This window comes from Bufo gargarizans, unplaced genomic scaffold (genome assembly GCF_014858855.1).
Source record: "Bufo gargarizans isolate SCDJY-AF-19 unplaced genomic scaffold, ASM1485885v1 original_scaffold_1246_pilon, whole genome shotgun sequence".
Taxonomy (NCBI): Eukaryota; Metazoa; Chordata; class Amphibia; order Anura; family Bufonidae; genus Bufo; species Bufo gargarizans.
In genome coordinates, this window is record NW_025334286.1 from 232,115 (window position 1) to 304,203 (window position 72,089).

The window sequence follows — 72,089 nt, forward strand, 5'->3', positions numbered from 1 at the left end:
TTTCTTGCAACTGTATCTCCGTGTAGAGGTTATCCGCATGTGTCTAACACATAAATATTCTGGCCGAGGGGAAAGATAGCGTAAGCAATCTGTATTCTGGGGTGTAGAATTAACGGTATAAGGGAAATATGTCTTCATGTTACAAGAGGCTCCGGATCTCGTACGCTCTGTTCATTCCCTTAGGCTACGTCTACACGACGACATTTGTCGCGCGACAATAATAGGGCACAACTACACTGCAACATTTGTCGCGCGACAATTTTTATAATGGCAGTCTATGGTGTCGCACTGAAACGTGCAACATGCTGCGACTGCGACGCAACAGTCGCAGAAAAATCCATCTCGAATTGATTTTCTGCGACTGTTGCGTCGCAGTCACAGCATGTTGCAGTGCGACACCATAGACTGCCATTATAAAAATTGTTGCGCGACATTAGTGCAACAAAATGTCGCGCGACAAATGTCGTCGTGTAGAGGTAGCCTTAAGCTCCAAGCTATCCAATTTATGGATCCAGAAGGCTTCCCCGGTTTGAAGTTGTTTTGCGATGTCGCCTCCCCGTCTGCTGGCTTTAATCTGCTCAATCACCTGAAATTTCAATTGTGCCAAGTTATGCCCTGCTGCGTAAAAATGTGGCGCTACTGGTAATAGGAGATTTTTTTCGTCTAATAATCGACTTGTGTTGGCACACGCGGTCACGGATTTTTTGCGTTGTCTCTCCTACATAGACTTTGCCACAGGGGCATTTTAAGAGGTAAAACCACACTATGTGCTGTCCGCATTTCCGGATCTGCACTTCCGCATCCACCAAAAAATAAAACATGTCCTAATCTTGTCCGCAATTGCGGACAAGATTATGCATTTTGTATTATAGTGCCGGCGATGCACATTGCCAGTGTCCGTGTTTTGCGGATCTGCCAAACACTTAGACCTCTTACGTTCCGTTTTTGCATTCCATATACGGACCGTATACGGAACCATTCATTTCAATGGATCCGCAAAAAAAAACGGAAGGTACTCAGTATGTCTTCCGTTTCCGTATCTTCAATCCGTTCAAACGGACAAGGATAGTACTGTTCTATCAGGGGCCAGCTGCTCCGTTCCGCAAAAAATGGACCGCAAAATACTGAGAAATCCATTCGGTCATGTGCAAGAGGCCCTACGGACGTGTGAATGGACTCTTAGGGCTTGTTCACACGACCGTATGGTTTTGCGGCTCGTTTTTCACGGATCCGTTGTTCCATTTTTTGGGGATCCGTTGTTTCCACAAAAACAGGGACTTTGTAATCATTGCAAACACCAAACACATTTCTACGGCGTGGATCCGCAAAAAACGGATGACATACAGACATGTGTTCCGTATGCATTCTGTTTTTTATACGGACCCGTTGACTTGAATGGAGCCACTGAACGTGATTTGCTGAAAATAATAGGACCTGACTTAAAATGTTGCGGAACGAAAAAAGGAAATACGAAATGGAATGCATACGGAGTACATTCAGGTTTTTTTTTGTGAACCCATTGAAATGAATGGTTCCGTATACGGACCGTATACAGAAAGCAAAAAACGTTTGTGTGAACGAGCCCTTATGTGGGGATCTGTGGACTACTGCATAGTCCCCATCACTGTGCCTGGTGCCAGCACTGATCACCCTCTCTGTGCATGTGAATGCAGCTGGCACCTTTGCAGGAGGTGAAATACCATCTGTCACTCCTCCCCCTGACGCTGTCACTTGATTGTGTCCGCCTCCCTCTTTATATATAAGGCTCAGCGATGAGCCGCCCGTACCATTCAGTGTGTGGGGGTGTGTGGTACTGCAGGCTGCAACATGAAGACACTCAACACTCCGAGCTCTGGGCTGCTGCAGGGTGAGTGCGGGCACCTGGCACTGCCATGCTGATTGCGTCCTCTATTATCTGGCAGATTTTGATTCTATGGGGCACATTTACTATGATGTTTTCGCCTGTTTTGGGTTGAAATAATGCTGTTTAAAACTTTTTGTTAGGTGCATTTAATACTGAAAATGTGCCTGTTTTGGAGTTTTTGCACCTCATTCGAGAATTTTGAAGATTTAGACTAATTTTGCAATTGCCCAATTTTTGCTCCACTCCAGGGTGGCTTATTTTTGTTGGTTTTGAGTAGTGACGACAGATTATTATTATTATTATTTTTTTTTAGCATTAAAATTTGCAGTTTCTGTTAGATGTGCGACTTTTCGCAGGTCATTTGTTTCTTTTTTCATGCGCATAGTAATTAGAATGTTATCACCTGACTAATGCAAAGACGCCTCATTCATCTGCTGCTGTGCGACTTTTCATAAATAGTCGGCAAAATACTGACAGAGAATCCACTGCTCCCGTCTAATTGAGGTCTAAGAAACAGACGAGCTTGATAAGTGTGCCCCTATACGTTTATTTGCCATTAGAACTGAGCTGCTAATTAGTCATTGGGACAGGTACTGCTTATCTGTAATGCTGAAACCTGCAGTCCTGTGTAAAAGTACTTATTAGGCCCATAACTGATTCAGCTCTGCTACATTTGTGTAGCCTGCAACCTCTGACTGTTCAGTTTGGATGAAACTACAACTCTCAACATGTCCTGACAGCAGCAATAAATGGTTATCAGTGCAGTTCCAATTTACGAGTTTAGGTCGCTAGTCTGTATAATGGTCAGAGATGTAGCAGAGCTGGTTTTGTTCTGTGGGAAATGCATTGCTGGTCCAGCCTGATAATGCAGTAAAGATGGCGTGGACTCCGGCAGTTCTCTGTAAAAATACATGCAAGTCATGGTTGAGGCCAGACGCTATGGGCTCATGCACACGAACGTATTTTTCTTCATTTTTTATTTTTTTTTACAGGTTCTTATACGGAACCATTCATTTCAGTGGAGCTTGAAAAAACGGAAATGGCTCCATGTGCATTCCGTGTCCGCATGTCCTTTCCGTAAAAAAAAAAAAAGAAAGAAAATGTCCTATTCTTGTCCGTTTTAGGGCATTATTACAATGGATCTGCAAAAAAAAACAGGCGCCACACAGATGTCATCCTTTTTTTTTGAGGATCTGTGTTTTGTGGAACACAAAAAAACACATACGGTCGTGTGCATGAGCCCAAACTGAACCCCTGAATCCAGACAGGAAAAAGAAAGCACCTATACAAGCAGACAAACATTGCGAGCTTGTGAGCGTTCACGTGTTTGATTTCAAGTGTGTGATCATCAGAAAACAACCTGCTGTTTAAATCACTTAATGTTTAGCATATTTTTTAATATTTTTAAATGATGTTATTTTGAAGTTTATATTTCAACTAAAACCCAAAAATCCTTCATTTTTCACACTGACCACGAAGGCCCCTTTAACACGAGCGAGTATTCCGTGCGGGAGCAATGCGTGATGCGAACGTGATGCGAATTTTTCACGCAGCCCTGGCCCCATAGAAGTGAATGGGGGCTGTGTGAAAAACGCATCACATCCACAAGCAAGTGCGAATGGGATGCGTTTTTCACTGATGGTTGCTAAGAGATGTTGTTTGTAAACCTTCTTCAGTTTTTTAATCACGTGCGTGAAAAACGCATCAATGCACATTTCACCCACGCGATAAAAACTGAACAACTGAACGCAATCGCATCTAAAACTGACTGAACTTGCTTGCGAAATGGTGAGAGTTTTCCTGAACGCATCCGGACCGGTTAGAAAGTTAACCTCCTATCAGCAGTAAAGAGCATCACTGTTACATCGGTGGGACCCTTACCAGCCTTGAGAATAGGGGTCCTGTTCCCTTGTCCACATGGCATGTGCACAGTCACACTATTCATTCTCTATGGGACGACCTGATCCAATAGAGAATAAATGGAGCAGCAGGGAGCATGCTCGACCATTACTCCATTCAAACAATGGACATAGGAACTCTATTCGCGGGGACCACAACCTATCCCAAGAATAGAGTCCTATCAATTGAGCAAGTATTCCCTTTCCTGGGCGGTTAAATGCCATATAATAATAAGCATTACTTGCAGATCTAGCACCTCTGCTCCTTTTCTCGCCATCAGGGTTCCTTTACTTAGCTCCCTCTAGTGGTGGCTGTATGCAGGCAGAATTTGCAATGAGCAGCTAAGATTCATCTAGGATTGTGTCTAAACTCCATAAACCGTGATGTCACAAGCAGGAAAATATCTACATCCCATGTGCTCTGGTAATAAAGTATTATAATATAAAATAATAATTAACATGGCCACTTGGGATCCAATGTCATATGACATCACAAGGTCTTTACCACTCGGGTTTAGACACTGCCCTTCTTCAAATGTTAACTTTAGGCAAGCAGAATTTATACTAAGCTCCCTCTAGTGGAGGCTGTAGGCAGGCAGAATTTATAGTAAGCTCCCTCTAGTGGAGGCTGTAGGCAGGCAGAATTTATAGTAAGCTCCCTCTAGTGGAGACTGTAGGCAGGCAGAATTTATAGTAAGCTCCCTCTAATGGTGGCTGTAGGTTGGCAGATTTTATACTAAGCTCCCTCTAGTGGAGGCTGTAGGCAGGAAGAACTTGTAGTAAGCTCCCTCTAGTGGAGGCTGTAGGCAGGCAGAATTTTTAGTAAGATCCCTCTAGTGGAGGCTGTAGGCAGGCAGAATTTATAGTAAGCTCCCTCTAGTGGAGACTGTAGGCAGGCAGAATTTATAGTAAGCTCCCTCTAGTGGAGGCTGTAGGCAGAAAGAATTTTTAGTAAGATCCCTCTAGTGGAGGCTGTAGGTAGGCAGAATTTATAGTAAGCTCCCTCTAGTGGAGGCTGTAGGCAGGCAGAATGTATAGTAAGCTCCCTCTAGTGGAGGCTGTAGGCAGGCAGAATGTATAGTAAGCTCCCTCTAGTGGAGACTGTAGGCAGGCAGAATTTATAGTAAGCTCCCTCTAGTGGAGGCTGTAGGCAGGCAGAATGTATAGTAAGCTCCCTCTAGTGGAGGCTATAGGCAGGCAGAATTTATAGTAAGCTCCCTCTAGTGGTGGCTGTAGGCAGGCAGAATTTATAGTAAGCTCCCTCTAGTGGAGGCTGTAGGCAGGCAGAATGTATAGTAAGCTCCCTCTAGTCGTGGCTGTAGGCAGGCAGAATTTGTAGTAAGCTCCCTCTAGTGGTGACTGTAGGCAGGCAGAATTTATAGTAAGCTCCCTCTAGTGGAGGCTGTAGGCAGACAGAATTTATAGTAAGCTCCCTCTAGTGGTGGCTGTAGGCAGGCAGAATTTATAGTAAGCTCCCTCTAGTGGAGACTGTAGGCAGGCAGAATTTATAGTAAGCTCCCTCTAGTGGAGGCTGTAGGTAGGCAGAATTTATAGTAAGCTCCCTCTAGTGGAGGCTGTAGGCAGGCAGAATGTATAGTAAGCTCCCTCTAGTGGAGGCTGTAGGCAGGCAGAATGTATAGTAAGCTCCCTCTAGTGGAGGCTATAGGCAGGCAGAATTTATAGTAAGCTCCCTCTAGTGGTGGCTGTAGGCAGGCAGAATTTATAGTAAGCTCCCTCTAGTGGAGGCTGTAGGCAGGCAGAATGTATAGTAAGCTCCCTCTAGTCGTGGCTGTAGGCAGGCAGAATTTGTAGTAAGCTCCCTCTAGTGGAGACTGTAGGCAGGCAGAATTTATAGTAAGCTCCCTCTAGTGGTGGCTGTAGGCAGGCAGAATTTATAGTAAGCTCCCTCTAGTGGTGGCTGTAGGCAGGCAGAATTTGTAGTAAGCTCCCTCTAGTGGAGGCTGTAGGCAGGCAGAATTTATAGTAAGCTCCCTCTAGTGGAGGCTGTAGGCAGGCAGAATTTATAGTAAGCTCCCTCTAGTGGAGGCTGTAGGCAGGCAGAATTTATAGTAAGCTCCCTCTAGTGGAGGCTGTAGGCAGGCAGAATTTATAGTAAGCTCCCTCTAGTGGAGGCTGTAGGCAGGCAGAATTTATAGTAAGCTCCCTCTAATGGTGGCTGTAGGTTGGCAGATTTTATACTAAGCTCCCTCTAGTGGTGACTTTAGGCTGGCAGATTTTCTAGTAAGCTCCCTCTAGTGGAGGCTGTAGGTTGGCAGATTTTATACTAAGCTCCCTCTAGTGGAGGCTGTAGGCAGGCAGAATTTATAGTAAGCTCCCTCTAGTGGAGGCTGTAGGCAGGCAGAATTTATAGTAAGCTCCCTCTAGTGGAGGCTGTAGGCAGGCAGAATTATAGTAAGCTCCCTCTAGTGGTGGCTGTAGGCAGGCAGAATTTATAGTAAGCTCCCTCTAGTGGAGGCTGTAGGCAGGCAGAATTTATAGTAAGCTCCCTCTAGTGGAGGCTGTAGGCAGGCAGAATTTATAGTAAGCTCCCTCTAGTGGTGGCTGTAGGAAGGCAGAATTTATAGTAAGCTCCCTCTAGTGGAGGCTGTAGGCAGGCAGAATTTATAGTAAGCTCCCTCTAGTGGAGGCTGTAGGCAGGCAGAATTTATAGTAAGCTCCCTCTAGTGGTGACTGTAGGTAGGCAGAATTTATAGTAAGCTCCCTCTAGTGGAGGCTGTAGGCAGGCAGAATTTGTAGTAAGCTCCCTCTAGTGGAGGCTGTAGGCAGGCAGAATATATAGTAAGCTCCCTCTAGTGGAGGCTGTAGGCAGGCAGAATATATAGTAAGCTCCCTCTAGTGGAGGCTGTAGGCAGGCAGAATTTGTAGTAAGCTCCTTCTAGTGGAGGCTGTAGGAATTTTGGACCTAATAATAATACGATGTTTGAAGCAGATGACGGAGGGTTGTGGAGCACAGTCCAGAGCTCTAGTTAACCACCTCCCGACCGCTGTACGCGTATATGCGTCCGGGAGGTGGTTGCTTTATTTCTCCTGGACGCATATACGCGTCTTCTCGCGAGACGCGAGATTTCCTGTGAGCGCGCACAGGCGCGCGCGCTCACAGGAACGGAAGGTAAGCGAGTGGATCTCCAGCCTGCCAGCGGCGATCGTTCGCTGGCAGGCTGGAGATCCGAATTTTTTAACCCCTAACAGGTATATTAGACGCTGTTTTCATAACAGCGTCTAATATACCTCCTACCTGGTCCTCTGGTGGTCCCTTTTGTTAGGATCGACCACCAGAGGACTCAGGTAGGTCAGTACAGTCCCACCAAACACCACACTACACTACACCCCCCCCCCCCCGTCACTTATTAACCCCTTATAAACCCATGATCACCCCATATAAACTCCCTGATCACCCCCCTGTCATTGATCACCGCCCTGTCATTGATCACCCCCGTCAGGCTCCGTTCAGACGTCCGTATGATTTTTACGGATCCACGGATACATGGATCTGATCCGCAAAAAGCATACGGACGTCTGAATGGAGCCTTACAGGGGGGTGATCAATGACAGGCGGGTGATCACCCATATACACTCCCTGATCACCCCCCTGTCATTGATCACCCCCCTGTCATTGATCACCCCCCTGTAAGGCTCCATTCAGACGTCCGCATGATTTTTACGGATCCGATCCATGTATCCATGGATCAGTAAAAATCATGCGGACGTCTGAATGGAGCCTTACAGGGGGGGTGATCAGTGACAGGGGGGTGATTACCCTGATCACCCCCTGTCATTGATAACCCCCCTGTAAGGCTCCATTCAGACGTCCGCATGCGTTCTGTGGATCCGATCCATGGATCCGTAAAAAATCATGCGGATGTCTGAATGGAGCCTTACAGGGGGGGTGATCAGTGACAGGGGGGTGATCACCCTGATTACCCTGATCACCCCCTGTCATTGATAACCCCCCTGTAAGGCTCCATTCAGACGTCCGCATGCGTTCTGTGGATCCGATCCATGGATCCGTAAAAAATCATGCGGACGTCTGAATGGAGCCTTACCAGGGGGGTGATCAATGACAGGGGGGTGATCCGGGAGTCTATATGGGTGATCACCCCCCTGTCATTGATCACCCTCCTGTAAGGCTCCATTCAGACATTTTTTTTGGCACAAGTTAGCGGAAATTTTGTTTGTTTTTGTTTTTTCTTACTAAGTCTCATATTCCACTAACTTGTGTCAAAAAATAAAATCTCCCATGGACGCACCATACCCCTCACGGAATCCAAATGCGTAAACATTTTTAGACATTTATATTCCAGACTTCTTCTCACGCTTTAGGGCCCCTAAAAAGCCAGGGCAGTATAAATACCCCACATGTGACCCCATTTCGGAAAGAAGACACCCCAAGGTATTCCGTGAGGGGCATATTGAGTCCATGAAAGATTGAAATTTTTGTCCTAAGTTAGCGGAAAGTGAGACTTTGTGAGAAAAAAACAAAAAAAAATCAATATCCGCTAACTTATGCAAAAAAAAAAAAATTCTAGGAACTCGCCAGGCCCCTCATTGAATACCTTGGGGTGTCTTCTTTCCAAAATGGGGTCACATGTGGGGTATTTATACTGCCCTGGCTTTTTAGGGGCCCGAAAGTGTGAGAAGAAGTCTGGGATCCAAATGTCTAAAAATGCCCTCCTAAAAGGAATTTGGGCCCCTTTGCGCATCTAGGCTGCAAAAAAGTGTGACACATCTGGTATCGCCGTACTCAGGAGAAGTTGGGGAATGTGTTTTGGGGTGTCATTTTACATATACCCATGCTGGGTGAGAAAAATATCTTGGTCAAATGCCAACTTTGTATAAAAAAATGGGAAAAGTTGTCTTTTGCTAAGATATTTCTCTCACCCAGCATGGGTATATGTAAAATGACCCCCCAAAACACATTGCCCAACTTCTCCTGAGTACGGCGATACCACATGTGTGACACTTTTTTGCAGCCAAGGTGGGCAAAGGGGCACCTTTCGGATTTCGCAGGCCATTTTTTACACATTTTGATTGCAAGGTACTTCTTACACATTTGGGCCCCTAAATTGCCAGGGCAGTATAACTACGCCACAAGTGACCCCATTTTGGAAAGAAGACACCCCAAGGTATTCCGTGAGGGGCACGGCGAGTTCCTAGAATTTTTTATTTTTTGTCACAAGTTAGCGGAAAATGATGATTTTTCTTTTTTTTTCTTTTTTCCTTACAAAGTCTCATATTCCACTAACTTGCGACAAAAAATAAAAAATTCTAGGAACTCGCCATGCCCCTCACGGAATACCTTGGGGTGTCTTCTTTCCAAAATGGGGTCACTTGTGGCGTAGTTATACTGCCCTGGCAATTTAGGGGCCCAAATGTGTGAGAAGAACTTTGCAATCAAAATGTGTAAAAAATGGCCTGCAAAATCCGAAAGGTGCACTTTGGAATATGTGCCCCTTTGCCCACCTTGGCAGCAAAAAAGTGTGACACATGTGGTATCGCCGTACTCAGGAGAAGTTGGGCAATGTGTTTTGGGGTGTCATTGTACATATACCCATGCTGGGTGAGAAAAATATCTTGGTCAAATGCCAACTTTGTATAAAAAATGGGAAAAGTTGTCTTTTGCCAAGATATTTCTCTCACCCAGCATGGGTATATGTAAAATGACACCCCAAATCACATTCCCCAACTTCTCCTGAGTACGGCGATACCAGATGTGTGACACTTTTTTGATGCCAAGGTGGGCAAAGGGGCACATATTCCAAAGTGCACCTTTCGGATTTCACCGATCATTTTTTACAGATTTTGATTGCAAAGTTCTTCTCACACATTTGGGCCCCTAAATTGCCAGGGCAGTATAACTACGCCACAAGTGACCCCATTTTGGAAAGAAGACACCCCAAGGTATTCCGTGAGGGGCATGGCGAGTTCCTAGAATTTTTATTTTTTGTCGCAAGTTAGTGGAATATGAGACTTTGTAAGGAAAAAAGAGAAAAAAAAAAAATCATCATTTTCCGCTAACTTGTGACAAAAAATAAAAAATTCTAGGAACTCGCCGTGCCCCTCACGGAATACCTTAGGGTGTCTTTCCAAAATGGGGTCACTTGTGGCGTAGTTATACTGCCCTGGCAATTTAGGGGCCCAAATGTGTGAGAAGTACCTTCCAATCAAAATGTGTAAAAAATGGCCTGCAAAATCTGAAAGGTGCACTTTGGAATATGTGCCCCTTTGCCCACCTTGGCTGCAAAAAAGTGTCACACATCTGGTATCGCCGTACTCAGAAGAAGTTGGGGAATGTGTTTTGGGCTGTCATTTTACATATAACCATGCTGGATGAGAGAAATATCTTGGCAAAAGACAACTTTTCCCATTTTTTTATACAAAGTTGGCATTTGACCAAGATATTTTTCTCACCCAGCATGGGTATATGTAAAATGACACCCCAAAACACATTCCCCAACTTCTCCTGAGTACGGCGATACCAGATGTGTCACACTTTTTTGCTGCCAAGGTGGGCAAAGGGGCACATATTCCAAAGTGCACCTTTTGGATTTCACCGGTCATTTTTTACACATTTTGATTGCAAAGTACTTCTCACACATTTGGGCCCCTAAATTGCCAGGGCAGTATAACTACGCCACAAGTGACCCCATTTTGGAAAGAAGACACCCCAAGGTATTCCGTGAGGGGCATGGCGAGTTCCTAGAATTATTTTTTTTTTGTCGCAAGTTAGTGGAATATGAGACTTTGTAAGAAAAATAAAAATAAAAAAAATCATCATCATTTTCCGCTAACTTTTGACAAAAAATAAAAAGTTCTATGAACTCACTATGCCCATCAGCGAATACCTTAGGGTGTCTACTTTCCGAAATGGGGTCATTTGTGGGGTGTTTCTACTGTCTGGGCATTGTAGAACCTCAGGAAACATGACAGGTGCTCAGAAAGTCAGAGCTGCTTCAAAATGCAGAAATTCACATTTTTGTACCATAGTTTGTAAACGCTATAACTTTTACCCAAACCATTTTTTTTTTTTGCCCAAACATTTTTTTTTTATCAAAGACATGTAGAACAATAAATTTGGCGAAAAATTTATATATGGATGTCGTTTTTTTTGCAAAATTTTACAGCTGAAAGTGAAAAATGTCATTTTTTTGCAAAAAAATCGTTACATTTTGATTAATAACAAAAAAAGTAAAAATGTCAGCAGCAATAAAATACCACCAAATGAAAGCTCTATTAGTGAGAAGAAAAGGAGGTAAAATTCATTTGGGTGGTAAGTTGCATGACCGAGCAATAAACGGTGAAAGGAGTGTAGTGCCGAAGTGTAAAAAGTGCTCTGGTCATGAAGGGGGTTTCACCTAGCGGGGCTGAAGTGGTTAAAAGGGTTTTCTTTACTGATGACCTATCCTCTGGAGAGGTTGATCAGTATTTTATCTTTGGGGGTCCAACACCTGGGACCCCCACTGATCCGCTTTTTGAGAAGGTACCAGTGCTCCTGTCAGAGCCGCTGCCTTCTCACAGCTCACCAAGAACAGCGCCGTATATTGTATAGTGGCCGTTCTTGGTATTGCCCCTCAGCCACATTCACTTTAATGGGGCTGAGCTGCTCCGAGGCCGCATTATACATGAACGTGCTGTCACTCGGCCTAGGACGAGCAGAGAAGGATGCGATGCGCACAGGAGCACTGCTGCCTTCTCGAACAGCTGATCAGGGGGTCCCAGGTGTCAGAAGTAAAAAAGTCCTTTAAATGTGTCCAGTTAACTCTTTCTGGCACTGCCATCCCCCGCAGAGAGATGGGCAAAACATAGTAGGCATAGATAATATTGGGCCTGTACCCCAAATCCTTTCCATCTTGCATAGAGGACAGCGGTGCATTATAAGAAACTGGAAAATCTGCACACTGCAGACCGCCCCAGAAGAAGTTGTGGATGCAGCTCTGGGTGTGACTGGAGTATAAATTAAAATCATCAGAATTGGAGCTGTAACATGCAGTAGCATTGAAATCATGGAGGGGTGACTGAACAAATTTTAGTGACAGCTTAGGGGGAAAGGGGAGACACTTGTACAGAGTAATGAGGGTCTTGTGTCTCTACAGGGACTGGATCCAGCCTCCTCTCCACCGTGCAGGATCTGCCCTCCGTCCCCCGGCCATCCAGGTCTCGAGTGAAAAGACAACTTCAAATCATCTCTGTGTTACAATGGGTCATCACTGTCTCTGTAGGAGGTAAGATGTTACGTGTTGTAACGTGCGTCACAGGTGACTTGATTTATGGCAGATGCTGCAAAGGGGAAGCGTGGGACAAAAATCTCCAGAATAGTATGAGCACTGCCCCCTTATAACATTATTTCTGTATAACAGGGGTGGCCTGCACCGCGATCCTCCTCTACCTCTTCTGCACGGACTGGTGGCTCATTGCTGCGTTATATCTGGCCTGGCTCGTGTTTGACCGGAAAACCCCCAGTGAAGGTGAGATTTATGTCTTGTTCCCAACAGCAGCAAAATGGTGCATAAAGATATTCACTGTCCGTACTTCTGAGAGATCTGTCTTCATAAGATAGATAATTGGCTGCTGGCAGCCACCACTAGGGGGAGATCAATGCAAATGGATTTATATAGCTACCATTGAACTCAATGGGAGCTTTATTAATCTGCAAGCAGTGAGCTCCCCCTAATGGTGTGGTGGCTAGTGGTAGTGTCACGGAAGGTGTACAGGAAACAAGACAACACAAAATGAATACACGACTCACTGGATCCAAAACTAAGGAACAAAAGGGAGACCCCTGCATCAGACCTGGCTCTCTCCCTCTCTGCTCAGCCTATGCAAAAATCCCAATGGTGGATGATCGCATATCCACGTACCTCGACTATATACCACCTGAACACCCTACAATAGTGAGGGGACACGACCACCAGCTCCCTACACTAGACACGGAGGGAGTCAGGGTCACCTGGGATCCAGCAAACAGAAAATCACAAATAAATGTACAGCACTTATCTTGTAGAAGGCTGGAAGATACGATCAGCATGCACACACACTCCAGGAAGTTGTATAAGCCGCACACTAATGCATTATGGGGAGGAATTTAAAGGGATGCAATCAGTCCAACTACATGACAGCTGAGAGAGGCTAACGAGATGAGGAACTGAAATTCAAAACAAAGAAAACTCAAGGAGGAGGCTCTGAAAGGCTTCTGTCAGAGCTTCTCAGCTGTCTGGTTGTGACAGTACCCCTCCCTCTACGAGTGGACTCCGGACACTCAGAGCCCACCTTCTCAGGATGGGACCTATGGAAAGCCCTGATGAGATGAGTGGCCTTAATGTCCGTCACTGGGACCCACATCCTCTCCTCAGGACCATAACCCTCCCAATGAACGAGGTACTGGAGAGAACCGCGGACAAGACGAGAATCCACAATCCTAGAGACCTGAAATTCAAGATTCCCATCAACCATAATCGGAGGAGGAGGCAAAGGCGAGGGTACAATGGGTTGAACATAAGGTTTCAATAAGGACTTATGAAAAACATTATGGATCTTCCAAATCTGAGGAAGATCAAGACGGTAGGCAACAGGATTGATGACAGACAGGATTTTGTAAGGCCCAATAAACCTAGGACCCAACTTCCAGGAGGGAACCTTCAATTTGATATTCTTGGTAGACAACCACACCAGATCACCAACATTCCGGTCCGGACCAGGCACACATCTCTTATCTGCCACACGCTTATATCTCTCACTCATGCTCTTTAGATTATCCTGAATCTTTTGCCAAATAGAAGACAAAGACGAGGAGAATCTGTCCTCATCAGGTAAACCAGAAGACCCCTCTCCCGAGAAAGTCCGAAACTGCGGATGAAACCCATATGCACCAAAAAATGGTGACTTATCAGAGGACTCCTGACGACGGTTATTTAAAGCAAACTCAGCAAGGGACAAAAAAGAACACCAATCCTCCTGATTCTCCGCCACAAAACAGCGCAGATATGTCTCCAGATTCTGATTGACGCGCTCTGTCTGGCCATTCGACTGCGGGTGGAAAGCAGAAGAGAATGACAACCCAACCCCCAAGCGAGAACAGAAAGCCTTCCAGAATCTGGAAACAAACTGTGTGCCCCTATCAGAGACTATGTCTGAAGGAATACCATGCAATTTGACAATGTGATCAATAAATGCCTGCGCCAGCGTCTTAGCATTGGGCAAACCAGGAAAAGGGATGAAATGCACCATTTTGCTAAAACGGTCCACCACCACCAGAATCACAGTCTTCCCCGAGGAACGAGGCAGGTCCGTTATGAAGTCCATGGACAGATGTGTCCAAGGATGGGAAGGAATGGGTAAGGGAAGGAGAGGACCTGATGGCCGTGAATGAGGGACTTTGGCACGAGCGCAAGTCTCGCAGGCTGCCACAAAACCCTCAACCGACTTACGCAGCGCAGGCCACCAGAATCTCCGAGCGATGAGATCCACTGTGGCTCTTGCCCCCGGGTGCCCAGCAAGGACCGTATTGTGGTGTTCCTTAAAAATCTTGTGTCTTAAAGCGAGAGGCACAAACAACCTCTCAGGAGGACAAAGATCAGGAGCCTCTGACTGGGCTGCCTGCACCTCTGCCTCCAATTCAGGAAAAAGAGCAGAGACCACCACACCTTCAGCCAAAATGGGACCCGGGTCTTCAAAATTCCCACCTCCCGGAAAACAACATGACAGGGCATCTGCCTTCACATTCTTAACCCCAGGGCGGAACGTGACAACAAAATTAAACCTTGAAAAGAACAAAGACCATCTGGCCTGTCTCGGGTTCAGACGCTTGGCTGACTCCAAGTAGGCCAGATTTTTATGGTCAGTAAACACGGTAATAGGGTGTCTGGCTCCCTCTAGCTAATGGCGCCATTCCTCAAAAGCCAACTTGATGGCTAACAATTCCCTATCTCCCACATCGTAATTTCTCTCTGCGGAGCAGAGTTTCTTCGAGAAAAAGGCACACGGTCGCCATTTGGCAGGTGAGGAACCCTGAGACAAGACTGCACCCACACCCACCTCAGAAGCATCAACCTCAACTATGAAGGGTAGAGAAATATCAGGTTGTACCAAGATGGGAGCGGAAGCAAAACTCTCCTTGATATTAGAAAAGGCCTTACGTGCCTCTACCGACCAGGAAGAAAAATCTACCCCCTGTCATAGCCAGACCCTTATTTCTGATATTTGCAGACTCTATACTGACAGGGAATGTCCCACAGGATTGGCACATGGCATATGTGGTGCCAATATTCAAAAAGGGGCCAAAAACAGAGCCTGGAAACTATAGGCCGGTAAGTTTAACATCTGTTGTGGGTAAACTGTTTGAAGGTTTTCTGAGAGATGCTATATTAGAGCATCTCAACAGAAATAAGCAAATAACGCCATATCAGCATGGCTTCGTGAGGGATCGGTCATGTCAGACTAATTTAATCAGTTTCTATGAGGAGGTAAGTTCTAGACTTGACAGCGGCGAATCAATGGATGTTGTGTATCTGGACTTCTCCAAAGCATTTGACACTGTACCACATAAAAGGTTAGTATATAAAATGAGAATGCTCGGACTGGGAGAAAACATCTGTATGTGGGTAAGTAACTGGCTCAGTGATAGAAAACAGAGGGTGGTTATTAACGGTACACACTCAGATTGGGTCACGGTCACTAGTGGGGTACCTCAGGGGTCAGTATTGGGCCCTATTCTCTTCAATATATTTATTAATGATCTTGTAGAAGGCTTGCATAGTAAAGTATCAATTTTCGCAGATGACACTAAACTGTGTAAAGTAATTAACACTGATGAGGACAGTATACTGTATATATACTACAGAGGACAGTATACTGTATATACAGGTCCTTCTAAAAAAATTAGCATATTGTGATAAAGTTCATTATTTTCTGTAATGTACTGATAAACATTAGACTTTCTTATATTTTAGATTCATTACACACCAACTGAAGTAGTTCAAGCCTTTTATTGTTTTAATATTGATGATTTTGGCATACAGCTCATGAAAACCCAAATTTCCTATCTAAAACAATTAGCATATTTCATCCGACCAATAAAAGAAAAGTGTTTTTAATACAAAAAAAGTCAACCTTCAAATAATTATGTTCAGTTATGCACTCAATACTTGGTCGGGAATCCTTTTGCAGAAATCACTGCTTCAATGCGGCGTGGCATGGAGGCAATCAGCCTGTGGCACTGCTGAGGTGTTATGGAGGCCCAGGATGCTTCGATAGCGGCCTTAAGCTCATCCAGAGTGTTGGGTCTTGCATCTCTCAACTTTCTCTTCCCAATATCCCACAGATTCTCTATGGGGTTCAGGTCAGGAGAGTTGGCAGGCCAATTGAGCACAGTAATACCATGGTCAGTAAACCATTTACCAGTGGTTTTGGCACTGTGAGCAGGTGCCAGGTCGTGCTGAAAACTGACATCTTCATCTCCATAAAGCTTTTCAGCAGATGGAAGCATGCAGTGCTCCAAAATCTCCTGATAGCTAGCTGCATTGACCCTGCTCTTGATAAAACACAGTGGACCAACACCAGCAGCTGACATGGCACCCCAGACCATCACTGACTGTGGGTACTTGACACTGGACTTCAGGCATTTTGGCATTTCCCTCTCCCCAGTCTTCCTCCAGACTCTGGCACCTTGATTTCCGAATGAAATGCAACAGTCCAGTGCTGCTTCTCTGTAGCCCAGGTCAGGCGCTTCTGCCGCTGTTTCTGGTTCAAAAGTGGCTTGACCTGGGGAATGCGGCACCTGTAGCCCATTTCCTGCACACGCCTGTACACGGTGGCTCTGGATGTTTCTACTCCAGACTCAGTCCACTGCTTCCGCAGGTCCCCCAAGGTCTGGAATCGGTCCTTCTCCACAATCTTCCTCAGGGTCCGGTCACCTCTTCTCGTTGTGCAGCGTTTTCTGCCACACTTTTTCCTTCCCACAGACTTCCCACTGAGGTGCCTTGATGCAGCACTCTGGGAACAGCCTATTCGTTCAGAAATTTCTTTCTGTGTCTTACCCTCTTGCTTGAGGGTGTCAATGATGGCCTTCTGGACAGCAGTCAGGTCGACAGTCTTACCCATGATTGCGGTTTTGAGTAATGAACCAGGCTGGGAGTTTTTAAAAGCCTCAGGAATCTTTGGCAGGTGTTTAGAGTTAATTAGTTGATTCAGATGATTAGGTTAATAGCTCGTTTAGAGAACCTTTTCATGATATGCTAATTTTTTGAGATAGGAATTTTGGGTTTTCATGAGCTGTATGCCAAAATCATCAATATTAAAACAATAAAAGGCTTGAACTACTTCAGTTGGTGTGTAATGAATCTAAAATATATTAAATTCTAATGTTTATCAGTACATTACAGAAAATAATGAACTTTATCACAATATGCTAATTTTTTGAGAAGGACCTGTATACTACAGAGGACAGTATACTGTATATATATATATATATATACACACTACAGAGGACAGTATACTACTACAGAGGGATCTGGATAGACTGGAGGCTTGGGCAGATAAGTGGCAGATGGGGTTTAACACTGATAAATGTAAAGTTATGCACATAGGAAGGAATAATGCAAGTCACCCGTACATACTAAATGGTAAAACACTGGGTAACACTGACATGGAAAAGGATCTAGGAATTTTAATAAACAGCAAACTAAGCTGCAAAAACCAGTGTCAGGCAGCTGCTGCCAAGGCCAACAAGATAATGGGTTGCATCAGAAGGGGCATAGATTCCCGTGATAAGAACATAGTCCTACCACTTTACACATCACTAGTCAGACCACACATGGAGGACTGTGTACAGTTCTGGGCTCCTGTGAACAAGGCAGACATAGCAGAGCTGGAGAGGGTCCAGAGGAGGGCAACTAAAGTAATAACTGGAATGGGGCAACTACAGTACCCTGAAAGATTATCAAAATTAGGGTTATTCACTTTAGAAAAAAGACGACTGAGGGGAGATCTAATTAATATGTATAAATATATCAGGGGTTAGTACAGAGATCTCTCCCATCAGCTATTTATCCCCAGGACTGTGACTGTGAGGAGGGGACATCCTCTGCGTCTGGAGGAAAGAAGGTTTGTACACAAACATAGAAGAGGATTCTTTACGGTAAGAGCAGTGAGACTATGGAGCTCTCTGCCTGAGGAGGTGGTGATGGTGAGTACAATAAAGGAATTCAAGAGGGGCCTGGATGTATTTCTGGAGTGTAATAATATTACAGGCTATAGCTACTAGAGAGGAGTCTTCCTCTGGATTAACTTGCGGGATAACAGGCCGAACTGGATGGATAAATGTCTTTTTTCGGCCTTATGTACTATGTTACTATGTTACTATGTTTCTGGTCATATCAGTGAGTGGTTTAACAATAGAGGAATAATTCAAAATAAACTTCCTGTAATAATTGGCAAAGCCCAAAAAAGGCATCAGCGCCTTCTGATTCTCAGGAAGCTCCCACTCAAGCACAGCGCGGACCTTCTCGGGGTCCATGCGAAAACCAGAAGCGGAGAGAAGAAACCCAAGAAATTGAATTTCTGGAACCGCAAACACACATTTTTCCAGTTTCGCGTATAATTTATTCTCCCGCAGGATGAGCAAGACCTGACGTAAATGTTCCTTATGAGTTTTGAAATCGGGAGAAAAAATGAAAATGTCATCCAAATACACTAACACAAATTTTCCCATTAAATGATAAAAAATGCTGTTCACGAAATGCTGAAAAACGGCTGGGGCATTCATCAAACCAAAAGGCATAACCAAATTCTCATAATGGCCCTCAGGGGTATTGAAGGCCGTCTTCCATTCGTCTCCTTCTCTGACCCTGACCAGGTTGTATGCCCCTCTTAGATCTAATTTGGAAAAGACTTTAGCCCCAACAACCTGGTTAAACAGGTCCGGGATCAGAGGAAGCGGATAAGGGTCACGAATTGTGATACTGTTCAGCTCCCTGAAATCCAGACAAGGTCTTAAAGAACCATCTTTTTTCTTAACAAAGAAAAAAACAGCGGCAACAGGTGACTTCGAGGGTCGTATGTGTCCCTTTCTCAGACTCTCAGAGATATAAGCACGCATAGCGATCCTCTCAGGTTGGGAAAGATTGTATAAACGAGATTTAGGCAGCTTGGCGCCTGGGATGAGATTAATAGGGCAATCGTACTCCCTGTGCGGGGGCAAGTCCTGAACACCACTCTCAGAGAAGACATCCGAAAATTCAGAGAGAAAAGATGGTACAGTCTTAGTAGAAACCTCAGAAACAGATGTCGTGAGGCAATTCTCTCTGCAAAAGTCACTCCAACCATTTATTTGCCTCGCTTGCCAATCAATGGTGGGGTTATGTTTAGTGAGCCAGTGTAGCCCCAACACAAGAGGAGTAGGTAATCCGCTAAGGACAAAACATGACACATCCTCAACATGAGCATCACTCACAATTAAACGGATATTGTGAACTATGCCCTTTAATCATTTCTGAGAAAGTGGAGCGGAATCAATAGCAAAAAACAGGAATATCCTTTCCCAAAGTGCGCACCTGGAAACCATGAGTTATCGCAAAATGATTATCAATGAGATTGACAGCTGCTCCACTATCTACAAAAATGTCACAAAAAATGTTCTTGCTCTCTAGCGCCACCCTGGCAGGCAGGACAAAACGGGAACTACAAGCAAACGGAAAACCTTCAATTTCTGCCTCAACCCTGCCAATAGTAACAGATGGAACATTTTTAAAAGATTTTTTCCTTTTTGTTTCTTTATTACTCCCAGAAAACTGCCTGAATCTCCTAGAGGGACAAATATTTGCCAAATGATTTATACCTCCACAACAAAAACAAACCCTCCCATGCGAGCTGAATCTTCTATTGTCAGAAGCAATCAACCCCAGCTGCATGGGCTCCTGCTCAGAAGGGGTTGACAGCGACTGAGACCCCTGCGCATAGAATGAGACTGCTGCACTGTCCTGGGACTGAGTATGACAGATGGAAGAGATCTCTCCTCTCTCTAAGACGCCTGTCAATACGAACGGCCTGAGACATAGCACAGTCCAAGGAGATAGGCCTCTCATGAAAGGCAAATGCATCTTTCAATCCCTCTGAAAGACCATGGCAAAATTGACTTCGGAGTGCAGCATCATTCCAACCAGTATCAGCTGCCCATCTCCGAAATTCGGAGCAGTATATCTCTGCGGATTGTTTACCCTGGCATAACAGACGTAGTCTAGACTCAGCCAAAGCAACACGATCCGGATCATCATATATCTGACCCAGGGCTAAAAAGAAATCATCCACTGAACGGAGGGGCCGTGCCCCCACCGGCAGCGAAAAGGCCCACGACTGAGCGTTACCCCTGAGCAGCGATATAATGATCCCCACCCTCCGTTCCTCATCACCAGAAGAATGGGGAAGAAGGCGAAAATGGAGTTTGCAAGCCTCTCTGAAACGCACAAAATTCTCACTAACCCCGGAGAACGTATCCGGGAGCGAGATCTTAGGCTCAGAACAAGCTCCATGAACGCAAGCTGAACCGGTCACTAGAAACTGAGAAAGAGTCTTACGGAGATCAGCTACCTCCAATGAAAGACCCTGGAAACGTTCAGTCAAAAGTGAAACCGGATCCATGCTTGAGACGGTTTTGGCGGCTTATAATGTCACGGAAGGTGTACAGGAAACAAGACCATGCAAAATGAATATATGACTCACTGGATCCAAAACTAAGGAACAAAAGGGAGACCCCTGCATCAGACTTGGCTCTCTCCCTCTCTGCTCAGCCTATGCGAAAATCCCAATGGTGGATGATCGCATATCCACGTACCTTGACTATATACCACCTGAACACCCTACAATAGTGAGGGGACACGACCACCAGCTCCCTACACTAGACACTGAGGGAGTCAGGGTCACCTGGGATCCAGCAAACAGAAAATCACTAATAAATGTACAGCACTTATCTTGTAGAAGGCTGGAAGATAGGATCAGCATGCACACACACTCCAGGAAGTTGTATAAGCCGCACACTAATGCATTATGGGGAGGAATTTAAAGGGATGCAATCAGTCCAACTACATGACAGCTGAGAGAGGCTAACGAGATGAGGAACTGAAATTCAAAACAAAGAAAACTCAAGGAGGAGGCTCTGAAAGGCTTCTGTCAGAGCTTCTTAGCTGTCTGGTTGTGACAGGTAGTCACTGACAGTATCGCACAAAATGGGGAAGACGTTAATAGTGTTGTTCCATCTTGCCATTACTAAAGCAAGAAAGGACTGTGCCGACCACCTTTTAATTTCCAGGCTTCCTTTTGCCAAGGGCCCAATCGTAGTACTGAACGCAGCCTCACTGATAGGTACAACTACAGATCCTGTATTATACTCCAGAGCTGCACTCACTATTCTGCTGGTGGAGTCACTGTGTACATACATTACCGTACTTATCCTGTACTGATCCTGAGATGCATCCTGCATTATACTCCAGAGCAGCACTCACTATTCTGCTGGTTGAGTCACTGTATAGATACATTACTTATCCTGTACTGATCCTGAGATACATCCTGTATTATACTCCAGAGCTGCACTCACTATTCTGCTGGTGCAGTCACTGTGTACATACATTACATTACTTATCCTGTACTGATCCTGAGATACATCCTGTATTATACTCCAGAGCTGCACTCACTATTCTGCTGGAGCAGTCACTGTGTACATACATTACATTACTTATCCTGTACTGATCCTGAGTTACATCCTGTATTATACTCCAGAGCTGCACTCACTATTCTGCTGGTGCAGTCACTGTGTACATACATTACATTACTTTTCCCTTACACCCATGACAGCATCCTTGAGAGACCGCCTCCATCCTGGACAGGAAACAGGAACTTTCGCGGAGAGCTTCTTAAGGAGGGACTCAGCCCATATACCACCAGTTTCTGTTTCCTGTCCTACGGATAGGACTACATTTTGTGGAGAGCTACGAAGGCTGCAGGGCCCTGAAAGTTCTTTTCTTTTTTATTATAGGGGTTACCTGGTAGGAGCTGCCGGAACACTGGATTCGAAAAAACCTTCTTGGTCCTGGGGCAGGCCAGGTCAATGTCCGCGGGCAGTCACAGCCGTACCGAGAGGTGAGGCTGTCACGCCGGATCATCCTGGCAGTGTTCGGGAGGTCTAGGGCCTTTTTTCTCTGCAAGCCCTCTCCCATAGTCCTTACAGAGGCAGGGGGCGGAGCAGGATTCATACTCTCATTTAGAGCGCGAACCGGAACTTAAGGACGTAACTTTCGGTATTTGGAACGCATAGTGTTTCGGAAGTACGGCGCTCAAGAAGGCCGCTGGGGGGCATTGGCAGGGACCAGACCTGGGGTTAAGTGCGCAGGTAGAAGGATTCAAGCCAGCCTGCAAGCATCGGTGGAGTCCTTTATGGAAGACCCTCCATCCCTGGATCCTACCATGGAAGAAGAGGGTGGTCAGCACACTGGTGACCAGGACAGTCATAATGCAAGACTGTTATTCCTGGTGGAGTAAGGGGGTCAATCCCTAACTTCATTTTTTCATCTTTTGTGCTCTAATTGGGTTTATTTGTTGCTATTATATTCTAGAATATCAAAAAGAGTCCTAGGAAAGCTGTCTCTAAAACCCTTGGGAAAGAGTGTGCAGTGTGTAGAAAGAAACTCGCTCCCCCCTGGCCAAAGTTGTTATGCCAACACTGTGTACAAGATGGTAGAAGAGGAATCCCCATCGCTAATGCAGAGTATCAAAAATATTGTCGTCCGAGATTGCGGATTCTATGAAGGAATTTAAAAATTGCTTCCTTCATCACCTTCTAGCAGGCAGGAACGCTCTAGTAGAATATTGGATTCAGACTCTTCAAAGAGAGAGGCAGAACAGGGAGAGGTTCTGGACAGTTCTAGCCCATCCTCAGATGAAGAGTTCATGGGTAAACCATTATTCTCCCATGAAGACACTGATTCCCTACTTAAGGCCATTAGAGCCACTATGAAGGTGGACAAGTCTAAAGAACGAAAGACAGTCCAACAGATAATGTTCGGTGACCTAGGTCATAAAGAAAAATCAAGGGTCTTTCCGATAAATGAAAATATAAAATACCGAATACAAAAAGAATGGAGGAAACCTGACAAAAATGTCTTTATTCCTAAGAATGTTAAAAGGAAAGACCCCTTTTGAGGGTGAATCCTCCTGTTGGGACAGACCTCCTAAATTAGACGCCCCAATTGCAGAGGTATATCTTAAGAATGCTTGGGAGGCCTCCACTCAGGCGTTCAAGCCTAATATCGCCGGTAGGTCTACGGCTAGGTCCTTAAAATTGTGGTTACAGAATTTAGAGCCCCACATTGAAAATAAAACTCCCAGAGAACAGTTATTGGAAGTATTTCCTACAATCTTAAAAGCAGTCGACTTCATATCCGATGCTTATGCTGATGCCTTAAAGTTAAATGCCAGATCAGCTGCCTTAGCCAATTCCGCAAGAAGGGCCATTTGGCTAAAAGGATGGACGGGAGATACAGGATCTAAAAACAAATTATACGCTATTCTCATTTTCACAAAAACAGAAAAGATTTCAACAGAGACAAAAGGCAAAGATACTGGAAGGACAACAGGGGTAAAAAAGATAAAGGACTCCTGTATAACTCCCAGACCAATACCTGTTCTAAAGTTAATCAGCAATGACTGTTTCGTTCCGGTGGGGGGGGGGGGGGGGGGGGAGACTCTCTCTTTTTTCTATCACGCTTGGGGAAAAAAATCTCCTCAAGTCCGTGGATTTTAGGGGTTATAAGAGACGGGTTCCGTCTGGAGTTTGTCTCTCCTCCACCGGAAAGAATAAGAATTGTAGATCTAGCTCAAAATTCTGTAGTAAACATAGCATTGAAACAAGAGGTCCTTTCTCTTTTAAAGAAGGTCTTGATTCAGGTACCAGACTCAGAAAAAGGAAAGGGAGTCTGACAGGGTGGGGAGGAGCATATTGTCAGTCGTAAATCCATCAGGGGGAGTGGCGTCCATTGGAAAGACAGGATTCTCAAAATATGAGGGAGCTGAAAGCAGTTTTACTTGCTCTCGGAGCATTTCTATCAAAAATAAAAGGAAAAGGAGTAAAGGTTTTCTCGGACAACGCAACAGTGGTATCCTATTTGAACAGACGAGGAGGAACAAGAAATCTTATCCCACTGACCGCAGAATTTTTTTCTCTAATTATCCTGTGTGTTCCTTTTATCAAGGCAGTTCACTTAAAGGGAACAGAAAACAAAAAGGCAGACTATCTAAGCAGAAACCGTTTAGACCAAGGGGAGTGGTGTTTGAATCATCTTCAACCAGATATTTCGGCTATAGGGCAATCCTCAAATAGACCTTTTTGCGACCAAAATCAAAAGTGCCAACTTTTCTCTCTAGATCCAGAAGATTCTCCAGCAGGAATAGATGCTTTTACTCTTCCATGGCCCGGTCAACTTCTATATGCCTTTCCACCTCTAAGACTGATCACGAGAGTACTACAGAAGTTGAGACAGCACAAAACAAGACTTATTCTGATTGCCCATTTTTGGCCAAGGAGAACGTGGTTCACCTGGTTAAGAAAACTATCTCTCGCGGATCCCTGGATTCTTCTGGACAGACAGGATTTTTTGTTTCAAGGGCCGATCCTTCATCCGGAAGTAGTAAATCTTCACTTAACAGCCTGGTATCTGAGAGGAATATATTAGAAAAAAAGAAGCTTATCTAAAGAAGTGATTTCCACCCTTCTGTCATGTAGGAAAGAGGTTACCTTTACAATATACCTAAGAATATGGAAGACGTTCTTGAGTTTCTCGAAGATCCCGGTAGATCCATTGGGTCCTCCTCCGATGCCAGAGATTTTGGATTTTTTACAAAGTGGGCTTAATAAAAAACTAAGAATCAGCACTCAAGTCCAGATTTCAGCACTTAGTGTCTATTTAGATTTTTCCCTGGCTAATCATCCTTGGATTAGGAGATTTTTCAAGGAAGTTAGCAGAACTAAGCCGGTGACCAGATTCTCTGCTCCTCCGTGGCATCTCAACCTACTTTTATCTAGAATGATGGAACCTCCCTTTGAGCCTCTACAGGAATTACCTATTAAAATTCTGTCTTTCAAAACTGCCTTTCTAGTAGCTATCACCTCTGCTAGGCGTGTGAGTGAGATTTCTGCCCTCTCTACCTCCTCCCTATACTAACCTCTTGGATGACAGACTTATCATTAAACCTGATCCTTCTTTTCTCCCAAAAGTGGTCACCTTTTTTCATAGACCCCAAGACATTGTGCTTCCTTCTTTGTGCCAATTGCCAAACAAGGAAAAAGAAAAGAAACCTCATTGTCTAGATGTGAGAAGATGCCTGTTAGAATACCTAGAAGTCACTAGGCCTTGGAGGAAGTCCTCTAGACTTCTTCTACAGTATGGGGAAAAGAAGGGTAATAAGGTTACATCTAGGACACTATCTACAGATGGATAGTTGGGGCCATCTCTTTAGCCTATTCTTCAGCAGGGGAACCTTCTTCTTTAGCCTTTGGCGCTCACTCAACCAGGTCCATCTCTGCTTCCTGGGCAAAGAGAGCAGACACATCCCTAGAACAGATTTGTAGGGCAGCTACTTGGAAATCTCCATGTACCTTTTTTCCGCCACTACAAACACGGTGGTTGGAACCAAAGATCTCAAATTTGGACTCATCAGGCCAAAGCACAGATTTCCACTGGTCTAATGTCCATTCCTTGTATTATTTAGCCCAAACAAGTATTTTCTGCTTGTTGCCTGTCCTTAGCAGTGGTTTCCTAGCAGATATTTTACCATGAAGGCCTGATTCACACAGTCTCCTCTTAACAGTTGTTCTAGAGATGTGTCTGCTGCTAGAACTCTGTGTGGCATTGACCTGGTCTCTAATCTGAGCTGCTGTTAACCTGCGATTTCTGAGGCTGGTGACTCGGATGAACTTATCCTCCACAGCAGAGGTGACTCTTGGTCTTCCTTTCCTGGGGCGGTCCGCATGTGAGCCAGTTTCTTTGTAACGCTTGATGTTTTTTGTGACTGCACTTGGGGACACTTTCAAATTTTTCCCAATTTTTCGGAGTGACTGACCATCATTTCTTAAAGTAATGATGGCCACTCGTTTTTCTTTACTTAGCTGCTTTTTTCTTGCCATAATACAAATTCTAACAGTCTATTCAGTAGGACTATCAGCTGTGTATCCACCTGACTTCTCCACAACGCAACTGATGGTCCCAACCCCATTTATAAGGCAAGAAATCCCACTTATTAAACCTGACAGGGCACACCTGTGAAGTGAAAACTATTTCAGGTGACTACCTCTTGAAGCTCATCAAGAGAATGCCAAGAGTGTGCAAAGCAGTAATCAAAGCAAAAGGTGGCTACTTTGAAGAACCTAGAATATGACATATTTTCAGTTATTTTGTTATGTATATAATTCCACATGTGTTAATTCATACAAACCGGATTCCCAAAAAGTTGGGACACTATACAAATCGTGAATAAAAACTGAATGCAATGATGTGGAGGTGCCAACTTCTAATATGTTATTCAGAATAGAACATAAATCACGGAACAAAAGTTTAAACTGAGAAACCATTTCCCTTACCATTTTAAGGGAAAAATATGTTGAATCAGAATTTCATGGTGTCAACAAATCCCCAAAAAGTTGGGACAAGGCCATTTTCACCAGTGTGTGGCATCTCCCCTTCTTACAACACTCAACAGACGTCTGGGGACCGAGGAGACCAGTTTCTCAAGTTTAGGCCTCATGCACACGACAGTTTTTTTTCACGGTCCGCAAAAACGGGGTCCGTGATCCGTGACCGTTTTTTCGTCCGTGGGTCTTCCTTGATTTTTGGAGGATCCACGGACAGGAAAAAAAAGTCGTTTTGGTGTCCGCCTGGCCGTGCGGAGCCAAATGGATCCGTCCTGAATTACAATGCAAGTCAATGGGGACGGATCCGTTTGATGTTGACACAATATGGTGCCATTTCAAACGGATCCGTCCCCATTGACTTTCAATGTAAAGTCTGGAGTTTTTATACCATCGGATTGAAGTTTTCTCCAATCCGATGGTATATTTTAACTTGAAGCGTCCCCATCACCATGGGAACGCCACTATGTTAGAATATACTGTCGGATATGAGCTACTTCGTGAAACTCAGATCCGACAGTATATTCTAACACAGAGGCGTTCCCATGGTGATGGGGACGCTTCAGGTTAGAATACACTACAAACTTTGTACAAGACTGCCCCCTGCTGCCCGGCAGCACCCGATCTCTTACAGGGGGCCGTGATTAGCACAATTAACTTCTCAGGTGCCACACCTGAAGGGGTTAATTGTACTATCATATCCCCCTGTAAGAGATCAGGGCTGCCAGGCAGCAGGGGGCAGACCCCCCCCCCTCCCCAGTTTGAATATTGTTGGTGGCACAGTGTGCGCCCCCATCGGGCCCCCCGTCCTCCCTCTAGTGTAATAAATCGTTGGTGGCACAGTGTGCGCCCCCGATCGGGCCCCCCTTCCTCCCTCTAGTGTAATAAATTGTTGGTGGCACAGTGTGCGCCCCCCATCGGGCCCCCCCTTCCTCCCTCTATTGTTATAAATCGTTGGTGGCACAGTGTGCGCCCCCCATCGGCCCCCCTCCCTCTATAGCAGTATCAACATTGGTGGCAGTGTGCGGCCTCCCATCTCCCCCCCCCCCCCGATCATTGGTGGCAGCGGAGTTCCGATCGGAGTCCCAGTTTAATCTCTGGGGCTCCGATCGGTAACCATGGCAACCAGGACGCTACTGCAGTCCTGGTTGCCATGGTTACTTAGCAATAGTAGAAGATTCATAGTTACCTGCTTGCTGCTGCGATGTCTGTGTCCGGCCGGGAGCTCCACCTACTGGTAAGTGACAGGTCTGTGCAGTGCATTGCTAAAGAACTGTCACTTACCAGTAGGTGGAGCTCCCGGCCGGTCACAGACATCGCAGCAGCAAGCAGGTAAGTATGAATCTTCTACTGTTGTACTATTGCTAAGTAACCATGGCAACCAGGGCTGCAGTAGCTTCCTGGTTGCCATGGTTACCGATCGGAGCCCCAGCGAATAAACTGGGACTCCGATCGGAACTCCGCTGCCACCAATGATCGGGGGGCGGGGGGAGATGGGAGGCCGCACACTGCCACCAATGTTGATACTGCTATAGAGGGAGGGGGGGCCCAATGGGGGGCGCACACTGTGCCACCAACGATTTATAACAATAGAGGGAGGAAGGGGGGGCCCGATGGGGGGCGCACACTGTGCCACCAACGATATTCAAACTGGGGAGGGGGGGTCTGCCCCCTGCTGCCTGGCAGCCCTGATCTCTTACAGGGGGATATGATAGTACAATTAACCCCTTCAGGTGCCGCACCTGAAAGGGTTAATTGTAGGATCACGGTCCCCTGTAAGAGATCGGGTGCTGCCAGGCAGCAGGGGGCAGTCTTGTACAAAGTTTGTAGTGTATTCTAACTAGAAGCGTCTCCATCACCATGGGAACGCCTCTGTGTTAGAATATACTGTCGGATATGAGTTTTCACGAAGTGAAAACTTAGATCTGAAAAAAGCTTTTATGCAGACGGATCTTCAGATCCGTCTGTATGAAAGCAACCTACGGCCACGGATCACGGACACGGATGCCAATCTTGTGTGCATCCGTGTTCTTTCATGGACCCATTGACTTAAATGGGTCCGTGAACCGTTGTCCGTCAAAAAAATAGGACAGGTCATATTTTTTTGACGGACAGGATACACGGATCACGGCCTCGGCTGCAAAACGGTGCATTTTCCGATTTTTCCACGGACTCATTGAAAGTCAATGGGTCCGCGAAAAAAAACGGAAAACGGCACAACGGCCACGGATGCACACAACGGTCGTGTGCATGAGGCCTTAGAAATAGGAATGCTCTCCCATTCTTGTCTAATACAGGCCTCTAACTGTTCCATCGTCTTGGGCCTTCTTTGTTGCACCTTCCTCTTTATGATGCGCCAAATGTTCTCTATAGGTGAAACATCTGGACTGCAGAGTGGCCATTTCAGTACCCGGATCCTTCTCCTACGCAGACATGATGTTGTGATTGATGCAGAATGTGGTCTGGCATTATCTTGTTGAAAAATGCAGGGTCTTCCCTGAAAGAGATGACGTCTGGATGGGAGCATATGTTGTTCTAGAACCTGAATATATTTTTCTGCATTGATGGTGCCTTTCCAGACATGCAAGCTGCCCATGCCACACGCACTCATGCAACCCCATACCATCAGAGATGCAGGCTTCTGAACTGAGCGTTGATAACAACTTGGGTTGTCCTTGTCCTCTTTGGTCCGGATGACATGGCGTCCCAGATTTCCAAAAAGAACTTCGAATCGTGACTCGTCTGACCACAGAACAGTCTTCCATTTTGCCACACTCCATTTTAAATGATCCCTGGCCCAGTGAAAACGCCTGAGCTCGTGGATCTTGCTTAGAAATAGCTTCTTCTTTGCACTGTAGAGTTTGAGCTGGCAACGGCGGATGGCACGGTGGATTGTGTTCACTGACAATGGTTTCTGGAAGTATTCCTGAGCCCATTCTGGGATTTCCTTTACAGTAGCATTCCTGTTTGTGGTGCAGTGTCGTTTAAGGGCCCGGAGATCACGGGCATCCAGTATGATTTTACGGCCTTGACCCTTACGCACAGAGATTGTTCCAGATTCTCTGAATCTTCGGATGATGATAGATGCAAAGTCTTTGCAATTTTTCGCTGGGTAACACCTTTCTGATATTGCTCCACTATCTTTCTGCGCAACATTGTGGGAATTGGTGATCCTCTACCCATCTTGGCTTCTGAGAGACACTGCCACTCTGAGAAGCTCTTTTTATACCCAATCATGTTGCCAATTGACCTAATTAGTGTTAATTGGTCTTCCAGCCCTTCGTTATGCTCAAATTTACTTTTTCCAGTCTCTTATTGCTACTTGTCCCAACTTTTTGGGGATTTGTTGACACCGTGAAAATTTGAATCAACGTATTTTTCCTTTTAAAATGATACATTTACTCGGATTAAACGTTTGATCCGTCATCTACGTTCTATTGCAAATAAAATATTGACATTTGCCATCTCCTGACCCTGTGACTATCTGTATTGCTGATGCCGTGCTGCTGAGCCTGCGTGCCACTCTGTGAGGAGGCTGGGGTAGGAGGCCGGGCCCGGCGGGGAAAGTCCGCAAGTTATGTATTTAAAAATAAATAAATGAATAAAAAATGTCAGCCCTGGCGCCGCCCCTCCTTCTCTGCTCTCTCAGGCAGCTGCTTGGTCTGCCTTATTATAGAGCCGGCCCTGCCCGGAGGTCCTAGGGAGATGGTTCTGGGACCAACAGATTTGCCGGGGTTCTAGCTACAAGCGGACTCGAATGGATGGGCGATTCATAATTCCTTATGAACGGCTGGTGCCACCCTGTCTGATAACTGGGTTTGAAGTGGTGAATGGCTTAGACCTCCTGCTGAGAGATCCTTCCTAGTACATCTCCTTTGTTCCTGGTTGACTGGAGGACGTGTGAATTGTAAACAATTGGCTTGCTTGAAGCCTGGACCCCTGAGGGGCTTTCTATCTGACAGCACATGGCTGGGGAGAGAGAACATACTTTGCATGTAAACGGACTGTGTACATGCCAAAAGGTGAATCAAATGAAAATCATGGCTGCCAGTAAATGCCAATTACATGATTTTCCTATTTTATAACATAAAGTCATGATTTTATGAAAGACACGGAGGCGACACTTAATCCTTTCTTTACTGAACCACCATAGCAGCAAAGAGAAAATGAAATGCAAACGGTAACCATGACAATAACTCCCCCCTAGTGTCCCTGTATATAAGGACCCTCTCAACTGGAATCCTCCTCTTTCTTTGTGGTATTGACACCGACTAGACTGCTGATAACCGGAACTCCAAAACGATGAAGTAAGAATTGATGCAACCTGAACTTGCTAGACCTCAACCGTTGCGTAGCAACCGAAGAAACACTGGATCACTGGTGGGGATCTGTAAGATTACGCTCCCTGCAAACGAGTATTTTCAACCTATGGAGAAAAAGAGAAGAACAGGCATTGTGTAAACGTGACTGAGACTGCGGTAAATCGTAACTAAACTGTTGAAGTATATAACAACGTAAGCCAATCATATGCATAGATATTAATATACTAACGGAAAAAGAAACCTATGTGGGAGGGAGTCGGGCGGGGCAATACTTGCCTCCGTGTCTTTCATAAAATCATGACGTCATAAAATAGGAAAATCATGTCATTTTATATCAAGACACGGAGGCTCCTATTGCAGGTTTAAAGCCGAGCTACCACCGAAGAAAAGGCATGAGACGCCGGTTGAAAATAAAATTCCCGGAAGGTGGAAACTCGAGACCAATCCGCCAATTTCATGACTTCTTCCAAACGAGCCCCCGACACAGTCATAGAGGTGGCCGCCGCACTGCGGACTGAGTGCGCGGTGGATAGGGAAAGGATTTTCTTAACCCACTGTGAGAGTAACACTGGTAACCGGGGCAAAAGGCAGACGGAATGAGATAAATAAATGGGGGACAGTTGGCAAGCAGAAACTTGACGTTCGAGCTTCGTATTCCCGTAGACAGGTGACTGGACAATACTGCGGAGAAGAAGGAAAACTGGGATAAGAAACTGACCTAATGTTAGTTTTTGTTCGACGGGAAATATTGAAAGTACCCCTTCTGGGGTAAATGAACGGGCATCATGATCTAGGGCGCACACATCCGATACTCTTTTGCAAGAAATCAGACAAAACAATGTGACTAACTTCGCCGACAATTGGCGAAGCGATAGCAGTTCATTAGAGGGCCAGACACCAGAAAAATTAAGACAGCCGAGACATCCCATGTCGTGGAAAATAGAGGTCTTGGCAGTTGTGAAAGTCGAGAGCCCCTGAGCAACTGAGACATGAGAGGATGCTTCCCAGCTGGGCAGCCATCAAAGTCCTGATGTCTGGAAGATATTGCTGATCTGTATACATTAATAGTGCGATAAGCTTTACCTTCTTCGAATAGGGATGTAAGGAATTGTAACACGGAAATCACAGGTGCATCAACTGAATCCAGGTTCCGAATGAAGCACCAGCGAGACCAAACTTCCCAGGCTGCTCGATAGGCCCGCCTGGTAGCGGGGGCCCATGCACTCTCCAATAGGAATCTAGTCATCTCTGAAATGCCCGTGATGTCCCAGGGACCCCTGACACTTTGCATGCCAGGAGTCGCAAGGATCCCTCCTGAAGCTGAGGATGAGGTTGGTTGGATGGACCCATGAGAAGTTCCGGGTAAGTGGGTAGAAGGAGGGGTTCTTCTACGAGCAGCTCCAACAACTGGGGAAACCAGGATTGGGTTGTCCAAAAAGGCAGAATCAGAACCAGGTCGGCTGATTGACGGCGAATCTGGAGTAACACCCGAGGGATCAGCGCGAAAAGTGGAAACGCGTACATGAGGGATCCTGTCCACTGCTGGAGAAAGGCGTCCACTGCTTCCGCCTCCGGATCCGGTCACCAGCTGTAGAATCTGGGTAGTTGGGCGTTCAACCGTGACGCGAATAGATCGATGGAGAATGGTCCCCAAAGAGACGAGATGGTAGAGAACATTGTCCAGTCTAGTTTCCAATCGCTGGAGTCGGAAAGATATTGCGAACTCCAGTCGGCGAGGGTATTGTGGAGGCCTGGGAGGTATTCCGCCACTACTGTGATGTCGTTGGCCAAGCAGAAGGTCCAAAAATCCTTTGCCAGATGTGTTAAAATGGTGGAACGAGTGCTGCCCATGCAGTTGACATACCGGACCGCTGATACATTGTCCATGCAGAGTCTAATGCAAGCTTTGACTGTGCTGTTGACGAAGATCCGTATCGCAAAGGACCCCGCAAGGAGTTCCAAGGCGTTGATATGGAGCTGTGATTCGTCCGCCGACCATTGGCCTCCGGTGGAGACCCCATTGCAATGAGCCCCCAAACCGTGAAGGCTGGCGTCCGACTCCACGATCAGGTCTGGTTGGGGCCCAAAGATCGCTTTGCCATTCCATACTGAGAGATTGTGGATCCACCACGTTAGCTCGTGTCTGGTTTCCATGTCCAATGTGAGCACATCGGCGTAAGACGCCCCCGCCCGGAGGTGAGAAATTTTGAGGTGTTGTAGAGCTCGATAGTGCAGAGGGAAAATAGCCTGAATGGAAGAGGCTAACAGGCCAATTATTCCAGCCAGATACCGAAGGGATATTTGAGGAAGAGCAAGGGTGTGACGTATCTCCTTGCGAATAGCACAGACCTTTGTCTGACGGAGACTGAGAGTTTGTCCGATCGAATCTATGGTGAAGCCCAGAAATTCCATGGAAATGGAGGGACTCAAACAGGATTTCTCTCTGTTGATGATAAACCCGAGACTGGCAAGGAGCGTTATGGACGTCTTTAAATGTTCCTGAAGAACGGAAGGACGTTGGGCAATGAAGAGGATATCGTCCAGATAAATGATTAATCGTACTCCCCGGCAGCGAAGCCAGGCCACCACTGGGCGCATTAGCTTGGTGAAGCACCATGGGGCGGAAGAGAGGCCGAATGGCAGGCACGTGAAGCGCCAGACCTGACCGTTCCAACAGAACCAGAGTAAATCTCTGGAAGCGGGTGCTACCAGAACCGTTAGGTAGGCATCCTTGAGATCTAACTTCACCATCCAGTCCCCCTGGGAGCAGCATGTCTCTTAGGAGATGGATGCCTTCCATTTTGAAATGGCGGTAACGAATGAAGGCGTTCAGGGCTTTGAGATTGATCACAGGGCGCATTTGGCCCCCTTTCTTCTGCACCAAGAAGATGCTGCTGATAACTCCTGTGTGTAAACGGGAGGATAGTTCTATCGCCCCTTTCTGGTACAGTACCGTCAGCTCCTTGTGGATAAGAGAACGTGCTGGCTCGGGCAGGATCATCTGGTGTGGGAGAGGCAGGTTTACGGGGGTGGCTATAAGGTCTATCTGGAAGCCTCTGACTGTGGACAGTACCCATGTGTCGGAGGTGATCTTTGACCATACATGAGAAAAGATATAGTCTGCCCCCTATGCAAACAACAGAAGAATTCAGAGGAGAATGAGGACTTACCGTATGGTCGTCTGGAAGCCGGATTTCCTAACCGAAAGTCCCCTAAGCTACCCCATGTATATCCCACATGTATAGGTAGGGAAAACCAAAGGTAGCTCATGGGGGAAAAAACATCAAGTATCTGCATAAGGAGAAAATTATCAAGATCGTACTTAGCTGGAGGTGGCGGCAGCAGCAAAGAAAGAGGAGGATTCCAGTTGAGAGGGTCCTTATATACAGGGTGAGTGTACTTATCCTGAGTTACATCCTGTATTATACTCCAGAGCTGCACTCACTATTCTGCTGGTGGAGTCAGTGTACATACATTACTTATCCTGTACTCATTCTATATTCTGCAGTGCTTTACAGACATTAGCATCACTCTGTCCCCAATGGGGCTCACAGTTTAAGTTCCCTATCAGTATGTCTTTGGAGTGTGGGAGGAAAATGCCAACACGGAGAGAACATACAATCTCCATGCAGATGTTTTTCTTGGTTGGATTCGAACCCAGGACCCCAGAGCTGCAAGGCAACATGCTGCCCAATATACTGTATACTACTCCAGAGCTGCATTCACTATTCTGCAAGCCTCATTTCATGTCTTCCAGCACTCCATATTTTCTAATATTCAGTGTTTTAACTGATCACTAGTTTCGACATCTCTGCTTGCCATCAGTGAATGAAAGCTTTCCTGGCCTCCACTGAGAGGCTGCAAATCATGTCCAACTGCCACAGGGGTTTATTTCATTATGAAATATCTGCTACATTGTATCATTGCCTTTGTTGCAGTTGAACATAATTTAGTTCTCAGTGGACACGATGTATGTTTCCATTCACTGACAACAAGTGGGGATCTTGAAATTGTTGAGGACTTGCATTCCCCTATGTTTTTTTTTTTGCATTCCCCTATGTTTTTATTTCAATATTAACAAACAGATTTATATCATTAAACATAATTTTTCAAACTGAAGCCCCCCCCCCCCCAATTCCCTCCCCCTCCCATGATGTGTCCTACTTCTCCACCGGCTCTCCATAACATGACCGAGAAATGGTGGAGAGAGATGGAGAGCGGAGGGAGCTCTATGGGTTCAATTCTCCCCAAATTCTACTCTTCTTCTATTTTTTATCTATCTCTTTGCTTATACAAAATATGTTCATATCTCTTATTGATCTTTACCAAATTTAACCACGTGTTAATACTAGGGACATTTCGTGCAAACCAAGAGCGTGCTATTAGGAGTCTTGCCAAAAACATTATTTCAAGCAAAAGATTTTTTTTTATATTGGTGACAACCCACCTTGGCAAGATCCCCCAATACCCAGCATTCAGCAATAAAAGGAATCCGCACATTCAGTTTTCTCTCTATGTGATCGTGAATAGTCTCCTAATATTGTTTCAACTCCGGGCAAGACCAGAACATATGCAAATAATCCGCACCAGAAACATCACACCTAGGACAATTAGAATGATCCCTAATACCACATTTATTAAGCCAGGAAGGAGTGACATAAGGTCTATGTAGAATATTAAACTGCACCAAAACGTGATTGAAATTATGTGATACCAATTTTAAATCCTGAGCTAACTTCCCCTGATCCTCCAAATGTGTCGTTAAACGTTCTTTTTGCCAAGCTCTCTGTCCCGGGGAACAAATATCACCAAATCATGCTATTATTAAGCTTTTATAAAGTTAAGAAATCTTCATCTTTTGCCCCAAGTTCTCTATCAATTCATTAAATTGTGCACCAGTGTAAATTTGCAACCAATTTTTTTCTTTAATACTTAAAACTGCCGATCTTAACTGTAAATACCGAAACCATGATCATTTCTGTGATTTTTTGTCTTTGTGATAATACCGTGAACGAAACAATATCCCCACTTCCTACTACCTGTGTCAGATATAAAATATTACCTTTTTGCCAATATAGATCTCTACTTAATTCAACTAAAGTTTGTAAGTGCTTATTGTACCACAACGGCGTACATCCAATTGACCCCTTCACTCCATACCAAATTAGGTCTATTCAAATACCATGATTTCATAAACAAATTCCTGGCGGATTTAAATTCTCTGCGCCATACACTCTTTGGGTTTAGCCTGAAACCGGTGTCCATCTTATTTTAGGTGGCAGACGATCCACGTGGTTTAGGAACTGTGCTGTGTGGCGCTACTTCAGGGACCACTTTCCGATACGGGTGAGTTCCTGCATATACGCACAGATGTGACGCCATCGATTTTCCTGTATCCGTGGACTTTGTATGTTTTTGTCGCTGCAGCGTCGCTCTTAAGCCGAACCCTCCTGTCCTAAAGCTACTATTTGTCCAGATGTAGCAGAGCCAAGATGGGCTGAGGTGGGTCATCCCATTGTCTTTGTCAGTATGACTCCTCAGTTGACTCTGGGAACTCCCAAACTTTGACTGGGAAGAAATGTCCAGATGGAGTAGTCATGTTATCTGAGACCATTCCACACTGTCCTTTGTCATGGCGCTGAATCTTGAGGTTGTTGGTCCTGTTGGCTTCATGTGCCCTTATTGTCGGTCAGTAGGCATTGGGCCTGAGGTGCCGAGAACCTGCAGACTTGTCGATCTGACAACTAAGCTTCTTAAATGTGTTTTCCAGCTGGTCAAAACCCACAACCTGCTTCCCAGTTGCAACTACATCTTCGGCTACCACCCCCACGGTGTCTTGGCTCTGGGCGTCTTTTGCAACTTCGGTACCGAAGCCACCGGCTTCTCCAAGAAGTTCCCCGGTATTAAGCCGTCTGTGACCACATTGGATGGGACCTTCAGAATGCCGGTTGTAAGAGAATACCTAATGTCTGCAGGTAAGTTCTTGGTCCTTGGTTGAAGACCAACATCTGTAGTTGGGAATTATATTTTTTGTGACTGTCTACCATTGGAAACAATGGAGGATGTGGGGTATCTGCTGCCCCTCCATGATCTGGTAGGTATGGGCAGCCAGACATAACATTGGTCCATTCATTAGATGCCTCTGTAGTTTAAATCCAGGAATTCTTGCTTAATTTGAGGAATTCTGAGATGATAGATGAAGGTCTCCACTTAGGTGACCCCTCTCCATCTTCCAGCGAGGAGGAGAGTTGCTTCTCTTCCTGAGGGACCTGACCCATTCAATCGTTTCATGACTATCCGATTGGTTTCAGTGTGCAGGGTGTAATACCTCCTTTCCACCAATCAGTAGAAGAGGGCCTGAGATTTATAGACTGTGAGTGGAGTGGTTCAGTTGAAATACCTGTGGAATGGGACTTGCACTTCCTTTCTAGTGACTGGTGGGGGGTTGTCCCAGTAGTCGACCCCTACTTTTCAGATCTATTACCATAGCTTGTGGATAGGTGATTAATGTTGGTTGAGCAGTCTTGTATTGATTACAAAAATATGGCTGCTTTCTACTAGGAATGGCTTCACACTTGTCCACAGGCAGTGTGAGGTACTACACCTTGATGGAACTAAACTGCAGCACCAGACACAACCTATGGACAGGTGTGGCGCTGCTTCTGGAAGAGAGCATTAATGTTTTTGTAATGCTTGTAGTCCTTCTCTTTCGTCAAGCTTTGTTTGATGGTTTCCTTTTTATCTATCTCTGGGAAAGCTGCGTGAAACCAATACAAGTCAAGTATTGCTACCTGGCTTTATTGGGGTCCTAAGTGGCATGTGACAAGTCAGGCGAACTGGGCAACCCCTTTAAATGGCACTGCTCCTCAACTTTTGTCGGTGGCCGTGGTATTGCAGCTCAACACTGTCTACTCGAGTACTGCAATACCAGACACAACCTAAGGACAAGTGTGGCGCCGTTTCTGGAAAAATTTAAGAAAAACATTCTTTCTTAACCTCGATAACCTCTCTTTGCATTTTAACAATGAGATTTGGAGCTTCAGTAGGGATTGGAGTCAAATTGTTGAATAGAGTCCCTTCCAGGGGACCTCACATTAGCCGTTGGTATAATGGTACAGCGTCCGGTTGGTGTTATTTCTTTCGCAGCACCACTTGCCTCTGTGTACCCCTTAATTTACCGCTTGTACCTAATGGATGAATATTGCTTTATTTTTACAGGCCACTGCTCTGTGAGCCGTCAGTCCATAGACTACATCCTCTCCAAAAAGGGAACCGGAAACGCTGTGGTGATAGTGATCGGAGGCATTGCAGAGTGCCTGGACTGCATACCGGGGAAAAACTCTGTGATTCTAAAGCAGAGGAAAGGATTTGTGAAGGCTGCACTACAGCATGGGTAAGAGAAGGAATAAGTGCAATTGCACTTGCCGGTAATTGGTTTTCCTGGAAGTCTCCACGATGCCACCCTTGAGATTGACTCTGTCAGGGACAGGAAACACTAGTGATTTACTAAGAACCAACACCGTATGTTCTAGTCATACACTGTATATACTCCAAATAACCAAGAATGATATATTTTTAAATACTAACGATAATTTATTTATTTTTTTGTGGGAAGAGAAAATGGTGAGTGCCATCATGGAGACTTCCAGGAAAACCAATTACCTGTAAGTGCAATTGTACTTTTCCCTAGTAGTCTCCATGACGCACCCTGGAGATATACCAAAGAATACGAATATCTAAGTGGGACCACTGCCTGTAAGACTTACATCCAAAGGCTACTTCTATGTTACTCATTATATCTACCGACCTGAATTTGGCTGAACTTCTCCTGCATCTGTCAGGGACAGGAACGCACTGAGGAGGAGGGGAAAATGTAACCTCTCCCAGTTGTTATGCAAGTGGGTGTGGACCTATTGCGCCACTGACTGGGTATACTCCGAAGGGGCATAACTAAGCAGCTACCTGGTATTTACTAGAGCCCCTGATAGTGGTGATAGGCTTTGGCCGTAGAGTAGCTGCCAGGTGTCACTCCAGAGTAGTCCCCAACTCAGTGGCAGCTGACCAGGTGGTCAGAGTACTCGGTGCAAGCACCGAGGGGACTTGCGAGTCCTGGAGCTACGGGTCAGGACAGGCGGCAAACAGGCAAAGTCAGCAAACGAGATCCGAGGTCAGGGGCAGGCAGCAAACACGCAAAGTCCATAAACTAAGTCCGAGGTCAGAGGTAGGCGGCAGTAAACAAAGTCCAGGAGTTCAATAGCAGGATACGGTACACAGGAAGGCCGACAAGATAAACACCTTTGCACAGGAACTAGACAAGCTAGACACTAAGGTTGCTCAGGCAACTTCCTGTGGTAGGAAGTGCCTTTAAATATCTGCTGCAGTCCAGCCATAGGCTGCTGAGACAGAGGGCGTGTATGTGCTGCCTCACAGATAATAAGAGACACACCCACGCAAGTTACAACACAGCAGAAAGGAAACTCTGGCATGGATCAGATGTAGCAGAGTTAAGCTAGTTGCTGCCCGAGTTTGTCAGCAGGGCGACAGGAGGGAAAAGATGGACTCCGGTACCGGTGCCCGCTGGGCTAACACCAGTGTTTCCTGTCCCTGTCAGAGGCAGAGCTAATCTCAAGGGAGCCTCCATGTAGAGGACTGTGGAAATAGTAGTTATATTCTTGTACATAGGAGCAGTATTATAGTAGTTATATTCTTGTACATAGGAGCAGTATTATAGTAGTTATATTCTTGTACATAGGAGCAGTATTATAGTAGTTATATTCTTGTACATAGGAGGCAGTATTATAGTAGTTATATTCCTGTACATAGGAGGCAGTATTATAGTAGTTATATTCTTGTACATAGGAGGCAGTATTATAGTAGTTATATTCTTGTACATAGGAGGCAGTATTATAGTAGTTATATTCTTGTACATAGGAGGCAGTATTATAGTAGTTATATTCTTGTACATAGGAGCAGTATTATAGTAGTTATATTCTTGTACATAGGAGGCAGTATTATAGTAGTTATATTCTTGTACATAGGAGCAGTATTATAGTAGTTATATTCTTGTACATAGGAGCAGTATTATAATAGTTATATTTTTGTACATAGGAGCAGTATTATAGTAGTTATATTCTTGTACATAGGAGGCAGTATTATAGTAGTTATATTCTTGTACATAGGAGGCAGTATTATAGTAGTTATATTCTTGTACATAGGAGGCAGTATTATAGTAGTTATATTCTTGTACATAGGAGCAGTATTATAGTAGTTATATTCTTGTACATAGGGAGCAGTATTATAGTAGTTATATTCCTGTACATAGGAGCAGTATTATAGTAGTTATATTCTTGTACATAGGAGCAGTATTATAGTAGTTATATTCTTGTACATAGGAGCAGTATTATAGTAGTTATATTCCTGTACATAGGAGGCAGTATTATAGTAGTTATATTCTTGTACACAGGAGCAGTATTATAGTAGTTATATTCTTGTATATAGAGGCAGTATTATAGTACCGTATATACTCGAGTATAAGACGAGTTTTTGGGCACAAATTTTTGTGCTCAAAAAGCCTCCTCGTCTTATACTCGAGTCTACTATCTTACTTTGTCTTTGCTCCGGTAATGCAGGCAGTGCGGGGGGCGGCGCTCACTCACTGACGTCACGCGCCTGCGCCGCCTAGTGGGAGCAGGCGCGTGACGTCAGTGAGTGAGCGCCGCTCCCCGCACTGCCTGCGGCTGCTATTACCGGAGTAAAGACAAAGTAAGATATCCAAAGTTAAAGAATACTGATGAATACTACTTTATAAATATACTGCTGTGAGCGTCGGGGAGGGGGATCTGTGGATGGCACTGTTTAGGGGGGAATCTGTGGATGGCACTGTTTAGGGGGGAGATCTGTGGATGGCTCCCTGTATTTAATGCAGAGTGTGTGTGTATATAATGCACACACTCTGCATTAAATACAGGGAGTCAGAGTCAGACTCCCATCAATCTGAGTCACCCTCTTGCAGATGTGTGTATATAATGTAGAGTGTGTGCATTATATACACATACACTCTGCATTATAGCTGCATTTCCCACCCTAGTCTTATACTCGAGTCACTAATTTTTCCCATTTTTGGGGGTAAAATTAGGGGCCTCGGCTTATACTCGGGTCGGCTTATACTCGAGTATATACGGTAGTTATATTTCTGTACATAGGAGCAGTATTATAGTAGTTATATTCTTGTACATAGGAGCAGTATTATAGTAGTTATATTCTTGTATATAGCAGCAGTATTATAGTAGTTATATTCTTGTACATAGGAGGCAGTATTATAGTAGTTAGTCTTGTACTCAGGAGGCAGTATTATAGCAGTTATATTCTTGTACATAGGAGGCAATTTCTATTGTAAAAAAACAAATACAATTAAATGAAACAAAATTTCTCCTTTTAGTTCAAAATAGAAATCACATTCAGGGCACATTGAATGATTACTCCACTATAGAAAACACAATATTTTTTTTTTTACTTAGAGTCCATGTGTTGAAGAAAAATATAATACAAACTGAAAAATGAGAAAATCATTTGCACTCCAGAGATACATATCTCCATAACTTTCGGTTTTTATGGTTCCTACTTATCTCTAATGATCTTACCCACCTGGCTGACTGCGGTCATGTATTGGAAGGTCTTGCTGTGAAGGGACACCCGGGTTCTTGCATACCAATAGTAGTATTTCATGGTGGTTATTATCACATACATTGTTCCCCTGTCAATATTACCATTATTCGATGGAACACCATAGATAATCTCAGGATATTTCAGGGACTGCAACCTTGAGATCTTTAAGTTTTCAGACACTGCCTTTCATATTTTCCTTCCTCACCAGCAGTTATGAAATGCTCCATAGTCTCCTCTTGTGGACATCCCAGGGGACACTTCCTATCTGACCGAGTCAGGTATTTTAAATTACCTCTGTCCAAGAGCCTCCCGTGTAGACAAACAGGCAATGTCATACAGTTTAATTGGGAGTCGCTTCCCATTGAGGAACCTAAAACTTTCCTGCAGTGTGGTGGTCGGACAATCCCATAGAGCAAGTGGAGAGCAAAATAAATCCCCACATATGTTAACGTATAGTTCTTTCCTTGTATTACTCCCTATCAAAGACTTCTCTAGCCTCCACTCCCTGCCACACTTCAGGGCATAGTCCAGATACTTGGGGAGGTAGTCCTGCGTCCATCTCTTGCTCTTGAGACTGCCGCCTTGCTCCCAAGATTCTGCAAAAGGCAGTATCAAGTCCCTGACACTATATACCCACAGAGGACTATTATTTGAGTCCAGGTCACCAAAATTAACTTTTAGAAACATGGAGTCAAAAAACACCCTTGTATTTATCATATCCAGCCCACCCTCTCTTCTCTCTAGATATGTTATACCCCTCTTTATCAGGTTCAACCTATTCCCCCAGAGAAGCTGGAAGAACAGGCTAAAGAGCCTAGCTGAGAGAGATTTTGGCAAAGGGAAAATGACAGATACATAAAAAGACAGGGACCAGGTAAGTCTTCAACATTTTAACCCTTTCTCTATAGGTCAGCCTTCAGTTCTTCCACCGCTGAACCTTTGCATTTCTGGCTTCCAATCTTTCTTCCCAGTTTATCCTGGCGTTATCGTCCCTCCCAAATTTAACCCCTAAGATCCTAATATAGGTGGAGCCTTTCTCAAATTGTGGCAGATCAAACTCTAACAGAATTCAGTGTCCAAAAAACTTGGGTCAGATATCGCCACAGTCACATCATCTGTGTAGGCAACAACACTCAGAGGAAAGCAGTGGGGGACCGGCACCCCCTGAAAATCACACTCATGCAGTGACCTCAGGAACGGGTCTAAGGCAAATATACAGGAGCGGACTCAATGGGTAACCCTGTCTCACCCTGAATGCATCACCCTGCTAACCGTTGATTAGAGGAAATCTACCTGCCTTTCTATACAAATTTTTCAGCCAATCAATAAATTGTCCAGGAATACCGTACTTTGACAGAGTGGTCCATAAATACTCATGGTCTACTGTGAAAGGCTTTAGCCTGGTCAAGACCAACAACATATCTCCCACACCTCAGAGCTTTACATCTCTCAAACATCTCTTATTGATATGACTGCACCAGAGATGTCCTGCCGTTTCACTGTGCCAAACTGACAGCCTGCCAACAGTGCCCGGGACAAACAGACTAATCTAGCAAACAGGGTTTTTACCAGAATCTTCCTGTCAATATTCAAGAGGGCAATCGGCCTCCAGTTCTCGATGTCACTAGGCTGCTTACCTTTATGCCTCTTGCACATGACCGTGTGTCCCCCGTGGCCTTATTGCGGCCCGCATACAGCGTGTCCGCAATACACGGGAAACGGGCCGTGTGCATTCTGCATCACGGATGCAGACCTTTTTACTTGAATCGGTCTGCAAATCCGGAGATGCGGTGCGGAAAGGAATGAAAGCACTACGGAGAGCTTTCAAGGGGTTCCGTTCCATGCTCCATGCTTCCATTCCGGAAAAAGATAGAATTTGTCCTATCTTTTTGCGGAATGTATGGATCGCGAACCGCATGCGGCTGGCCCACGGTCCGTGCTCGTGCATTGCGGACCACAATTTGCGGTCCGCAGCACGGGCAGCACACGTTTGTGTGCAACAGGCCTTAGACAGCAGAATTAACGAGGAGACCTCCTGGATGGAGGCATCAGGTGGTTCCCTAGACAATTTTTGTACACGTCCACGAGAATTGGAGTTAAGTGGTCTCTGAATTTCTTGTAAAATTCTGCTGTTATACCATCTGGACCTGGTATCTTCTTCATATCAATGGCCACTTTAACTTTGTCCACCGTCAATTCTGCTGTTAAAGGAGAAAAGTCTACATCATTAGTATCAGGGCCTGGAATTGCCTCCATGAATTAAGTCATCTTCTCTTTATCCAAAACCTTCCTCTGAAATAAGTCAGTATAGTAAGATCTCACCACCCCCAGGATACCCTCCCGAGATTCCTGCAAAACACCCCGGGGGTCAGTGAGACCTGAGACCAATATGTTTGCCACACACTCCTGGCAGTTCTCAAGGGGATCTGGTGACCCTAGGACTCATAATCCTGTCCAAGAACCAGGGAGGTGTACCTGCTGTACTTATACTGCCTTATCTCAGATTTCAATCTGTCAATCTTTTGTTGGTTCCGCCTCCCCCCCCCCCCCACCCCCCTGCCGAATATAGTGACTCCAATTCTTTCGACAGCTTGAGATACTGGCTATACTTACTCTACAGTCGTGGCCAAATGTTTTGAGAATGACACAAATATTAGTTTTCACAAAGTTTGCTGCTAAACAGCTTTTAGATCTTTGTTTCAGTTGTTTCTGTGATGTAGTGAAATATAATTACACGCACTTCATACGTTTCAAAGGCTTTTATCGACAATTACATGACATTTATGCAAAGAGTCAGTATTTGCAGTGTTGGCCCTTCTTTTTCAGGACCTCTGCAATTCGACTGGGCATGCTCTCAATCAACTTCGGGGCCAATTCGTGACTGTTAGCAACCCATTCTTCCATAATCACTTCTTGGAGTTTGTCAGAATTAGTGTGTTTTTGTTTGTCCACCCGCCTCTTGAGGATTGACCACAAGTTCTCAATGGGATTAAGATCTGGGGAGTTTCCAGGCCATGGACCCAAAATGTCAACGTTTTGGTCCCCGAGCCACTTAGTTATCACTTTTGCCTTATGACATGGTGCTCCATCGTGCTGGAAAATGCATTGTTCCTCACCAAACTACACTACGTGCAGAATTATTAGGCAAATGAGTATTTTGACCACATCATCCTCTTTATGCATGTTGTCTTACTCCAAGCTGTATAGGCTCGAAAGCCTACTACCAATTAAGCATATTAGGTGATGTGCATCTCTGTAATGAGAAGGGGTGTGGTCTAATGACATCAACACCCTATATCAGGTGTGCATAATTAGGCAACTTCCTTTCCTTTGGCAAAATGGGTCAAAAGAAGGACTTGACAGGCTCAGAAAAGTCAAAAATAGTGAGATATCTTGCAGAGGAATGCAGCACTCTTAAAATTGCAAAGCTTCTGAAGCGTGATCATCGAACAATCAAGCGTTTCATTCAAAATAGTCAACAGGGTCGCAAGAAGCGTGTGGAAAAACCAAGGCGCAAAATAACTGCCCATGAACTGAGAAAAGTCAAGCGTGCAGCTGCCAAGATGCCACTTGCCACCAGTTTGGCCATATTTCAGAGCTGCAACATCACTGGAGTGCCCAAAAGCACAAGGTGTGCAATACTCAGAGACATGGCCAAGGTAAGAAAGGCTGAAAGACGACCACCACTGAACAAGACACACAAGCTGAAACGTCAAGACTGGGCCAAGACAAATCTCAAGACTGATTTTTCTAAGGTTTTATGGACTGATTAAATGAGTGAGTCTTGATGGGCCAGATGGCTGGATTGGTAAAGGGCAGAGAGCTCCAGTCCGACTCAGATGCCAGCAAGGTGGAGGTGGAGTACTGGTTTGGGCTGGTATCATCAAAGATGAGCTTGTGGGGCCTTTTTGGGTTGAGGATGGAGTCAAGCTCAACTCCCAGTCCTACTGCCAGTTTCTGGAAGACACCTTCTTCAAGCAGTGGTACAGGAAGAAGTCTGCAAGGTAAGAAAAACATGATTTTCATGCAGGACAATGCTCCATCACACGCGTCCAAGTACTCCACAACGCGGCTGGCAAGAAAGGGTATAAAAGAAGAAAATCTAATGACATGGCCTCCTTGTTCACCTGATCTGAACCCCATTGAGAACCTGTGGTCCATCATCAAATGTGAGATTTACAAGGAGGGAAAACAGTCCACCTCTCTGAACAGTGTCTGGGAGGCTGTGGTTGCTGCTGCACGCAATGTTGATGGTGAACAGATCAAAACACTGACAGAATCCATGGATGGCAGGCTTTTGAGTGTCCTTGCAAAGAAAGGTGGCTATATTAGTCACTGATTTGTTTTTGTTTTGTTTTTGAATGTCAGAAATGTATATTTGTGAATGTTGAGATGTTATATTGGTTTCACTGGTAAAAATAAATAATTGAAGTGGGTATATATTTGTTTTTTGTTAAGTTGCCTAATAATTATGTACAGTTATAGTCACCTGCACACACAGATATCCCCCTAAAATAGCTAAGACTAAAAACTACTTCCAAAAATATTCAGCTTTGATATTAATGAGTTTTTTGGGTTCATTGAGAACATGGTTGTTGTTCAATAATAAAATTAATCCTCAAAAATACAACTTGCCTAATAATTCTGCACTCCCTGTATTGTTGGATTGTTGGAAGAAGTTGCTGTTGGAGGGTGTTTTGGTACCACTCTTTATTCGTGGCTGTGTTTTTGGGCAAAATTGTGAGTGAGTCCACTCCCTTGGATGAGAAGCAACCCCACACATGAATGGTCTCAGGATGCTTTACTGTTGGCATGACACAGGACTGATGGTAGCGCTCACCTTTTCTTCTCCGGACAAGCCTTTTTCCTGATGCCCCAAACAATCGGAAAGAGGCTTCATCGGAGAATATGACTTTGCCCCAGTCCTCAGCAGTCCATTCACCATATTTTCTGCAGAAGATCGATCTGTCCCTGATGGTTTTTTTGGAGAGAAGTGGCTTCTTTGCAGCCCTTCTTGACACCAGGCCATCTTCCAAAAGTCTTCGCCTCACTGTGCGTGCAGATGCGCTCACACCTGCCTGCTGCCATTCCTGAGCAAGCTCTGCACTGGTGGCACTCCGATCCCGCAGCTGAATTCTCTTTAGGAGACGATCCTGGCGCTTGCTGGACTTTCTTGGAAGCCCTGAAGCCTTCTTAACAAGAATTGAACCTCTTTCCTTGAAGTTCTTGATGATCCTATAAATTGTTCATTGAGGTGCAATCTTAGTAGCCACAATATCCTTGCCTGTGAAGCCATTTTTATGCAACGCAATGATGGCTGCACGCGTTTCTTTGCAGGTCACCTTGGTTAACAATGGAAGGACAATGATTTCAAGCATCACCCTCCTTTTAACAGGTCAAGTCTGCCATTTTAACCCAATCAGCCTGACATAATGATCGCCAGCCTTGTGCTCGTCAACATTCTTACCTGAGTTAACAAGACGATTACTGAAATGATCTCAGCAGGTCCTTTAATGACAGCAATGAAATGCAGTGGAAAGGTTTTTTTGTGATTAAGTAAATTTTCATGGCAAAGAAGGACTATGCAATTCATCTGATCACTCTTCATAACATTCTGGAGTATATGCAAATTGCTATTATAAAAACTTAAGCAGCAACTTTTACAAGGAGAGGGATCTTTTCTTTAAGAGGGATCTGATCTCCTCCTTGAAATCCTCCCACCAGTCTGCCATGATTTCAGAAAAATCCACTCTCTAGCTGATCTTCAAGAAGGGAGTGGATGCAGCTCTGGATATAGGCATCATCCAAGAGACTGAAGCTGAGTTTTCATAACCCTCTCCCCATATCAGGGCGCTTGGTGACTTTCAAATACAGGGCCAGGTGGTCAGAATAATGGACAACATTTTCCCCTCTCTCACCAATATTTTTCAGAAGGACTCACCAGAGCTAAGTCTATCCGACTGCTTCTGTGTCATAACAGCATTTAAATCCCCTGCCATGATCACAGGAACAGATGTGAACAAGTATGGCTTTACCTCATTAAAAAGGTCAATCCTCTCAGTCACTGTCTGTGGACCATAGATATTGATGAGCCGGAGCCTTCTACCTCGGATAGTAACCTCCAGGACTAGACACTTTACCATTGAAACCTCCGTTAATCTATGTATTGTCACATCACTGGTGTTAAACAGTATGGAGACCACAGCATATGGTTCCACAGCCAGTGACCAGAAGGAAGGACCAGACCGTCATTCTCTCTCTGCCTCTCTTACAAGACCCAAAGTATTTAGATGGGCCTCCTTCAAGAAGAAGACATCAGCATCCAAATACTTCAGATGTTCATACACAGCATGCCTTGTTCTCCTTACTTTAAGGTAAAAATTAGCCATCAGAGTAATACAAGTACAAGAAACAGAGAGACTGACCCCATCATCATAAATCAGTCTGAGCACTCCCGCTTAACTCTCTCTCCATTTCTGCCTCTACGTCTGACTCAGACAAGACACTGAATCTATTGGCCGTCATTGTCCCATCTGGTCTACTGTCCATATTCACCTTACTTGGCTTTTGGATGGTGGTCCACTCTCCCTCAGGCTTATGGCTGGACTTATCTATGTTTTTTCTTTTAGACTCCCCGGTGGTAGATGCTGGAACAGAAGAAGAGACAGCCTTTGAGTATACATCCTGTGTGACCACCTCCATGTTCCCCTCAATGACATCTGACTGGGGTTGGGTTTGTACTGGATCACTATGAGATACGTCCTTATGAGGCTCTGGCCCTGTTGGCACTGACCCCGATAACAACGCGTCCTCCTCCAGGTCATCTGTCCCTGCTAGTAAGTCATTGTTGGCAAAGTCTTTGCAGGCGTCAGGACAGTCCCTGTGGGGATGGCCAATCTTACCACAAAAATTACATCTAATAACCTGGCAGTTGGCACTGACATGACCAACCTCTCCACACAGGTTGCACTTCACCATGGTGCACGCACTCGCTAAGTGACCAGTCTTTCCACACTTAAAGCACTTTCTAGGTTGACCCGCATAGAAACACACACCCTTCTCCCGGACAATGAAGAAAGAATTGGGCAGATGTTGGGTTATATTTTGGTGCTGATGAAGCTGCACCAAAACCCTCTAACCCCCAGTACAGGTACCGTCTTCATCCCTGGTCTTAGCGAGTTCTGACATAAGGCCACAATGTCTCCTCAGCCAAACTACAATGTCCAGGTGGGGAACAGACTCATTCCAGAAGATGATAGTGACATTAATGGTATCTGGCTTAGACATGGGGATGAAATTGAACTTATTCCAACTCTTTTTTTCTGAACCTGGCAAAGCTAACCCAGAAGTGGTCTACAAGTCAGACATGAGCTTGAAACTGATGTCATAGCCCTGCCTGTCCAGGAGGTTTATCACGGCCAGGATGTTGGCTGGCAGGAAGCCCATTTGCTTACATAGCAGCTCTCTGATGATGTACCTCCTATCGGGCAGTCCTTGGCACCTCTGTCTGAATCTGACTATGCTTCTCCTCTTAAAAGCCTGACTGGTATAAATGATGGTGAGCCACGGCTCCAGGCATTCCTAGAGGAGGTGTGACCAGGTCCACTATCCTGTCGTCCTTATGAGACCTGTGTAGGCTGCTGGCCTCCTGTCCTAGGGGGTTCTGGTGCTGTCTGTGTAACTAACAGGGGGAACTCCTATGCATCAGACTGTACTGCCCTATCCCCACCACCGTCACCAGCATTCACAGAGGGAACCACAGACTGGCCTGATTCTCCAGATGATCCCAGATATTCATGTACAGGAGGCAGTATTATAGTAGTTATATTTCTGTACATAGGAGGCAGTATTATAGTAGTTATATTCTTGTACATAGGAGACAGTATTATAGCAGTTATATTCTTGTATATAGGAGCAGTATTATAGTAGTTATATACTTGCACATAGGAGGCAGTATTATAGCAGTTATATTCTTAACCAAATTTATCTTTATTAAAAGAATAAAGTACACCTTACAATCACATACCATCATTTCAGTATCGTATATGGTGTCTAAAATGGAACCAATAATGAGACAAACAATAAAAGTAGGGAACGACGGGGAGGGAAAGGAAAGGTAGGGGGGTAAGGGGGGGTCAAGAGTTTTCCAACTCCGTCAATTAAACCTTCTATAGATTTTCCATGGTGATCAGATTTTAAGAAAGCGAAGACGTGTGAAGGATTCCCAATTTGCCAGCTCCTCAAATCTATAGATCTGATCGACCTTGTCCCTTCACATCGGTACAGTAGGAGGTTCAGTATCTTTCCAAAGCAGCGGAATCGGCAATCTCGCCGCCGTGATGAGCATAGTGGGAAGATCAGATCTACAGGGAGAAAGTGAGTCATTGGGGCACCAAAGTAGCATCAGTTTGGGATCCAGTTTGAGTTGTGTTGCACAGACCACATTGATCCTCTCAGTGCCACCAAATGTGTGAAAGGGAGCCTATATCCTTTCCACACCTCCAACACGCACTTGAGATGCCCGTATTAAGCCTATGCAGGAAATAGCAGTTACAAACCGGATTCCCAAAAAGTTGGGACACTAAACAAATTGTGAATAAAAACTGAATGCAATGATGTGGAGATGGCAAATGTCAATATTTTATTTGTAATAGAACGTAGATGACAGATCAAACGTTTAATCCGAGTAAATGTATCATTTTAAAGGAAAAATACGTTGATTCAAATTTTCACGGTGTCAACAAATCCCAAAAAAGTTGGGACAAGTAGCAATAAGAGGCTGGAAAAAGTAAATTTGAGCATAACGAAGAGCTGGAAGACCAATTAACGCTAATTAGGTCAATTGGAAACACGATTGGGTATAAAAAGAGCTTCTCAGAGCGGCAGTGTCTCTCAGAAGCCAAGATGGGTAGAGGATCACCAATTCCCACAATGTTGCGCAGAAAGATAGTGGAGCAATATCAGAAAGGTGTTACCCAGCGAAAAATTGCAAGGACTTTGCATCTATCATCATCAACTGTGCATAACATCATCCGAAGATTCAGAGAATCTGGAACAATCTCTGTGCGTAAGGGTCAAGGCCGTAAAACCATACTGGATGCCCGTGATCTCCGGGCCCTTAAATGACACTGCACCACAAACAGGAATGCTACTGTGAAGGAAATCACAGAATGGGCTCAGGAATACTTCCAGAAACCATTGTCAGTGAACACAATCCACCGTGCCATCCGCCGCTGCCAGCTGAAACTCTACAGTGCAAAGAAGAAGCCATTTCTAAGCAAGATCCACAAGCTCAGGCGTTTTCACTGAGCCAGGGATCATTTAAAATGGAGTGTGGCAAAATGGAAGACTGTATTGTGGTCAGACGAGTCACGATTCGAAGTTATTTTTGGAAATCTGGGACGCCATGTCATCCGGACCAAAGAGGACAAGGACAACCCAAGTTGTTATCAACGCTCAGTTCAGAAGCCTGCATCTCTGATGGTATGGGGTTGCATGAGTGCGTGTGGCATGGGCAGCTTGCATGTCTGGAAAGGCACCATCAATGCAGAAAAATATATTCAGGTTCTAGAACAACATCTGCTCCCATCCAGACGTCATCTCTTTCAGGGAAGACCCTGCATTTTTCAACAAGATAATGCCAGACCACATTCTGCATCAATCACATCATCATGGCTGCGTAGGAGAAGGATCCGGGTACTGAAATGGCCAGTCTGCAGTCCAGACCTTTCACCTATAGAGAACATTTGGCGCATCATAAAGAGGAAGGTGCAACAAAGAAGGCCCAAGACGATTGGACAGTTAGAGGCCTGTATTGGACAAGAATGGGAGAGCATTCCTATTTCTAAAATTGAGAAAATGGTCTCCTCTGTCCCCAGACGTCTGTTGAGTGTTGTAAGAAGAAGGGGAGATGCCACACAGTGGTGAAAATGGCCTTGTCCCAACTTTTTTGGGATTTGTTGACACCATGAAATTCTGATTCAACATATTTTTCCCTTTAAAATGGTACATTTTCTCAGTTTAAACTTTTGTTCCGTGATTTATGTTCTATTCTGAATAAAATATTAGAAGTTGGCACCTCCACATCATTGCATTCAGTTTTTATTCACGATTTGTATAGTGTCCCAACTTTTTGGGAATCCGGTTTGTATATTCTAGTACATAGGAGCAGTATTATAGTAGTTATATTCTTATACATAGGAGCAGTATTATAGTAGTTATTTTCTTGTGCATAGGAGGCAGTATTATAGTAGTTATATTTCTATACATAGGAGGCAGTATTATAGTAGTTATATTCTTGTACATAGGAGCAGTATTATAGTAGTAATATTCCTGTACATAGGAGCAGTATTATAGCAGTTATATTCTTGTACATAGGAGGCAGTATTATAGTAGTAATATTCTTGTACATAGGAGGCAGTATTATAGTAGTTATATTCTTGTACATAGGAGCAGTATTATAGTAGTTATTTTCTTGTACATAGGAGCAGTATTATAGTAGTTATATTCTTGTACATAGGAGCAGTATTATAGTAGTTATATTCTTGTACATAGGAGGCAGTATTATAGTAGTTATATTCTTGTACATAGGCAGTATTATAGTAGTTCTATTCTTGTACATAGGAGCAGTATTATAGTAGTTATATTCTTGTACATAGGAGCAGTATTATAGTAGTTATATTCCTGTACATAGGAGCAGTATTATAGTAGTTATATTCCTGTACATAGGAGCAGTATTATAGTAGTTATATTGTTGTACATAGGAGCAGTATTACAGTAGTTATATTCTTGTACATAGGAGCAGTATTATAGTAGTTATATTCTTGTACATAGGAGGCAGTATTATAGTAGTTATATTCTTTGAAAATTTTCTTTTTATTGAGAAAATAGCAAAAGATACACACTACATCATCACACAGTGACCTTGACCAGTAGTCGAAAGCGTACAGTATCAAGCACATACAATACAGGGCATCAGTCCATAAACATGGGCCTGAGTAGACTTCTGCACAGAAATACAGGGCAAATCGACTTACATAGCTCAGATACAGAGAATGTCCCCATTACATTGTGCTAGTTCGGTATAGTAGATACAAACGTACCCTTCAAGTATACATAGATCATGTAGCATGCCCAATGACCATAGAAGCATAAGAAACCGGGAGAAAAGGGGTGGAAAGGGAGGGACAGGAAGGGAGGGTCAGGAAGGAGAAGGGTGAAGGAAGGGAAGGAAAAAAGGAGAACCAATAATAACATTCCATCCATGACATTTGTACATCAAAAGCACATTAGGTGAATAAAGTGCAAAATAAAGAATGAACATAATCACAGGTACAATTTTAGCAACGACTCAATCATGTGCTAAGAAGACTTGTTAGAATTCTGAAGAACAACACCTACTGGTGAGCCCCTGAGACATCCCCTCTAGGAGGCTCGATCACCCCATCCCTAAACAATAGCCAAGGTGACCATAACTTAACATATTTTTTGTGATTCCTATCCTCCCAGCTTGCAAGCTCCTCCATGCGACAGATATGATCTACCTTCTTAAGCCATGCCTCAACTGAAGGCGGCTCTGTGCTCAGCCAGTATTGCGGGATGAGCACTCTCGCAGCCTGGAGTAATTGAGTGGTCAAGCATCTTTTTGAAGGGGAGAAGGAGGGAGTCGGGAGCCACAGGAGCACGAGGGTAGGAGGCACATCCACCTTGACTTTCGTTATCTTCTGAATAGTGGACAGGACCCCCTCCCAATATGGCCTTATCTTTGCACAAAACCATAGGATGTGAGACAGAGTACCCGTACCCTCTAGACATCTCCAGCACACGTCATCCTGTCTCATGCCCCTAATAAACATCTGCTTTGGAGTTAGGTACCATTGGGTAAGGACCTTATATGTGTGTTCTTGCACCCTGGTGCATCGTGAAAAGCCGTGAGAATGCGCATGTATGCGCAAGATGTCAGTTTCGCTCAGCTCAGTTCCCAGTTCAGCAGCCCAGTGCCTCAAATACTGCGGCGTTCCAGGGGAACGGGGGTTAACCAATGCCAAATAGCACAAAGAAACCAATTTACGTGGAATAGACTCAAGTGTCAACAGTTTTTCAAACCACGACCGAGTAGGCTTATGTCTATTGCTCTCTAACAATGGTTTAGAGACTGAGTTGAATTCAATCAGTTCCAGAAAATTACACGATTTTATAAGGTTGTGCAGAGGATGTTGGGCAGGTGTATCTCCCGAGGCTACTCCCAAAAATTCCTCTGTGGTGAACCTACGCAGTCTCTGCCATGTCGTGGCTATCTGTTTTGAATTTGGTCTCATAGCAAAGGGTAGAAGGTCGGCTGGCATAGAGGGAGAGGGGCTGTTTAATAGGTTCAGACTACCGGACACCTGTTGAATAACCGAAGCAGTGCCTCTGAGTAGGATCTGTGATCTGAGATTAGAAGAAGTGAGACCCCAGAGGCCTGCCCTCTGAACAGAGGAGAGCTGGGCCATCTCCAAGTCACAACCCCAAGTTTGATATTTAGCAGCATGTAACTGAAGCCATCTTTTTAGATGAATCGCCTGATAATATAAGTGTGCATCCGGCAACCCAAACCCCCCCGTGTTCTTGCGTTGTATTAGCCTATTATGGGCCAATCTAGCTGATTTTCCCCCCCATAGGAACGTTCTGAACAGTCTCCTAACCTGACAAAAGAAGGACATGGGCAGGAAAATGGGCAGCATCTGCATAACGTAGAGGAGCCTGGGCATGATGAAAGCCTTCAAAAGGTTCTTTCTTCCCATCCAAGAGACGTATGGGATTTTAAGCGAGTGAAGCTGTTTCTGCACCTCACATAGAAGGGGTTGATAATTTAAACTAAAAGTGTGGTCCAGATCCGCCGGAAGCTTGATCCCTAGATAAGAAAGATGTGAGTCCTGCCAGATGAACGGGGTTGTGCCCTTCAGAGAGGAAATCACTTTACTTGGGGCAGAAACGTTCATCGCCTCTGACTTCGTATAGTTGACTTTAAAATTCGAGATCCTCCCGTAAAGTTCAAAGAGGGATAGAAGATGCGGAAAGGCCTCGACAGGGTTTGCAATCATAACCAGGAGGTCGTCTGCATAGGCGGCATTTGTATATTCAGCAGCACTACCTCTGACTTTTAGGCCCTTTATACCAGGGTGTTCTCTTATAGCTTGCAGCAATGTCTCCATCACCATGACATATAGTGTAGGTGACAAAGGGCAACCCTGACGGGTCCCGTTTGTAATCGAAAATGGCTGAGATAAAGTACCGTTCACCCGAATACGAGCGCTAGGTTCATGGTAAAGAGACATGACGGCAGTTTGGAATTGTTCTGGAATACCAAATTTATGTAGAGTTTTCCTCATGTAACCCCAGCTCACCCTGTCAAAGGCCCTTTCCGCATCCACACCCAAAAGGACCAGTGAGGCCCTCTCCTTTTTAGCAAGTTGCATTGCTGATAGAACCCTGCAAGAATTCTGATTTCCCTCTCGTCCAGGCACAAATCCGGCCTGGTCCGGATGGATTAGCTTAGTCAGAAGGGGAGCAAGGCGGGAAGCCAAAAGCTTTGCCCATATTTTAACGTCTACGTTGAGAAGCGTACGTAGACCACTCAGGAGGGAATTACACCAAGTGACCAGTCGTGGGGCCAGAACCGATGATAGTTTTTTATAGTACCCCACAGAAAACCCGTCAGGTCCCGGGCATTTCCCCATTGGCATAGAGCTCAGAATTTTTGTTATTTCCTCTATTGTGACGGGAGCAATGAGCTGTTCCCTCTCCTTGGTTTCCAGTGTGGGCAGACTAAGGTCCCTTAAAAACCTATCAGCCGTCTCCTCTATACCAGCCTCTGTATCTCCTTCTGGACATTTGAGACCATAAAGCGTACTATAGAATTTATGGAATGCTCTGGCAATATCTGAGGTTCTATGTACTAGTTTGCCATCTTTATCTTTAATTCCAGCTATATATGAAGCGTCCTTTCTCTGTTTTAGGAGCGCCGCCATAAGCCTCGTCCCCTTGTCCCCGTGAGCATAAAAGCGGAATTGGGCATACTGATAGGACTTAGCCTGGTGGTAGTTAAGGTGGTCTTTCAGTTTTTTCCTAGTTAGTGTTAGCTCCTGCTGGGCCTCAATAGATTTGGATTTCTTATGCAGAGATTCTAAAGCAGATATCTTCTCTAGCAATGTAAGAAGTGTTTTTTGTCTTTCTTTCTTTTTCCTACTGCCTAAGGCAATCAGCTCCCCTCTAATGACCGCCTTGTGTGTCTCCCAGACAGTGGTGACAGAAACGTCATCCGTGGTGTTCTCTTTAAAAAACTGCTGTAGTTTGGTTTCAATGTCACTCACCACCGCCGCGTCATCCAACAATGTTTCATTCAGTCTCCACTGTCGAGAAGGCTGAGGTAGCTCAGAGAACACCACGGATGTCGTGACAGGGGCGTGATCAGACACCGTCATAGGATCAATGGTAGAGCCACTGACCAAACCGGCATGGATATCAGTAATAAAAACATAATCTAACCTGGAGTAAGCCTTATGAGGAGCTGAAAAGAATGTGTAATCTAAATCTGTAGGGTGGGTCAGTCTCCAGGTGTCCACTAAGTGGGCCCCTGCTAAGAGCTTGTTAATCCTGCCAATGGCTGCATGAGTCAGCTGAGATGAGTGGTCAGAAGCGTCCATTAGTGGGTTTAGGGCCACATTAAGGTCTCCCCCTACCAGGCAGATACCCTCTGCAAAAGAAGTTAACTTGGATAGCGTAGTCCTCAACCACACACCCTGGCCCCTATTAGGGCTGTATAGACTTGCTAGCGTTACCAACACCGTCCCTATGGTACCTTTAATAAACATAAAGCGACCCTCAGAGTCGGTCAAAGAAGAAATAAGGGAGAAAGGAACCCTTTTGGATATGGCAATCCCCGCTCCCCTGGAGGCTTTGACATGTGAGCTGATGAACCACTGACTGAAATAAGACTGGGAGAGCTTGGGGACATGGCCCAGCTTTAGATGCAACTCTTGGAAAAAGCAGATATCGGTGTGCCTTTTCTTCAACAATCTGATAACCTGTGACCGCTTTTGAGGGGTATTAAACCCCCTTACATTGAATGAGGTGCAGTTAACTGCAGCCATTGTTGCAGTGGAATATGCACATACTTGCGTATATCTGAGTACATGTACATGGACAGGAGAACAGGGGAAACAAACAGTATAAAGCCTTGCCTTGAGCAAGTGCCTTTGAACCTTCTAGCCATAGGTTTGTTAGGAACGACAAAGTGAGTGCCACCTCAGGCCAAGAAGGGTCAAAGGAGATAATGAAACTCCATGTAGGAGCACAGGAACCACCGGTGACAAGGTGGAAGCAGTCCGACATGATCAGTGTCAGAAAGTACTACTCCCGGTCACAAATCAGGGTCCCATACCCCACAAAGTGTGCCATACAGTGAACAAACATGTGCGACCAAAGCCGCAATCAGAACTGCCTGACAGAATCTGGCTATATGAAACAGGGGAACATGAAATACTGTATGCAACCTCTCATTGCCATGAGAAATAGTGCTGTGCAAACATGACTTCTATAAGAGGCACATATGACAACAGAAAGTGAGTGCGGGTTTCTAACATGTGCCTTGGAGGCACTGGCAAACCGTAATGAACGCGCGCTCCTACAACCTCAGAAACATTATCTGTGGAGCTCGCCTGATAGCAAAACATATACGACCTGCTGAGAATGTTCAGGTGATTCTTTGTTTAGCTCTTGGGCCTTTTCTTGACGGCACTTTTGACCACCTGGAGCATTCAGGTAATTCTGGGAGCGGGACGCCAGTGTCCGCCGAGGGCAGCCATGACGGTATGTCCTGTGGCGTGGTGTTTAGCAGCTCCCAAGCCGCCGGCAGATCACTGGGGGTCCGGATCGTGCACCGCTTGCCATCCCTGGAGAAGGTGAGCCCAAAGGGAAAGAGCCACTTAAAGGGAATCTTGCTGTGGCGAAGGATCTCGGTGACAGGGCGCAGGATTCTTCTTTTATTCAGGGTCGAAGGCGCGAGATCTTGGAAAAGCAGGATCTTGTTGCCATCATATTGTAGATCTCCTCTCTCCCTGGCCGCTTTAAAAATTGCAGCAGTGTCGACATAACGCAAAAGTCCGCAGACTACATCACGAGGGGGTTCTCCCTCCCTGGGTTTGGGTCGCAGGGAGCGGTGAATGCGCTCTATTGTGACTGCAGACGCACCTTCAGGACCCAGCAGGGATGTGAAAATGGCGGACGCTGCTGCAGGAAGATCCTCATGTGGCACCGCTTCTGGCAGTCCCCTGAAGCGTACATTCTTGCGCCTGCTTCTGTTTTCCTGATCTTCGATCAGGGCATAAGCGTGATCCAGGGAAGACAGGTAAGCAGAGCTGTTGTCTCCTAGCACGCGGGCGTGTTCCAGGATGGCCCCTTGTGTAGATTCCAGCCTCTCAACTCTATGGCCGATATGCTTAATGTCCTCCTTTATCTCAGTGAGCTCCTGCATCACCGGCTGTATCACAGACATGAGCGCTTGCTGCAGGAAACGCTTTGAGATGGGTTCAGCTGCTTCAGCTTGCGATCCCTGAGAGCCCTCAGTAAACGGGCTGTCCGCTCTCTCAGCCTCCTCCATGCCGTCCTCAGGATCCGGCGGCGCCATCTTAGGCCGCTCTGCTACCGAAGCTGCAGGCCGCTTGTTAAAGTATTTCTCCATCTCGGAGGGTCCCCGATCTTGCTTGAGGGGTTCAGGACGGTCTTTAGGCAAGTATTTGCCGATTTTCCCCATTATTCAGCAGTCAGTACGCGAAATAAACCACTTTGTGAGGCTATGGAGAGGAGAGCTCTTCTCACATGCGGCCGATCAGGACGCCGGTCAAGCTCCGCCCCCTCTATAGTAGTTATATTCTTGTACATAGGCAGTATTATAGTGGTTCTATTCTTGTACATAGGCAGTATTATAGTAGTTATATTCTTGTACATAGGAGCAGTATTATAGTAGTTATATTCTTGTACATAGGAGCAGTATTATAGTAGTTATATTCTTGTACATAGGAGCAGTATTATAGTAGTTATATTCTTGTACATAGGAGCAGTATTATAGTAGTTATATTGCTGTACATAGGAGCAGTATTATAGTAGTTATATTCCTGTACATAGGAGCAGTATTATAGTAGTTACATTCTTGTACATAGGAAGCATTATTATAGGTAGGGGGCCATTTTAGGGTCTTACAGAGACAGTAATTGGATTGGGAAGATTGTGCCTTTCTTTTCTCAAAAAAAAAAAAAACCTGTTGGAAAGCTTTTACAATTACTAAGTGTATAATAAGCTTATTATCCAGTGTCGCTGTCAGCGTATATAAGGTTCTACTACTGGCATTGTAGCACTGCTGATTTGGGTCAAATGTATTCATACCAGAATCGATTCTTCAGACGGATTCCTTAGAATTGGACCTTAAACTAATTTCAAGAAATTCGCTGATCTCTAGTTATTACAATTGTGCCATTAACCATTCTACAACTAGAGGGCCAGATGGAGACCAGTCCTTGATGGCAGCCCCATAAATAACTATATTGTGTGTATTTTCATATAGGGCTAATCTGGTCCCAGTTTATTCCTTTGGAGAGGACAAGGTTTATAAGCGACTTGTGTTTGAAGAACATTCTTGGGGCCGACGGCTAAAGGGAAGATTCAGGAAACTTATTGGACTTCTTGAATGTTTATTCTATGGTTGTGGGTTCTTCTCCGCAGACAGCTGGGGCTTTGTGCCCTATCCCATTCCCATCACTACTGTGGGTGAGTCATACGTATCTATATGCAACATTTAATATATTGTAATAAGCTGTCAGATATGGATGTCGCTGGCCTCCGTTTAAGAACGTTCGATTGCTTAGAGTGGATAAGTATAGAAGCTTATTGATTTCAAGGTAGCAAAGGTCAACAATTCTACAGTGTCCGAGGCCGATTGGTGTAAGAATGGGCCATGCTACATATTTACTTGCTGTGGTCTGGGACAACATTTGGGATGGTTCACAGCCTTCTCTATATCTAGCTGGTGTAAAGCTATCTACCGACCATCGACATGGCTTGTTCCCCACTCATAGGCTTCCATCTAGGCCCAGCTGCTTACATTTATGGAATCATTTTTAAGTTGGAATGTCCTCTGGTCGTCTATTGGCCACCAATTGGCATTTAAGTAGATCATGATGGACAGTTTGGCCGTCTCCAATGTCGACCCCCGAGGCAGTATGCAAGTCTCCTACCTTGATGAAGTTATAATTTTTTTTATTTTTTTATTTCCCCCTCCAGTTGGAGAACCCATTGCAGTCCCTAAAATGGAGCAGCCGACTCAGAAGGATGTGGACCTCTACCACAGCATGTACGTGACGTCTCTTCAGAAGCTCTTTGACAAGTACAAGACTGAGTTTGGATTGTCTGAGTCTGATGTGTTGGAAATCATGTGAAGCCGCTTCAGACTACGACCAAACCATGTTCTCTATTCATTTATTGCATTTTTTTTTGTAGAAGTCGATATAAATATATGATTATGTTGCTTCTAGAAGGTACTGGACACTTTAAATTGCCTTTCAAAAAGGTGAACTTTGAGGTCAGCCAATCAGCAGGTGTCCATGAAGCAGGCGACTAAATGTGAAAATGAATAAACCCTCCCCAATATATTAAACACCTTATTATATGTTAAATGTAGGTCAAAAACACGTTGTGGACACAGCCTTAGTGACATTACGTTGTGTTTTTCTTGGCTACATCATTGTGTACCAGAGTTTTAAAACGCATTCTAATAAAACTGAGAGTTTTTGTCACTGTCTCTCCTGTGACAGGGGTCAGAAGATCTAAGAGACCGGCTGCATGTGATCTGACAGCCTCTTTGGTTTCACTCTTCTGTGTTGTTACTAGTTATGACCACACATCTTGTCTCAGGAATAGCTTAAGTGGTCATTCCTACTCCTCTATTTAGTCTGAATTCACCCATCAGGCTATGCGGTTGATAGCTACTTTTGGTTGTGAAGAGCTGGTGTCTGGAGTTCCTGCTCATCTGCATATTTTGGAGTTGTGTCTTTTCCCTATTTCTTGTTCATGGTTTTCCCTACCTTTTGGTATTTGGCCTGAGGGAGTCTCCTGTTCCTTCAGCTGGGAAGGAACAGGTCCTCTCTTGTCCTGACACTATTTCCAGGGCCCTTTAGGGTCATATAGGGCCCTAGGTTACAGCGTATGAACATTCCTACCATCAAGGTCTGTTCATACTTATAGTAGTCATGGCTCGGGTTAGGGATTCACCAGGTGGTGACCTTTCCCCCTTTCCCTAGTTTCCAGGCCTAGTACCTTTTCCCTTTCCTCTTGTGGTCAGTGGGGAGTTATCCTCCCACACAGCGCCGTGACAGTTTTAACACATTGATTCTAGAAGCTTCCCCTTCCTGAGCATTGAATTAATTGTTTTTTCCGGGGGTTAAGCATACGTCCCCATGCAGAATCAATGAAGTCACACCTTTAATGGCCTAAAGGCTATGGATACCTTTGGGGACTTTTTTTTTTTATTATTGTATTCTACTTATGGGCTAAAAATTATCTTTTTTTGGTCTTTCTTACAATTATTCTAAAGTTTTTCTTCTCCAGCTTTTAGTTTCACTGCGTCTGCGGACTGTTGCCTCTGATGACTTGTTCTGTAGCCCTTCTCTGCAATTATGATCAAGATGATAAGAATATGGTTTAAAGAGTGTTTATGAGCTGTTGGGGAAGTAGAGACAAGGGCTACAGATCGTCTCTCTGATGGATTCACTGGGAAGAAGATAAAAAAGGAATGACATTTCTCAGGGGTTGATACCTGAAATAATGATGACTAGAGATGAGCGAATTTAATATTTTGAAATTCGTTCACACTTCGTTCGGAGGTTAAAAGGTAAATTGAGTTATGGATTCTGTACCATGGACCATAACGCAATTTTATGACGGAATGCATAACGGAATGCCTTTAGAGGCATTCAGTTATTCATTTCCGTCATAATAGAAGTCTATGGGCTGCAAAACGGATCCGTCCCGTTTCCTTTATGCAGGAGAGGACTCAGGATCAGCGGAGGACTCTCCTGCATAATGGAAACAGGACGGATCCGTTTTGCAGCCCATAGACTTCTATTATGACGGAATGAATAACGGTATGCCTCTAAAGGCATTCCGTTATGCATTCCATGATAGAATTGCGTTATGGTCCGTGGTAACAGACTCCATAACGCAATTCACCTTTTTCCAACAAACAAAATGTGAACAAATTTCATAAGCGGAAATTCGCTCATCTCTAATGATGACACAATTGCAAGCTTTCAAGGCTACTTGTGCCTCTTCATCACACGTCTCTACAGTGAAGAAGTCCAGATGTAGCTGAGCTAAACTTGACTCTGATAACACATGGCACAGTGTTATCTTGGTTATCACGTGACAAACGCCATTGAAATCCATTGAAAAGTTAGTTCTCTCTTTCTTGCCATTTTTTACTTAATGTGTTAACCATCAAGTTCAGCTCGGCTGCATCTGTAACAGTCTGCAGAGGCGGTGAAAGAGAAAACCTGCACAAAAAAGAGTTTTGGCCTAAAATAAGTAGTGTGTAAAGTAAATAGTGTGCGTCTAAAGGAACCTTCTTTGTCTTTTAATTTATAAGCTGGTTTGGTGGTTGATGGTTTTCTGCAGCTCCTGCATCTTTTACATGGGAAGAACCCGTTTGGAATCCGTTATTTTCCTATCTTTATTGTTTTGAGTTATTGTATATTTTATAGTGGGTGCTACCATGACACACGCAATAAAACAACATATCACATGCTACAGTAAAAGTGTGAAAAAATACATACAGGCAGAACAAAAAGACCTGTACAGGAACATATAAGGGAACACATATACAATATTGAAAGAGAATATGAGGGTCACTCTCTACCCAGACATTACCTGGGACCAGAGGTCGCAATCACGCCTGTACAAGCGCCATAGACGCCTGTTCAGGCCATTTTACTCTGGTCTTTTTCTAGTCAGGAGCGCTATATCAGAAGCTGCCAGGTCCGGCCCCGCCCCTCTCCTGAGAAGCCCCGCCCCTCACGGACATCTCTCACCAGGAGCAGCTCCAGAGTCTGGACTAAACACTACATTGTGGTTACAGGACCTGTGGTGATGTCACAGTCATGTGATCAGCCATGTGCGTGGGAGGAGTTAGAGGAACACAGCCTCCCTGTAGGACTGTGCTGGTGGAGAACGCAGAGGTACTTTATGTATGGAAGGTGTGTATAAAGCAGGGCTATGTCAGTGTAACCAGTCTATTGTACAGCTTTCTGTGTGTAATGTGCACACAGTAGTTCTATTTGTGCAATGGACATGTAGCAGAGCTGTGTGTGCAATGCGTATATAGTAAATTATCTGTGTAATGGGCATGTGGTAGAGGTGTGTACGTAATATGTATATAGTAGCGTCAGGTGGGCCCTGTGCATGGCAGCGTTGGATGGGCCCTGTGTATGGCAGCGTCAGGCGGGCGCAGTGTATGGCAGCGTTAGGTAGGCGCAGTGTATGGCAGCGTCAGGTGGGTGCAGTGTATGGCAGCGTCAGGTGGGCGCAGTGTATGGCAGCGTTAGGTGGGCGCAGTGTATGGCAGCAGTGGTCTTGTGTTTAGTGTATGATATTGGATAAATGTAAAATCGTCTACAGTTATTTCTGCAGGGAGACTAGCAATGGTTCCCTGCAGTAATATCAGCCTCATAACGTTATGTGGGCCTATGCATTAGATGTATGAATTACCGCACAATTCGTACTCCTCCTCGGCTCAAAATTGTTAAGAGGAGTATTTTTACTCTTCTGGAAAAAATGTAGTGCGACCTCTGCCTGGAGGTACACAATAGCAAAGGGTCCTCGGTATGTGGCATGGAGAAGGTAAAAACTGGAAGGAGGTGATTTAAAGAGTAACTGACGTTTTTAAAAAATTTAAAAATAAAAAATGTTTTCATCATGTGTAGGGAAAGTGACGGGGAATATTTTAGCAATTTAGGAAATTTGTTTTATTTTTAGTAGAAAACTGGGGCTGAAATGTCCCTTAGCAGCACTTTCTCAGATAAGCGTTCCTGAGGGACATCCGTCTTCTATCAGCATAGGAGCTGCGGCCTCTGCCTGCCCTGCCCCCTCACAGCCTGGTGGGGGCAGGAGTCTTATGGGTTTAAATTAAAGATAAATTCCTCCCCCCCTTATTAAATATAGGCTTACAGTATACACTATATGCTCACTGACCAGCGTGGTAAGCGCTCACTACAGGCAATGCATGGAGGCAGGTTTTTTTACTGCAAATAAAAGTTTTCCCTAAATAAAGTATATTACAAAAATGTTCCCTGTTACTGTCCCTACACATTATAAAAAAAAACGGCAGTTACACTTTAATAAAATACCTGGCCCACGCCGAGGAAAGATAGATTTTTAATTTGAACAGTTTAACCAAGACGAGACTAAATAGCGAAGTGGAGTTATTTAGTTATTTAACAACTGAAACTGTGTTTTATCACCCTAACTTAGACTCCACTGCAATAACTTGATTTGAATAACCGGCCCCAAAAGCATTCTTAAAGGGTATTTTTGTTTATGATCATATTTTCAATTGGCCTTTATCAAAAATATTGAGCCGTTCTGTCACAACAGCTTAACAGTTTTTTTCTAGGTGTGTGACTGGTACTTTGTGCTCCTAATGAACCTGATCTCTAAACTACTAAGAGGTCATAAACACTTATTTAAGCCACATTTTTATCAGTAAGATAAGGACTGAGCTATAATGAGTGTTTATAATGTCAGAGATAAGGAGTCTGTCTGCTCCCCAGATGACGGAAAAGAGAGAAAATCCACAGGCTCCTACTAGAGCATCTCAGCTCTGTACAGAAAAAAGGATTCCATATTTAATAAAGACTGATAAAAAAAAATTAGTTTTAGCTCAAAATAAGGACAATGCAAAAATGATAAAAAATAAAATAAAAAAAAACTGTCCCCAAAGGTGTACATAGCCTTTAAGGAGAAGCACAGGCAAAAGGACCGTATCCCAGAAGAAGAAAGATGATCCTTTCAGATATCTGGTCCACAACAGCTCCTGCAGCTATAAACTAGCATGGCGTCACCGGCGCTCCAATTTGGAGCGCAAGCTTTTTTTGAATAGAAAAAGTGCTGTCGGCCGGGGCATGTTCTCCAACCGGACTGGAGGATTGAGACAACTATAAAGTATTCACCACTTCACATCAACATCACGGACTCTCCTCTAGAAGTACATGTAGGTGTGACGGCGTCACATATCGATACTACTTATAACTTAGAGGACAGCAGGCGTGGTAGAACCCCGCTTCTCATCATTGGTACTAAGGTGCAGTCAGGCAGTAAGAGCCGGAATTCTTCCTTTACCTCCTCACTTTTGTCATTGCGGCACTGACCTTCCTTGCAGGATTTTCAATGGAGAGAACTTGTTTTATTTCTATTTACTAGACTCCTAGTTCTGCAGAAACCAAGGTCGCCAGCAACTTCAGAACAATGTCTCCAGGCCTGGACCTGCTTCGTCCTAACCACAGGGACAAACGTCTTGCCAGGTGGAATGTCTCTGGGCTGAACAGGAGTACCTGGAATGATGCGGGCAGGATTTATGATGTCCTGGGGTTCCTCTCTCCCATCAGTACGGTTAGTAAGGCTCAGAAAAGCGTATCAGCCTCGATATTCTTCTCCGCCGGATAAAAAAAGCAGGATGACCTCAAACCGGCCAAAGAACAGCGTCCATCAAGCTTGACGAGGACTGAGCCACTGGGCAGACTATATGTAAGTCCGGTCCTTGTGGTCAGTATGGATTATGACTGGATGGCTAGCTCCCTCCAAAAGGTAACACTGCTCCTCCGGGGCCGTCCTAATTGCAAGTAGCTCTGCTTCACCGGAGTAGCTGCATTCAGCAGAAGAGAAGGTGACCATTTTACTGGAGGAACTCTTCTGTGTGAGAACAGGTCCGACCCCCACCGAGAGCGCATCCACCTCCAGTAAGAACTGTTTTAATTAAGATATTACATTATCAAAACTGCTGTAAAGGGAGACTGTGTTAGGTGTCCAAAACAACCAATCAGATTTTACCTTTCATTTTCCAAAAGAGCGCTGAAAAATTAAAGATGGAATCTGATTGGTTGCTATGGACAACTGAGACAGTTTCCCTTTACCATGATGTCCTTCTACCTCTTAAAACCCACGTGACTTTAGCTACGCCCCTGGAACCTGGTATGGCACAGGTCACGTGACATGCTAAAGGCTCATGGGCCCTGGTCCAAGGGTTTAGCTTGGGCCCCCCCTGCCCTCAGTGTTTTGTGGCTAGGGAAGCACATAGCCTTCATGCTGCCTGCGTCAAAAAATTGAAACAGTAGACCCCCCCCCCCAACCCCCCCATGCCAAATTTCATGACCTAACCCCTTCCCTCCAGCCAGAGCTATAACTTGACCAGCATGCACTTTCTATAATATTGGTGTCTTCTTATGTGGAACAAGTGTCTTTGGGCCCCCTCAGGCTCGTGGGCCCGGTACCTCTGCACCCCCTATAGCTACGCCCCTGCCAGGTTCCTACGGGTAATTCCAGTACAGAGGCAGTTCCATTTGACAGAGCCGGTAAAGCGGTTATAAGCCGCACCTCGCTCCGAGGAACAGAAACATCCAATCATACGAGCAGCGGGACTCGGCTCCATCATGGACACGCCCCTCCAATGCTGATTGGCGGTAGGGATAACCAATGAAACCTTTTTTTTCTATAGCAATCCGTCTTAGCCAATCAAAGGCACTGATGTCGTTTTTAGGGGCGTAGCACGTGGCTGTGCCATTGGTCGGAAGCGCGCATGTGCAGAGCGCAGGATGGTGGCATCATCTAGTCAGTCAGTGAGCGGAGGAGCGGAGAGCCGCCGTCATGAGCCTGCCTGAGCCAGTGAGGGGCAGCGTCAGGGAGGGTATGCCGGTGCTGGCCCCTGTGTCTATCCCTCCTGGGGTGGGAATGGTGGCCGGGCCGCGGTCTCTGCATGTAGAGCTGCACACCCAGCAGGTGAGTCCGTCATTATCCCCGTCACAGGGCGGTGCCCTCCTGTCACTGGGCATTGTGGGTGATGCCCTCCTGTCACCGGACATTGTGGGCGATGCCCTCCTCTCACCGGGCACTGTGGGCGATGCCCTCCTGTCACTGGACATTGTGGGCGATGCCCTCCTGTCACCGGACATTGTGGGCGATGCCCTCCTGTCACCGGACATTGTGGGCGATGCCCTCCTGTCACCGGACATTGTGGGCGATCCCCTCCTCTCACCGGACATTGTGGGCGATGCCCTCCTCTCACCGGGCATTGTGGGCGATGCCCTTCTCTCACCGGGCATTGTGGGCGAATGATTAACGGCTCCCAATGTCGACATTTTCCGGGGTACTGACGCAGTTCACAGGCAGCCCAGTTATGGTCACAACCTTGGGAGATTTATTTGAGTCGGGGGACACCACTGACGAACAGGAGATGGTTGACTCAGCGACACTGTGGTTGCAATTCATAAAAAGGGAAAAAGTGGCGCACAAGTTACGTGACAAGTCTGTGTCACCCAGCTTTGAAGGGGTTTTCCATTATTTTAAAATTGATGATCTATCCTCAGGAAAGGTCATCAATATTAGATTGGCGGGTGTCCAACACCCAGCATCAGGGGTGCACCTAGCCTTTCTGCTGCCTAAGGCGAAAACTGAAACTGTGCCCCCCCCTCCCAATTTCTTAACCTAACCCCTTTGCCACAATGAAAGCGCTCATTGCCCATGGCCTTGCACTGCTCCCCCTCTTCCCGCTTCTTGGTGCTGCCTACGGCGATCGCCTCACCTGGCCTCATTGCTGGTGCACCCCTGCCCAGGACCCCCGCCGATCGCTCCATGCGAGAGCAGCCTTCTCTTCATTGTTTACTTGCTCGCCAGTCACACCTCAACGTGAGTAGGTGTAACTACAAGAAGCCGTCACTTCTATAGGAGGGCTCATTCCTATACCCATCAATACTACAGAGCCGTCCCATAGAAGTGAATGGGAGGCTTCTTGTATTACACTGCTCACTGCTGCGATGTCGACGGGCAGCAGGTAAACGATGAAGAGAAGGCGGCGCTTGCTGAGGATAGGTCATTAATAGGGATGAGCGAACTCGAACTGTATAGTTCGGGTTCGTACCGAATTTTGGGGTGTCCGTGACACGGACCCGAACCCGGACATTTTCGTAAAAGTCCGGGTTCGGGTTCGGTGTTCGTCGCTTTCTTGGCGCTTTTGTGACGCTTTCTTGGCGCTTTTTGAAAGGCTGCAAAGCAGCCAATCAACAAGCGTCATACTACTTGCCCCAAGAGGCCATCACAGCCATGCCTACTATTGGCATGGCTGTGATTGGCCAGAGCACCATGTGACCCAGCCTCTATTTAAGCTGGAGTCACATAGCGCCGCCCGTCACTCTGCTCTGATTAGCGTAGGGAGAGGTTGCGGCTGCGACAGTAGGGCGAGATTAGGCAGATTAACTCCTCCAAAGGACTTGATTAACTGATCGATCTGCAGCTGTGGATCATTGAGCTGCTGATCCTCAATTGCTCACTGTTTTTAGGCTGCACAGACCGTTTGTCAGTCTCATTTTTCTGGGGTGATCGGCGGCCATTTTGTGTCTTGTGGTGCGCCAGCACAAGCTGCGACCAAGTGCATTTAACCCTCAATGGTGTGGTTGTTTTTTGGCTAAAGCCTACATCAGGGTGAAGCTGTCACACCAAGTGCATTTAACCAGCAATAGTCTGTTCATTTTTTGGCCATATACAAAATCAGGGGCAAGCTGCGCCTGTCACCAAGTGCATTTAACCCTCAATGGTGTGGTTGTTTTTTGGCTAAAGCCTACATCAGGGTGAAGCTGTCACACCAAGTGCATTTAACCAGCAATAGTCTGTTCATTTTTTGGCCATATACAAAATCAGGGGCAAGCTGCGCCTGTCACCAAGTGCATTTAACCCTCAATGGTGTGGTTGTTTTTTGGCTAAAGCCTACATCAGGGTGAAGCTGTCACACCAAGTGCATTTAACCAGCAATAGTCTGTTCATTTTTTGGCCATATACAAAATCAGGGGCAAGCTGCGCCTGTCACCAAGTGCATTTAACCCTCAATGGTGTGGTTGTTTTTTGGCTAAAGCCTACATCAGGGTGAAGCTGTCACACCAAGTGCATTTAACCAGCAATAGTCTGTTTATTTTTTGGCCATATCCCAGTCTAATTCTGTCACTAAATCCATACCGGTCACCCAGCGCCTAAATACTAGGCCTCAAATTTATATCCAGCTAAATCTGTCCCTAGTGCTGTAGCTGGGCGAGTTATTTAGTGTCCGTTCAAGCACATTTCTTGTTCTGGGTTGAAATACAATTCCCAATTTAGCAATTTCATAATTTAGTGGTTCCTGCTATATCAGAGCTATTTGAAATCTATCCCAAAAAGGGTATATAATATTGAAGGTGCACATTGGGTCATTCAGAATAACTTCACACACACCCGCTACTGTGTATTTCCAAGTCTAATTCTGTCACTAAACCCATACCTGTCACCCAGCGCCTAAATACTAGGCCTCAAATTTAAATCCCTCTAAATCTCTCGTTACCGCTGTACTGTTGTTGCTGGGCAAGATATTTAGTGTCCGTCAAAGCACATTTTTTGTTCTGGGTTGAAGTACAATTCCCAATTTAGCAATTTCATAATTTAGTGGTTCCTGCTATATCAGAGCTATTTGAAATCTATCCCAAAAAGGGTATATAATATTGAAGGTGCACATTGGGTCATTCAGAATAACTTCACACACACCCGCTACTGTGTATTTCCAAGTCTAATTCTGTCACTAAACCCATACCTGTCACCCAGCGCCTAAATACTAGGCCTCAAATTTAAATCCCTCTAAATCTCTCGTTACCGCTGTACTGTTGTTGCTGGGCAAGATATTTAGTGTCCGTCAAAGCACATTTTTTGTTCTGGGTTGAAGTACAATTCCCAATTTAGCAATTTCATAATTTAGTGGTTCCTGCTATATCAGAGCTATTTGGAATCTATCCCTAAAAGGGTATATAATATTGAAGGTGCACATTGGGTCATTCAGAATAACTTCACACACACCCGCTACTGTGTATTTCCAAGTCTAATTCTGTCACTAAACCCATACCTGTCACCCAGCGCCTAAATACTAGGCCTCAAATTTAAATCCCTCTAAATCTCTCGTTACCGCTGTACTGTTGTTGCTGGGCAAGATATTTAGTGTCCGTCAAAGCACATTTTTTGTTCTGGGTTGAAGTACAATTCCCAATTTAGCAATTTCATAATTTAGTGGTTTCTGCTATATCAGAGCTATTTGAAATCTATCCCTAAAAGGGTATATAATATTGAAGGTGCACATAGGGTCATTCAGAATAACTTCACACACACGCTTCTGTGCATTTCCAAGTCTAATTCTGTCACTAAATCCATACCGGTGACCCAGCGCCTAAATACTAGGCCTCAAATTTAAATCCCTCTAAATCTCTCGTTACCCACCGCTGTACTGTTGTTGCTGGGCAAGATATTTAGTGTCCGTCAAAGCACATTTTTTGTTCTGGGTTGAAGTACAATTCCCAATTTAGCAATTTCATAATTTAGTGGTTTCTGCTATATCAGAGCTATTTGAAATCTATCCCTAAAAGGGTATATAATATTGAAGGTGCACATAGGGTCATTCAGAATAACTTCACACACACGCTTCTGTGCATTTCCAAGTCTAATTCTGTCACTAAATCCATACCGGTGACCCAGCGCCTAAATACTAGGCCTCAAATTTAAATCCCTCTAAATCTCTCGTTACCCACCGCTGTACTGTTGTTGCTGGGCAAGATATTTAGTGTCCGTCAAAGCACATTTTTTGTTCTGGGTTGAAGTACAATTCCCAATTTAGCAATTTCATAATTTAGTGGTTTCTGCTATATCAGAGCTATTTGAAATCTATCCCTAAAAGGGTATATAATATTGAAGGTGCACATAGGGTCATTCAGAATAACTTCACACACACGCTTCTGTGCATTTCCAAGTCTAATTCTGTCACTAAATCCATACCGGTGACCCAGCGCCTAAATACTAGGCCTCAAATTTAAATCCCTCTAAATCTCTCGTTACCCACCGCTGTACTGTTGTTGCTGGGCAAGATATTTAGTGTCCGTCAAAGCACATTTTTTGTTCTGGGTTGAAGTACAATTCCCAATTTAGCAATTTCATAATTTAGTGGTTTCTGCTATATCAGAGCTATTTGAAATCTATCCCTAAAAGGGTATATAATATTGAAGGTGCACATAGGGTCATTCAGAATAACTTCACACACACGCTTCTGTGCATTTCCAAGTCTAATTCTGTCACTAAATCCATACCGGTGACCCAGCGCCTAAATACTAGGCCTCAAATTTAAATCCCTCTAAATCTCTCGTTACCCACCGCTGTACTGTTGTTGCTGGGCAAGATATTTAGTGTCCGTCAAAGCACATTTTTTGTTCTGGGTTGAAGTACAATTCCCAATTTAGCAATTTCATAATTTAGTGGTTTCTGCTATATCAGAGCTATTTGAAATCTATCCCTAAAAGGGTATATAATATTGAAGGTGCACATAGGGTCATTCAGAATAACTTCACACACACGCTTCTGTGCATTTCCAAGTCTAATTCTGTCACTAAATCCATACCGGTGACCCAGCGCCTAAATACTAGGCCTCAAATTTATATCCCGCTGAATCTCTCGTTACCGCTGTCCTGTTGTAGCTGGGAAAGTTATTTAGTGTCCGTCAAAGCACATTTTTTGTTCTGGGTTGAAGTACAATTCCCAATTTAGCAATTTCATAATTTAGTGGTTCCTGCTATATCAGAGCTATTTGAAATCTATCCCAAAAGGGTATATAATATTCAAGGTGCACATTGGGTCATTCAGAATAACTTCACACACACGCTTCTGTGCATTTCCAAGTCTAATTCTGTCACTAAATCCATACCGGTCACCCAGCGCCTAAATACTAGGCCTCAAATTTATATCCCGCTGAATTTGAATACAATACATTGGGCCAAATAATATATTTGTTGTTGTGGTGAACCATAACAATGAGAAAAACATCTAGTAAGGGACGCGGACGTGGACATGGTCGTGGTGGTGTTAGTGGACCCTCTGGTGCTGGGAGAGGACGTGGCCGTTCTGCCACATCCACACGTCCTAGTGTACCAACTACCTCAGGTCCCAGTAGCCGCCAGAATTTACAGCGATATATGGTGGGGCCCAATGCCGTTCTAAGGATGGTAAGGCCTGAGCAGGTACAGGCATTAGTCAATTGGGTGGCCGACAGTGGATCCAGCACGTTCACATTATCTCCCACCCAGTCTTCTGCAGAAAGCGCACAGATGGCGCCTGAAAACCAACCCCATCAGTCTGTCACATCACCCCCATGCATACCAGGGAAACTGTCTCAGCCTCAAGTTATGCAGCAGTCTCTTATGCTGTTTGAAGACTCCGCTGGCAGGGTTTCCCAAGGGCATCCACCTAGCCCTTCCCCAGCGGTGAAAGACATAGAATGCACTGACGCACAACCACTTATGTTTCCTGATGATGAG

At 45.0% G+C, this 72,089-nt stretch overlaps 1 protein-coding gene and 1 pseudogene across 1 annotated transcript; both read left to right on the forward strand.

Moving 5' to 3' along the window:
• Nucleotides 1-1,789: 1,789 nt before the first annotated feature.
• On the forward strand, nt 1,790-60,267 carry LOC122923132 (diacylglycerol O-acyltransferase 2-like). The gene is made up of 8 exons (XM_044273855.1): nt 1,790-1,867; nt 11,874-12,002; nt 12,138-12,245; nt 36,041-36,111; nt 36,536-36,740; nt 37,984-38,158; nt 59,030-59,232; nt 59,746-60,267. The coding sequence occupies exons 1-8, from the start codon at nt 1,828-1,830 to the stop codon at nt 59,898-59,900; spliced, it is 1,086 nt and encodes a 361-aa protein (XP_044129790.1). The 5' UTR covers nt 1,790-1,827; the 3' UTR covers nt 59,901-60,267.
• Nucleotides 60,268-66,344: 6,077 nt separating this feature from the next.
• The window catches only part of LOC122923131, a 71,059-nt pseudogene continuing 65,314 nt past the window's right edge, over nt 66,345-72,089 (forward strand).

What these genes read in the sequence shown, in the direction of transcription:
- LOC122923132 (XM_044273855.1), top strand. Translation starts at nt 1,828, where the DNA reads ATGAAGACACTCAACACTCCGAGCTCTGGGCTGCTGCAGG. An exon ending in CCGGAAAACCCCCAGTGAAG is followed by an intron (nt 12,246 to 36,040) that starts GTGAGATTTATG and finishes ATCTTATTTTAG; the next exon opens with GTGGCAGACGATCCACGTGG. An exon ending in GGGACCACTTTCCGATACGG is followed by an intron (nt 36,112 to 36,535) that starts GTGAGTTCCTGC and finishes TGTGTTTTCCAG; the next exon opens with CTGGTCAAAACCCACAACCT.